This window comes from Epinephelus lanceolatus, chromosome 8 (genome assembly GCF_041903045.1).
Source record: "Epinephelus lanceolatus isolate andai-2023 chromosome 8, ASM4190304v1, whole genome shotgun sequence".
Taxonomy (NCBI): Eukaryota; Metazoa; Chordata; class Actinopteri; order Perciformes; family Serranidae; genus Epinephelus; species Epinephelus lanceolatus.
Genome location: NC_135741.1, coordinates 19902275 through 19974363, shown reverse-complemented (window position 1 = coordinate 19974363; position 72089 = coordinate 19902275). Strand labels below are relative to the sequence as shown.

At 43.3% G+C, this 72089-nt stretch overlaps 1 protein-coding gene and 1 long non-coding RNA gene across 2 annotated transcripts; both read right to left on the bottom strand.

Moving 5' to 3' along the window:
* Nucleotides 1-40708: 40708 nt before the first annotated feature.
* LOC144464142 (uncharacterized) lies at nt 40709-48324 on the bottom strand. Its single transcript, XR_013491939.1, has 2 exons — nt 47927-48324; nt 40709-43529 (listed from the first exon to the last, which is right to left on the bottom strand). It is a non-coding gene; the product is annotated as an uncharacterized LOC144464142 (long non-coding RNA).
* Nucleotides 48325-59158: 10834 nt separating this feature from the next.
* mafba (MAF bZIP transcription factor Ba) lies at nt 59159-65239 on the bottom strand. Its single transcript, XM_033629806.2, has one exon. It carries the CDS (start codon nt 62597-62599, stop codon nt 61373-61375), a length of 1227 nt encoding a protein of 408 aa, XP_033485697.1. The 5' UTR covers nt 62600-65239; the 3' UTR covers nt 59159-61372.
* Between the last annotated feature and the right edge of the window lie 6850 nt (nt 65240-72089).

Genomic DNA, 72089 nt, shown 5'->3' with positions numbered 1-72089 from the left:
AAATAAAAGTTAAGGTTTAAAAAGATTTGTCACATTTGTAAGAAAAAGAATTTTCTTTCTTCTTCTTCCTCAGAACAGTGACTCACGGCAGTAATTCACGGCCTTTTCTTGCTAGCTTCAGGAGCAGTTCATCTCTGTTTATATGTTTTCCAGCTGTGAGGTCATGCAGGCCAGATCGTCATGCGTCCCAATGTAATTAATGTATTTATAAGCCAGTCGGGGAAGAGTTGAGCAAATGTCAGTGAGTGAGGAGCAGAGTAAACTGAGGCCCTTGAGGTTGTGGAGCCGCTAAGGCGTCCGTGCCTGGAGCCTGCTAGTAAAATATTTTGAACCCCTCATTATGGCCCATTTAGAGGATCAGGAGTCCCTAAAACAACTTGTCTCCATTTCTTAACATGACTTTTGCATGCAGTCATGAGGTCGCAGCCTGGAACCAGGTCTGTCTGGTTGAATCTGGAGCCGCTTGCCACTTCCATCCTCTGTCATCCTCACACGGCTGTGACGAGTGCTTGCAACATCAACTGCGGCTGAGGCTTCGGTTTAGGAGGAGGAACCGTGAATCACAGCACATCACCCTCTGTCTGTCTCTCTGTGTCTGTATCCATGCTTTTATCTGTCTCTCTCCCTCACAGAGACATCCACATACGCACATTCGCATTAACTTGCGGCCAGGCACGGTCTGAAATTCCTTTGAAAACCACAATCATCACCCACCCCACTCTAATAGCCCCTCACAGACTGACTTGTGCATGCACGCATACATACATGCACCCACATGCACATGCACACATTCTAAAGGCCCTGTTTATTTAAAGGAACTGAAAGAAGGCCTTCCTCATCTTCTTTCTTCTGATGGGGGGAACCTTGTGTGCATGTGAATATGTGTGCATGTATAACTATTTGGCAAATATCCTCTCATATGAGAAGAATCATAATTAAACTTTTTGTTGAGGTACATAGGTACATGAAATCAACAACCTTCGTTCCAAAATTCCTCCTGAGCGGACCACCTCTGAGCAGTTTGTGGAATATATGATTGCGTCTGCACGTTTGCATTTAAAACAGTCTCCATAGTCTCTGATTTTAAAGAGAGAATCCGGATGTGTCTCATTAATTCATTGTTTGGTTTGTATGAACTGGTATAATATTATTTATTATTTGATGTTGTTATCTAGATTTTTGTTAAGGTGCCATTTAGTTTGCTTGCATTTCTATTCTCTACATTTTTATTGGCAATTTTATTTCTGATTATGCAGTTGCAGTTTGTTTATTCTCCTGTGACATAATTTGTCTTCGTTGTTTTTATGTTGTAACTTGTTACTGGTTTTTATCTTGGCCATGTCCACCTTGAAAAGTATATGTATTTAAATCTCAGTGGGCTGCCTGTTAATTTCCACAATTAGCTTCTCCTAAGGCAGAATTTATACTTATGCATCGAAATGACGCCAACATTGCTGCTTTGCCGATCTCCTGTCTATTTTTGTAAGCTGAAATCATTTCCCTCAGTGGAAACAAAGCTTTTATTTACTTTAATTTCACAGATAAGAAACAATAAATTGTGTAGATAATAAAGCCTCCACAAAAATAGCATTTTAAGTCTTGTGTGTGATTTATCGTTGGGGATTTATACTTAGGGATTCATACAAGCAGAGGAAATCTCTGCTTGTCGCTAGGCTAATTTGTACAATGTAAAATGTCATAGGCTTGTGCTAATAACGTTAGCATGTAACATTTGTTTGGAAAACATGATTAGTATAAGACAGTTGTTTTGTCAGTGAACCTTGTGAGTTTTAATGGAGCCAAATTATGTGCTGTTACCTTTGTTAAATGTTGCTGTTGTCCCTGACTTCATATGAGTAGAGGAAAATTCGCTAGCTGCTAGGCTAATTTATACAATGTAAAATGCCATAGGCTTGTGCTAAAAATATTAGCATGTTGTATTTGTAGGGAAAATGTGTCCAGATAAAGACAAGTGTTTGTGAATGCTGCGAGTTATAGTGAAGCCAGTTTTTGTACTTGTGTGTGAAATTGTCTCTATTAAGCCATGTTTAATGTGTGTTTAATGTGAGTTTAATGTGTTTTGGATCAACTAAACTTTCCAGCACTTCACAGAAACCTCTGCCGCCAACTAGTGTTTTGGAGGTGTAACTGCAGAGGGACAGACACACCACCGCACAGGTATAAATGCTTATGAGGGCGTAGGCGATGTGCGTAGTCTACAGTGTAGTGTACTTGCCGCACAACTATAAGTCCTGCTTAATTCCCGCCCCTTTTTGCTCTGTGCTCCAAAAACAGTTGAGCAAGCTTTGAGCATGGCAAAACATTGCTCATCTTTTCCCTTTCCTGTAATACTTAGATATGCTATGTGCTGGTTAAAATGTCGAAAAGAAAACCATATTTTGAAGATGGTTAAAAGATGTGGCGAGGGGACTGTCACAATCGTCATGGACACACTACACTGTATATCATCACATCTGAAGTTAGATAATGTTAGCAAAACACTAGCTAACTAACTAGCTAGCTAACATATAGCTACATCAGTGGGAGTTAGACTAATGTCAGATCAGTGTCAGCCAACTTTGCTTCCTCCTTATTTCTTAGGTAACAATAAACAGATTTAGAAAAGGACAGTTTGACTATTGGTTGGTTTCTGCCATTATTTTCATGATGACATGAATTATCATTAGCCAAATCAAGGCTAACGTTCCTCTGTTTATATTATCTATGTAAGGCTATCCATCTTATTTTCAAACACAGAAGTAAATAGTGAGCAACTTCCGTGTTTTTGTGCATGACTTCCGGTCAGCCGCTTTCCCTCATGCTTTCCCTTACCGGAGCTAACGGTGCAAGCTAATTTTTTTCAATTTTCAATTGTTTATGTTAGTCAATCAGTTAGTTAGTTAGTTAGTCTGTGTATTTTATATAGATAACTGTGCCCACGTTTCCATTATCCGGTAATTGCCGGTAAAAATAATTCCCTCTAAACACGAATAAATCGTACGTCAATCAAAAACTATGAACCAAAAAAGCAGTGTACCAGCAGAGAACCTGCAGAACCGAATCAGCGAAAAAACACACTGGGCTACACAGCCTCTCTACCTGAGCAGCTGAAGCTGTGGCTCGCACCCTCGACACACAGACACACAGACGGTGATTCAGCTTGCCAGCCAAACATGTGCTCAACTGTGATAAATAAATATGTGAGGTGTACGCTGCTTTTCTATCTTTTTTTTCCTCTTCTTTCTTTCTTTCTGTCAGCGACATACACTCCTAACACAGGACGGGTTGTTTTTATTGACTGAGTTGATTATTAAGCCATAGTGATGCACGGATCAGCTCTGATAGCACCCGAATCAGCATGTACGCATTAACCATCCAGCCGTTACAACATGATTGAGCTAGCAAAGCAGTTTTGTGTTGCTATGTGTGGTATTTATTCAGTTTTGGGAAATCACAATGTCTAGAAAGCATCAGTGGCTGCAGCTGACAGGGACAGCTAACAGCAGCAACAAAGCTAACATCAGGACGTCATCCGTTAAAAGCCTCCCGTTGTCGGATACGACATGAAACTACTCCAGTTAGCTCAATCATGTTGTAACTAAGACATCTGCTGGAAAAAATGTTTTTTTCACGGACCGTTTATTGAGTTATTGAGTTATTACAGACACCGCTAACGGCTAACAGCTAACGGTTAGCCCAGCTAATCTACGATAACCATGTTATTAATTACAAAACGTGCACACAGAAATAGTAATGTTTGTTCAATCATTGTGTTTACAGACTTTACAAACATCAGATTAGTCTAAACAGTGATATAGTGATGTGATATATACATATATATATATATATATATATATATATATATACACACACACACAGTGTATATTTACACAGTGGTCAAGAGTGCTGGACCGGAAGTGTCACACAAAAAAACGGAAGCTGGCTGCGTTCTGTTTTGCCTCTGTGGTTCCATGAAAAATCAGGTGAATATGCCGCCCCAAAGTAGCTAACACAACGTTCTACAGTAAAGAGACTAATGTTAGGTCAGCACCATGGTCCATATTCAGTAGAGTACTTCCAGAAGGGGGAAGGGGGACACATACCCTGCAATGCTGAAGCAATGTCGACAGATAGACTTGTCATCCTCGGCCTCTACTTCTCCCTTTTTCATTGAGACCAGGAGCCTCAATTTGCATTGTTTGCCTCTCTCAGAAAAGTTGTGAATATACCTTCCCATCACATACTGTAGTCTTTGCTGTCTGCTTTCGGAGGCTATATTGGCTGACGCTGAGAAACTGTCCAGTAAACACTGCAGCAACCGACATCACCATGTTTATTTTGTTAAACTTGTCAAAACAGTAACTCTGTTTAGCAGGACTTAGCAGGATATAACCTTAATTCGTGCATATTCTCGCATAAATGCACAACTTAACACAGGTGTAGTTCTTCACCTCTGCCAGAATGATGGGTCGTACAGCTGTGACATAGCTGGAACACAGGAAAGACAACACAAGGCTGTGAGGGATAACAGTAGTCGTATCTGCATGTAGTATTTCTGCTCATTTGTTGGTGCTATTTTAGATTTTCTAAAGTCGCTGATGTGCATGTGTCCCCATTTGTTTATTTTTACACCGCTAAGTTTGCATCAGCAAAGTTCCTTGTGATGATTTACGTAGGCTATACACTGCATGTCAACTAGCGGATGAGTTTTTTAAGGTACTACGGGTGCATTAATGCAAAAACAACCAATGCAACATTTTCACTGATGTTATTCTAAGGTCCTTCAGAACTGGTTGGGGCCAGATTGCACCAAGCCATCATCTTCCTGCTGTTTATTTATAAGCTAGTCACTCTACTGACCTCTCCTCCAGCTCTCTTTTCCTCTTCTCTGCTTCACTCATCATACTATTAATGCTTGGTCATTCTTTCCATTAGTTCACACGCTTCTTTCCTGTTCTGGTTCTGACATCGTGACTGCTCCCCCCGTCCTCTCCTGTCCTGTGAGAGCCGGCTGGAACAAAAGTGCTGAGTGAATTTCTCTAAATTTTTCCACCGAAACCATGATGTGAGGGCCACCAGCGTCGAGTTTCGATGTTGTAATACTCGTTAACTGTCCCTAAGTCTCCATGTGAGTCAGGGTCAGAAAGAGGAAGAGGTTAGCAAGAGAGATGAAAAGGAAGACGAACAGAGGCAGCAGACACGGTCCTCCCTCCTTTCAGTTCCGATAAATGGTAACTTAGTGTGTGTCACGCTGCGGGTTGCAGGTTAACCGTTCCTTTGATTCATAACTGATTGCATAAAAAGAACTCAAGACAAGATGAGGATAAGGAAATGGGAATTTAACATAACTTGAAATACAATACATTTGTTGCACAGACTGATATATTTAAAATCACAGTCAGTGGATATTACAGTAATGCTTTGTGTTTAAAGCTCAAGTGTTGTGGACAAAACTAAACCCTCAAAAAACTAGAAAATTATTTGAAATTGTTTCATATCAACTTTTGTAGATACACTTGTAATTTTTTTGGTTAAGATCTGACTGACAGAATTAATTTGAAATCCACAGTGGGTAATTCTTAGCTAATTCTCAGTAGGTGTGTATGTGTGTGTATGTATTTAAATCTGTGTTAAATTGTGTGTGCAGTACCGTGCGCTCACGTCTGTGTGACCACATGTTTGGCACAGTTTAATCTTATCAGTTGAAGGATTAGTCTCCTTGACACTCACTAACACATAGCACGGCGCATACAACTACTTGTAAAAGACTTGTAAAAGTGCTGGTATGCGTACTGCACTAATATCTGTGATGACATCACCTCTCAGCACCAGAGGGACAGGACATCTTGGTGTGGTAAATCATTACCTCACTGGCTCTCTTATCACAGTTACTACTGCCAAGATTACACACAACACACTTGGACTGTAGGAGGCCTGACTGTGTGTCCACAATTGAGACATGAGTTTTTGTGTTCTTTAATAATATATTTTGTTTTGTTTATTAAATATGATTGTTCTTTGGGAATTTGGCTGGTTAAAAGATTTGATGTAATATTTATTACAAAATCCTCACATTAAATTATGATCTTTAAGATTTTCAATTTCAGTTTAAGGCTGTTTCTGGAACTCTGGCATTTTTACAGCAATAGCCACTTATAGGTTCTGTATGCAACATTCAGAGCATTCATATAGCAGCAAATCACATATAGTTGAGTATTGGCGTCATGAGCAGAGAATGACAATGCTACCACTGTGTGTGTTGTAATCCGAGCTTCTCTGTGGTTTGTTGTGGTAAGCCAGTCCGGCTATGTGTTAGTGCATGTGTGCAAGGGCGTAGGTTTCATTTCAATATTGTGGACACACACACATGAAACATGGGCTTTGGGGGTCATCTACCATAAAAAATTTTGAGCGTCAAACTCACTTAATTTTCTGCATTCTGGTCAATATGGTGTAAATTTAGCCAAAATAAAAGTCCTCTGCTACTAATGTACATGTTCTAAATATTGAGGTGGACATGTCCCCTGCACCCCCACCACCAAAAACTACACATGTGTGTATCCCACTGGCTAGCTTATCGCCGCCACTTTCTCCTGTACTCATACGGTATACAATATACCCCTTGCATAATTCCTGGAATTGCGGATCCGTAGCATCCACCCTCCAGTCGTCTTTGTAATTTTAATAAAGTAAAATTTTAATTAAGACTAGTCGACTAGTTTAAAAACAGGCTGGGTGGAATCACAGTGTCTCCAGGTGAATGATGTCAAATTGGTCCAAATTGGTCCTAGCACCGCTAGCAGTAGCAGTCACCGTTCTGTGCAGATTAACATCCAAATGCTTGAGTTGAATGTGGTTGCACATTGCTCTAGTCGAGTGATTATATGCCAGCTTTTTCTGACACAGCCTACATGCTACTGCCAAACCGCAGTGGTTTTGCGAGAGGACATCTCTATTTCCCATCATGCTGTCTTAAAACTCCAGTCTACTCGAGCATTACTGCGGAGAGGGGCACTGCTGTCTGACGGTTCTACTAGTGGCGGGTGGCTACATGACAGTTAAGCGGCCTTGTACATAAATAAAACACTAATTGGTTTAACCAACTAATATTTCTGTTGCAGACTACCAAGGGGGTGGACATCTAATCGTTAAGACGACTAATCGCGCGCATCTCTAGTTACTGCTAATGGACATCGAACATTTGCTGCTAGTTTGCATCAAAAACGTTCCACAAACAAAACATCTCTGATGTGAAGCCACAAAAACTGCAATGTTAGCAAAACAAGACATGGTCATTTTCAGTGGATCAGCTTTAAATATTATCAGAGAAAGACTGGTCAGTCACAGTGAGATGTTTAGATAAAAAAAACTCCTGTTACTGTCCCCTGCTGATGTGGTGAAAACGTACGCATTAAATCAGATTGCGGTTTTTATCCACTTTCATCTTTATTAAAATAATGTGAGTTTGTTTGGCTGCACTGTAAACTCATACACCATCTTCTGTTGTATTTCTGACAAAGTAGCTGTTACCATGGTAACCCTGAGTGACAAATCAACAAGGACTGAAATCTTCAGGATATAACCATAAATACTATGTTGCATGTTCTATACATACAGTACAGGCCAAAAGTTTGGACACACCTTCTCATTCAATGCGTTTTCTTTATTTTCATGACTATTTACATTGTAGATTCTCACTGAAGGCATCAAAACTATGAATGAACACATGTGGAGTTATGTACTTAACAAAAAAAGGTGAAATAACTGAAAACATGTTTTATATTCTAGTTTCTTCAAAATAGCCACCCTTTGCTCTGATTACTGCTTTGCACACTCTTGGCATTCTCTCCATGAGCTTCAAGAGGTAGTCACCTGAAATGGTTTTCCAACAGTCTTGAAGGAGTTTCCAGAGGTGTTTAGCACTTGTTGGCCCCTTTGCCTTCACTCTGCGGTCCAGCTCACCCCAAACCATCTCGATTGGGTTCAGGTCCGGTGACTGTGGAGGCCAGGTCATCTGCCGCAGCACTCCATCACTCTCCTTCTTGGTCAAATAGCCCTTACACAGCCTGGAGGTGTGTTTGGGGTCATTGTCCTGTTGAAAAATAAATGATCGTCCAACTAAACACAAACCGGATGGGATGGCATGTCGCTGCAGGATGCTGTGGTAGCCATGCTGGTTCAGTGTGCCTTCAATTTTGAATAAATCCCCAACAGTGTCACCAGCAAAACACCCCCACACCATCACACCACCTCCTCCATGCTTCACAGTGGGAACCAGGCATGTGGAATCCATCCGTTCACCTTTTCTGCGTCTCACAAAGACATGGCGGTTGGAACCAAAGATCTCAAATTTGGACTCATCAGACCAAAGCACAGATTTCCACTGGTCTAATGTCCATTCCTTGTGTTTCTTGGCCCAAACAAATCTCTTCTGCTTGTTGCCTCTCCTTAGCAGTGGTTTCCTAGCAGCTATTTGACCATGAAGGCCTGATTGGCGCAGTCTCCTCTTAACAGTTGTTCTAGAGATGGGTCTGCTGCTAGAACTCTGTGTGGCATTCATCTGGTCTCTGATCTGAGCTGCTGCTTGTCCAATAGGGCTGTCGGCTGTGTATTAACCTGACTTCTGCACAGCACAACTGATGGTCCCAACCCCATTGATAAAGCAAGAAATTCCACTAATTAACCCTGATAAGGCACACCTGTGAAGTGGAAACCATTTCAGGTGACTACCTCTTGAAGCTCATGGAGAGAATGCCAAGAGTGTGCAAAGCAGTAATCAGAGCAAAGGGTGGCTATTTTGAAGAAACTAGAATATAAAACATGTTTTCAGTTATTTCACCTTTTTTTGTTAAGTACATAACTCCACATGTGTTCATTCATAGTTTTGATGCCTTCAGTGAGAATCTACAATGTAAATAGTCATGAAAATAAAGAAAACGCATTGAATGAGAAGATGTGTCCAAACTTTTGGCCTGTACTGTAGGTCTGAGCTTCTGTAATAGCCTACTTGAAATAACTTTCTCTGTCTTAATATGTGGAGGTCAGCAAACGACCTTTTGCCCTCCGGTCATGGTCAGCACTACAGCGTCTTAGACATTAGCTTAGTCACGATCTGAGTGAGTGCATGTTTACAGTAGCTTTTCCACTGTGTAATGCTTTCGATGTGCTGAATCAGTCCGGTGTTAAGAGTTGCATTTCCAACTTTCCCCTTTTTTATGTTATTTAGAGCTTATCTGAGCCCGAGTTATGGTCACGTTGTTTTAGAAAAGTTCATCAACAGGATGCAGCCGATGCAGAAATCAAGAAGGAGATGTGTTTCACAACCCGTCAGATTGCTGAACCTGCTGTGGAACTTCCCATTTGAGTACAAGACAGCTGGAGAGGAAGGTGTTGAAAGGAGCTCTATACAACATTAAGAGCGTTAATATAGCAGCAAAAAATTATTTGCTATGTAAAGACACAGTGGAGTAATGGCGTCCTGACCAGAGAATGAAGTCACACTCCCTCTGAGTGTCTCTGTCCGTGCATGCAAGCCACTATGATTGTGTTCCACTGGCTATCTGATTGCTGCTGCTCTGCACTGCGCTCACACGGCAGTTACCGTTGATACCGCCATCCCCACCCATGGCGTTGTCGCTGAAGTGTAGAGCCCACTCACCGATGTCACATAGATTCCTTTCCTTTCCTTTAAAATCCAGCCTTGAAATGTGTCCAGTGTGATAAACCCAACACTGAATATCTTCTCTGATTATTTATCCACTTTCTGATTATTAGTGAGAGTTAAAAAAAATAAATAAATAAATAAAAAGTCTAACTTTGGGTAAAAAAATGCACTCGTTACTGTCACCAGCCATCCAGTCACATTGGAGAAGGGGCGGGAAAAATGTAATAATTTACTTGTTATTTTTTTCAAAAGTAACATTATTACTCAACTTAGTACTCCCTGCCAACAGTAATTAGTAACACTACTCGTTATATTACTTTTCTGTTAGACCCCATAAAATTGGTAATTGCGTATCTCCCCAAAATTGAGATGTGTTCCTCTGTGTGAATGTCAGGGTAATCGCAGTTAAGTGTAGCTTAAGGCCTTAACATACTCTTCAAGAACAGAGAAATTTGTTCTCTCTTGCAGGGCTGCAAGAAAAGAATGATGTCATTTTATTCTCGCAGCCCTGGTTTGGGAGTTCTTGCAGCTTGTTCTCAACACATCTGGGCAGAACTTTTTTTCTCGTGTGGTGTCCAAGAACTATTGTGTGATTGGTCAGAAATTTGAAGTGGGCGGGTTAATGCACAAAAGCGCGTGTTACCTATGTAGCAGTGGGAGGGACCTATGAGGACTTTCCAGGAGTTCTGCACTTGAGTTTCTCATGAAGTATGAAATGTCCTGGCCAGAAAGAACTTGTTGTTGTTCTTGCCACCTCAAGAAAAAGAACAAATTTCTCTGTTCTTGCGGAGTATGTACAGGGCTTTAGGCTAGATAGCTTACAGGCAGAGTGTTTTCTGTTGTCTGTGACCAGTAATTCCCAAAATGCAACATTTCATCCACCACATACCAGCCACAAGCTTCATCACTTCTTTGTAGCTGCAGCTGTCCATGAGTAAAATCCAATTTCGGTTGTTTAGCCAGTGCAGGGCGGCCAAGGAGGGCTCACCTTTGGGGGGGTGTATTTCCTGTAGCTTCAAGTTTTTGTGTTGTCAGTCGTAATAGCTGAGGTGTTTCAGACGGGAGGTTTGAGGATGTGTTTTTTGCAGTGGAAAGAGTTGTAGTCTAACTGCCTGCAGCAACAGTGTCCTTGTCACCTTTCCTCCTGACAAAACCAAAGTAGTGGGAATATTACCAGCCGCTAAGGTAAGCCGTTCCAGGTAGCTTGCAGCTTTGTGATGTGCCTGTGCAGCGCGACGATTACAAAAATGAGTCCGCTGATGTGACTGTTGTCAAGTTGTTCAAGTCAGCAGTGATGTGATAGCAAAAGTAACGTTGTAATGAGTTCTTTGGTTTTGGAGTAATTGTAATATTATTACTGAAATTTTATTTCAGTAACACACTCCTCGTCAGTAAGGCGTAGTGCCACCAGCAGTTGCCTGACAAATGAGAATTTGGTCAGACAAGAGCATGTTGACCAACCAATAGACCAGCTGACCAGAATATGAGAGCCCAAGTTCCTCTGTCGCTCTATGACGCAAAAATATGAAAATGCAAATGGCCCTATCTAGAGCCAGTGTTTGGTTTGTCTGTTCTGGTTTACTGTAGAAACATGGTGGTGCAACATGGCGGACTCCATAGATAAGGACCTGCTCTCTATGTAGATAGAAACGGCTCATTCTAAGGTAACAAAAACATGTTTCTTATTTTAAGGTGATTATACACTAAAGGAAACAAATTTACTGTATTATATTCCATTTCCACCAATGTGTCTCCCTAAATCCTACACACTGGTCCCTTAATAGTTGATTATAGTCTCAAAAATATGGACCCTCCTCCTCCTTTCCTTTTCAATAAATCAGTCTTCTTGTCTCACTTTCTCTCTCTGTCTTTCTGAGAGTACAGTACAGCAGAGGGTGGGTAATTACTTTGCGCTCCAACCCTAAAATAACACGACTGGCCCAATTACAGTCTGGGCCTCATTACACAGCCTCGCAGAACAGAGGGAGAAATACTAGACCAATCAAAACAAAGAGGGGAAGTGGAGATGCAAGGAAGGACAACATTTAGATGGCAGGTGTTGATTTAACTTGTCTGTGAGGGGAGTGTCCAGGTGTCACAGTGGAGCAGGGTACAAGCCATGTCCTGTCCTGGCCTGGCAGTGTTATGGGTTCAAACTCTGGCATCTCTTTGCTTCTCTTCCGTCTGTTTTTTTCCAGTATAAAGAAGAATCGCCATTGGCTGATGCTCATGTCATCACACATTCAAATATGTAGCTCCATGCATTTTCCCAAAAAACATCACCGTCACTCACTTAGACTCCGCTTTCCCTTTCGACCCATGGCCTCTGGTGTGGTCAGGGTTGGGTAAGTTTGGGTCCGTGCCAAAGGAGCCTGTTTACGTAAGACTCTTCAAAGAGGGCCAGTGAAAGAACACACTATACAAGGGAAGGGAAGTGTAAATACCAGCCTGATGTTGGCATAACACATGCCTGCACTGTACGTTAATTACGTATGAGTTGTGCAAAATCTTACAAATGCACATATGTGTTTCACAGATCTTAACAAACAGACAAACAGCACAAAGACCTCTGGCAGTTTGAATGGTTAAAGTCGCAATTAGCCTCAAAAAACTCAGCCATGAACCCTAGATTCCTAGAAACCCAGAGTGTTCTGGTGTAGATGTGATGTTGTTTGACTTGCTGTTATGGTTAGGGACTGTATCCCAAATTAGACTTACCCTCCTTTTTCTCCCTGCTGACCACGGCTTGACAGGAAAAGCCTGCCACTGCTCTCCGTGTATATGTACAGTACAGGCCAAAAGTTTGGACACACCTTCTCATTCAATGCGTTTTCTTTATTTTCATGACTATTTACATTGTAGATTCTCACTGAAGGCATCAAAACTATGAATGAACACATGTGGAGTTATGTACTTAACAAAAAAAGGTGAAATAACTGAAAACATGTTTTATATTCTAGTTTCTTCAAAATAGCCACCCTTTGCTCTGATTACTGCTTTGCACACTCTTGGCATTCTCTCCATGAGCTTCAAGAGGTAGTCACCTGAAATGGTTTCCACTTCACAGGTGTGCCTTATCAGGGTTAATTAGTGGAATTTCTTGCTTTATCAATGGGGTTGGGACCATCAGTTGTGCTGTGCAGAAGTCAGGTTAATACACAGCCGACAGCCCTATTGGACAAGCAGCAGCTCAGATCAGAGACCAGATGAATGCCACACAGAGTTCTAGCAGCAGACCCATCTCTAGAACAACTTTTAAGAGGAGACTGCGCGAATCAGGCCTTCATGGTCAAATAGCTGCTAGGAAACCACTGCTAAGGAGAGGCAACAAGCAGAAGAGATTTGTTTGGGCCAAGAAACACAAGGAATGGACATTAGACCAGTGGAAATCTGTGCTTTGGTCTGATGAGTCCAAATTTGAGATCTTTGGTTCCAACCGCCGTGTCTTTGTGAGACGCAGAAAAGGTGAACGGATGGATTCCACATGCCTGGTTCCCACTGTGAAGCATGGAGGAGGAGGTGTGATGGTGTGGGGGTGTTTTGCTGGTGACACTGTTGGGGATTTATTCAAAATTGAAGGCACACTGAACCAGCATGGCTACCACAGCATCCTGCAGCGACATGCCATCCCATCCGGTTTGTGTTTAGTTGGACGATCATTTATTTTTCAACAGGACAATGACCCCAAACACACCTCCAGGCTGTGTAAGGGCTATTTGACCAAGAAGGAGAGTGATGGAGTGCTGCGGCAGATGACCTGGCCTCCACAGTCACCGGACCTGAACCCAACTGAGATGGTTTGGGGTGAGCTGGACCGCAGAGTGAAGGCAAAGGGGCCAACAAGTGCTAAACACCTCTGGGAACTCCTTCAAGACTGTTGGAAAACCATTTCAGGTGACTACCTCTTGAAGCTCATGGAGAGAATGCCAAGAGTGTGCAAAGCAGTAATCAGAGCAAAGGGTGGCTATTTTGAAGAAACTAGAATATAAAACATGTTTTCAGTTATTTCACCTTTTTTTGTTAAGTACATAACTCCACATGTGTTCATTCATAGTTTTGATGCCTTCAGTGAGAATCTACAATGTAAATAGTCATGAAAATAAAGAAAACGCATTGAATGAGAAGGTGTGTCCAAACTTTTGGCCTGTACTGTATGTTTGCATATCTGCCCCTGTGTGCATGTTGGTTTATATGCGAACATGCATGAGTGTATTTCTACGCAGCCATACACGTGTAAACTTTATTGCTGGATACAGAATAAATGTTTTCGTAAGTCTTTTAATTTAATATTTTACTCGCAACCATTTTTATAGCAGCCAGCGGTGTCATGTGGCGGTGAAAGAGAAGGTTTGACAACACTGCTGATCAGACAAGACAGAACATGGCTCTCACACTTACTCACACACACCTGACTAACTGACTGGGATCTGGCTCAGGGCCAAAGGAAATTTCTTGGGGAACTTTTGAGAACGCGTCTCAACATTTGTGCAACATGTGTCGACCTATTGACCCCGAGTTTCAGAGGAAGCTAGGGTAGACGCAAGGTGAAAACAGTCAAAGGGCTTGTAGTAGAGACACGATCTGAAAAGTTAAGCGTGAAAGGAGAGGAAAACAGAGCAGAGGGGTGCTGTTTGAAGGAGCTGGATAGCAGAGAAGGGGGCGCTGTGTGTCTGTTTCAGTGCCTGGCACAGCTTGGCCTGGTTAGGCTCCAGGCCTCTCTGGGGGAGCCAAGTCTTCTCCCCAGGCGCTGCCAACTCCCTGTGGTGGTGTAGCTACATGTTCAATTATGCTCTGGAGCCTGCCTGTCTTTACCTATGCCTCATAGGAAAACACTCCTAGTCTCTGTGTATTTGTGTCAGTGTTTGTGTGCCGAGAATGCGAGTAATGAAGAGATCACAATGCGGTTTTAAGGACACAAGCGTTCATGTGAGTTGGGGCTTCATCTCAAATCAGAACACCCCGTGATTGCAGTGGCTCCTGCTGTTTTGTTTCAGTACAAACATTTTTTTTTTCCTATAGGACTGTATGAAATTTTCGAAAGTTTATGTTGATTTAGTCATTGGATACAGCATGGCACGAAATGAAAAGAAACAGTTCTTTCTGTGCTGTCATAGTTTCCCGGAAAATAAAATAACGGGGCACTGCAGTATACACACTTGATACCTCTGTAGTTATACTCAGATCACAATCACAATCATGATTTTGGCCTCCCACAATTAAATGAACATGATAGACCGCGATATTGACAGGTAAAATATGGAGAAAAATCTGCTGCATATCAAATGCATCCTAAAGTAACAGCCAGCCTTCACTTCTTGAAGAGTCGTCCTGCCGTCACTTGTGCACTCTGAGGCAGCAGCCTGTGAGAAACTTTCCTGAATGTTGCAACTGCACAACTGCAGGAACAAAATGAAAATCATCTGTCATCAGCCATCATCATCTGTTGTGTGAACATAGGAGAGAACAAATCATATGCTAAGAGAGCATGAGACTTGTGTCTGTGCTGCAACTAACTTGTTGAAGTCAATTTCTACAGTACGATAAATGCATGAAGGTCGAGAAGAATAACTTGTTACTGTACTGTTACTGTTAATCTTTGTCCAGCATCAACTCACACATTTGTAACAGCAGCTCTGCAGCTCGTCCCAGTACTGTGACCCCTGTACAAAAAATATAGACATACATGCAGCAGATTGGCATCCATGGAAGATGGGCTGAATTCAAGGCAAGAAGAACCTTGTTTTAAATCCTATTTTGATGCTAGGATTTGTTACTTAACAGGAATGTGGCACAGAGAGCAGTGTTCTGTTGATTTAATTTTGGGTAAAACTTTTGCTACAATTTTATTTGTATTTTATTTTTAGAAGATGCACCTAAGGACCAGACATTTGTACATTAGCAGAAATGTAGCACAACACTAAAGTGAAAGCAATGCTCTGTTTATTTAAATGTGAAAATGCAATAAAAATATTTTGTCCCTACAAACAATGAATCACTGTGAAAAATAATCGTAATCGTACAGCCCTTCTTATACTTGCTATTTTGAGTGCATTAGTGCATTCATATTGAGAAGTACATCAAAATGCAGTGCACTATGACAACCCGGATGGTGCTCTCATAACGGTCAGAAAATTTAATGTTTAACGACACTTCTCTCCCTCAGTGGTCACCATTGTTGCTTATGTAGCAGAGAGGGCAGGACCACAAACACATTTCCAACTTGTGAAATGTCTGTCGACGACCGCAGTGAGCACCGAAGCATTGTACAAATATAAATTTTTCACTACCACTGTGCTGTTGTTGAATATAATCCATCAGTTTGTTTATGGGGTTAAATCTGTATTAATTTGGTACCACAAAAGATAGCGTGAACGTTGGTTTGCTATTTAGCTAACAGCAGCACGTTTTATCATCAGGCACTGACGCTATATGTGTTGTGGCGTTCTTTGGGCGTAAGTTATGTGTTGTGCTAACGCATCTTAAATTATCATCTCGACTGTAGGAGATTTAAGTATTAGATTTATGGCCAGATACTTGACAAGTTGTAAATCTATGCAAAATACGGCAGCTGTTATTAACTCGACACATCAGCTGGTGAAAGAGCCAGCCGGTATCAGCCAGGGGTGTTCATAGAGTGCAGTGAAAGCATGTTAATTATTAATACAGTAAATAAATAAATATAAAAGACACCAACTGAGAAAACAAGCAGATAATGAAAGCGTATATTTTAGCGAGTGACAATCGTTTATTAGATGTTGGTGACTGTGCCACCTGGTTGCAACTCGCAGAGCAGATCTTGTAATTTTCATTTCTATTAAGTGCGCATTTCTGTGTTTGATTTAAGGCAATGCTACCCTCTCAACATTTGCACGCTATGCAAGTAAGTATATAGCGTACGCAGTGTGCTACATGTAGATTTTTAAAAAGAAGTATCCGATTTGACACACAGCGACAGTATTTAGGTACGTGAGTACATAAAAATCAACGTGGCAGCATCAGTTCTGCGTCGCCCACAATCTGAAAAATCATTTTTTTAAGCAGAGCTCCACGTCCTCCCTTCATAGTCTGTCACAGTTTCTTCTGGAAAGAATCACGAAGCTCTCGAACTGCACACGTGGAAATTTTCGTTAAACAGGGATGCATGTGTTTCTGTGTGTGAATGCGCACATGCCTGTAGGAGTGTGGATGCATTCCTGTGGGTATGTAAGTGTGTGCATGTGTGTGCCGGCATGCTTGCTTGTGTATCTGGAGGCATCCTTTAGGGGAGGGGGAGCAATTATCACTGCCAATAAACCAACAACAAACAAACAATCATTGTTCTGGGCCTCACCTTGTTGTACCACACCCCTCCATAAACCTTATTTCACCAGGACGACTGACACAGAGAATGTGCTGCGCTGTGCTGCCTAAGCACTCTCCCTAAATAGCACTCGTGTAGTCGGCACGCTGCTCCCACGTGTACCTGTGTGCTCATGTCAATTACATACAAGCACACATACACAGGGACATGCATGTACTGTACACACACACACACACACACACACACACACACACACATCCCCCCTAGTTGTGATTTCAATCAACACCACAGGGGTAACTTTGCCTTTTATACATCATGTCTTCTGGCCTCAGCACAAAAAAAAAACATAGAGTGCATTAAGTATTGATTTGGGCAGAGTGTGTATGCATGTGTGCGTTTATGTGTTGCAGTGACAGAGATCGAGGAATTACACATTTGTGTGTTATGTCCTCTTTGACCATAGTTTGGTCCAGTTCCCAGTAACTGAATTGTTAATCCATGTGACCAGGTGTTTAACTGTGTGTTTAGTATTTCATTGGCCTGACACAACCGTCTCTCAGGGATGATTTGCTAAAGATTCAACCTTCGTTCATAACCGAGTGTTGCTGTTGAAAGTTTGTGTAAAACAAAGCCTCCAAAACTTCCAGCCTTGTTAAGTGCTGGATGCCCCTTAAGGCTGGTGTGCACTCGCAGGTCTGTACAACGTGGCAAAAGTGTTTATAGCTGTTCCGAACGGTCACACTTGAAGGCTTGGTGAAACGCCGGCGAGGGGAAACACAATGATCTGTTATGGGGACAAACCTGCACATTTTCACACATGTGTTTGTACACACAAATAGTGGCAGAAATAGTTGTGTAAAAAATGAAAAACAGACAAACAAGTAGGCAGATAATTTTAAAATATGCCCTCCTCCTGCAGCTCTCCCTTCTCTGTCCCAAGCCCCTCCTACCAGACAACCATGGGCATATCCATCCATCCATTTTCACCCGCTTGTCCAGGGCCAGGTGGCGGGGGCAGCAAAGCACCCCAGACGTCCCTCTCCCCAGAAATGCTTTCCAGCTCCTCCTGGGGGACCCCAAGGTGTTCCCAGGCCAGATGAGATATGTAATCCCTCCACTGTGTTCTGGGTCTGCCCCGGGGCCTCCTACCAGTGGGACGTGCCTGAAACGCCTCTAACGGAAGGCGCCATGAGGGCATCCTGATCAGATGACTGAACCACCTCAACTGACCCCTTTCGACGCGAAGGAGGAGCGGCTCTACTCCGAGCTCCCTCCAGATGTCTGAGCTCCTTACCCTATCTCTAAGGCTGAGCCCAGCCACCCCACAGAGGAAACTCATTTTGGCCGCTTGCATTCGCCATTACATTCTTTCGATCACTACCAAGAGTTCATGACCATAGGTGAGGGTTGGGACATAGATAGACCAGTACATTGAAAGCTTCGCCTTCTGGCTCAGCGCCCGCATCACTGCAGAAGCTGTGCCAGACCACCAGTCCATCTCATGCTCCATTCGACCCTCACTCGCTTGATACAGTAACCCAAAAAATTGTTGCTTATCCAGTGGGGAGTCGGGGTGGTCAGGTACCCCAGACCTGGGGTTTGCGCTGGCTGGATTCAGGTTGCTGCGGCCACTGAATGGGGGTCCATTTCCAGAGCTGCTACCTGCTTTCCTCCTGGTGAGGTGTCCTGTAGCGGCAGGGAACAAACAGATTCGAGGCTCCAGCTAACGTAAGCCACATTAGCGTGAACTTATAGCTGCAGCTGTGAGTCTTTGGCTCTGGTTAGCTGAAGAAAGAAACATTTTCTCCCCATCTATGAAGCACTTCTTAAATATTGAAGCATGTTTCATTTTTTTTATTGTCAGATTCTCTTTGAGAGTCTCATACTGATAAAGTCATCTTCCTTTTTAGGTTGTTTTGCAGTGCAGGTTGTTGTTGCCAATGTTGGAATAGCAACTTTCTCTGCAGGACTCTCCCACATTGAATCAGGCTTTCACCAAAGTATGTGCCCACGCATTTGCATTTGCAGTTGCAGAACAGCCAGTAGGAACCACCTCTCTCTCTGAAATGACCTGTGATTGGCCAAAGTCTCCTGTCGCAGGCTAGACTTTCTAAATCCTGAAAACAGAGCCAAGAGGAGGTGCAGAAGTCTGGTGTTCTCTCACTTGAATTACAAAATGCTCAAAGTTTATTTTGGATTTTTTTCCCCCAATGACGCCAAAATAAAACTGCCTATTCAGGCTTTAAGGGAGAAGTTCAAAACCTTCTGACTTCACCTCAACACGGCCTCTCTCTGCATGAAGTGCACGTGAATGTTAGATTTTGTAAAGTTACAGAAATTGCTCAACTTCTGACACATACTGGTGTCTTAACACCAAAGCCGCCTCCTCAAACACTGCTCGTCCTCCTCTTCAAAATCCCAGTTGTTGCACTGTTAAAGTGCAAACACTGATAAAAATAAAGATGAGTAATTAATAGTCTTAAATCCAGGTTACTGTCTTTTCTTTTTCCTCCATTTTCTGATTTTATACTCTCTCCTCCATCTGTCTCTTAATTCCTCCATTTGTGTCTTCATCCGTTCCCCAATTTAGTGAATTTGTTACAACTTCATGTGTGATCCCGAGAGACTACAAATATGCACCCTGCTGGAGTTGTGTTTAAACTGCGTGGAGTGAGGCTGTGTGTTTTCTGAAACATCCACACAGTTCATTTATGCGGCGTGCCTTCATATTGTGCCTTATATACATGTATGCATGTTGGCGTATACGTGTACGCATGTGAAACATCCCTGTAGACTACTGTTTTGTTTACGTCTTATTACCCCAGCTAGCCCAGTCACTGGGGAGCTACATTTGTAAACATCATGCCTGGAGAGGCTTGTATCGTGTGTGTGTGTGTGTGTGTGTGTGTGTGCGCGCATGTGTTTGAACAGAAAATCTCAAGAGGTTATTTCACTCAGTTTGTTTTTCCTCTTTAACAACATATACAAGTAATGTATGTTCATGCATTGAAGAGAAATAGCGTGTCTTCTGACTGCCTTTGAGCTAAATGTTTAGAATTTTTTATTGAAAATATCAGAAGTGATTTTATGCGGAAAAGAGGAAACATCATTAAAGCTCCTCTGAGACCTGCAATATGAGTGTTTGGAATAACACTTAATTGGTCTTAAAAGGTTTATTGATCACTTGTAATCATTTAAATCAACACTATATATTTTAATGTGCTGCTAGAGATCAACTCAGACACTTTCAGAGCAGGGAGACTGTAAATCACTTCAGAGCAGTGAGATCTGTTCAGCTGATTTACAATGAATTATGAAGTGCTCCAACTTGTGTCCGCGAGGTTTCCTCTGTCTTTGCGTGCTCAAAGTGTTGAATTGGGCTCCTGCCGGTTTGTTTGGAACTGACCAATCAGGCGTGTGGGATATGGACACAAACTGACATCAAAGACATGACACTGCCACCATTCAGAGTCATGGCCTACTTATCTCGCTCTCTGTCTCTCTCTCTCTGTCTGTCTCTCTTTCTCTTTCAGTCTTCTGCAAACAGAAAAAGACGTACTTTACACAGTTGTATCAGCCTGCGGTACATTTATTAAGGCAGCGGTAAAGTTTCCCTGACCTGACTTTGTCGTCTGTGTGACCCATGTAAGTGGGCAAACTTTGCAAAAAAAAAAAGACAACAGCAATACACTCTCACTCCTCTGATGAACAGGTCTGTCTCAACAAAGGTGCTCCTTGTTTAAGTGTTTTCTCCAATTTTTAAGTAACATGCCGTATCATGTCTTGCAAGACTCGTCTGTAAGTTGCAAAGCTATTAGTGCAGACACTCGTCACATTTAAATGCCGGGAGCTCTCTGGACTATTATAGCCATCCTCCACTCTCCCAGTATAGCACACTGTAGCAGGGCCACGCTGTAATCATATGCATTTCCACTGCACCCCCACAGCAGGGGATAACCCAGCTGACCTGCAATATTATGGTTCTGCTTGGGAGCAAGACAGTCTCCACCCTCAACTGGACCGAGTTGTTGACTTAACTGATGTGGTCAGAAGACCGGAGAGAAAGTAGCATTATTTAAAGTCTCATGGGTGAAGTAACAAAAGGATTGAGCAGCGTTTGTGGCCACTAAATCTGCATCAAAAAGACAAAAAGAAATTGCGGAAATCTTAAAGCACCCGCAAAAGATGCAATGCACCCCTAACTGTGCTGCCAAGCAAACAGTGTCTACGTGCTCCTGTGCTGTTTTCCCGTGTTTAAATCAGGTATATGCAAACATTTGGTGCAGAATTAGACCCTTTCTACGCAAATGAGTCTCATTGCAGAGGCAGTCCAATTCGCATAGAGCAGTGCTGGTAGCCACGTGCGGTAACAGTGAAATTATTAGCATGTTGAATAAGTCAGTGGTAACTGAAGCGCTTATTTAAAAACTGTTTGAAAAGCTCCACCGGTTTGAGAAGTGTGTTCGCCATTGAATGATATTTTTCCATTTGTCCTCCACTTTAAATCATATCGTCTTGAGGATGGACACGTTAACAGATGCCAGTTAAAATTCAAATTCAAAAGTATCAGATAAAACACAAACTACACTTTTGTTCGGTGTAATAAAGCTTTTAAAGATTCTTTTATGACACAGCTTTGAACCCATATAACTACATAGTATGTTAATAATACAAAATATAAGGTTACTTAAAATGGCAACTACATTTTCAGTTGTGGTAACCAAAACCTGGTCGAAATTAATACATATAAACCCCTGAAGAGCCACTCATTACTCAAAGTGTATGTCATATAAAAACTAAAGTGATGGTCAAAGTTGTCACAGTGTAATCTAAGGTGCTGGTGGATTAACACCATCGACTCATGCATTAAGTAACATTACAAGTAAACGTTCCACCTTTAAAGTCACCAGCAGTCGGCCCAGTGAGTTTAATTGGTTTGCTGCGAGAGGCAGCAAACCATCCTCTCACTTTATAGTGACAGTTTATTAATAAAACTCTCCACAGTATGAACAGTGGTTACATGAGCCTCAAAACCAGCCACAGCTCAGCCCTGAGCAGAGTGACCGTCAGCTACTGACCAATCAACAGACTGCAGTGTTCACAGCTCCACCTTTTAGTACCAGATCTGTGTGCTAGGTACCCCAACAGAGGGGGGACCAAAAATGGGGACGGTACAGAACGTTCGATTGGTACCATCCACAACTTTTCACAGTAGAAATGGGAAAAAAGCGAACTGAACTGAACCGAATCGTACTGTATTGCTCAGTAGAAACTGGGTGTAAGAGTGCTGACTGACTAAGATTTAATATCCCAAATACAGTTTCTCTCTGTCAGGTTTAAATTCCTTGCTTGAGGATGCTTCAGATGAACAGCTTTCCAGTGGTGAACCATTTGAAGGCTTTTATTGTCAAGCAGCTACAGGAAGTGCAGCTTCATTTGTCATCAGGATTTGTGACCGATTGCTCATTGAATTAAAAATTGCTCTGTATGGGGCATTGGTGGCCTAGTGGTAGAGCAGGCGCCCCATGTACAAGGCTGTTGCCGCAGCAGCCCGGGTTCGAGTCCAGCCTGTGGCCCTTTGCTGCATGTCATCCCCTCTCTCTCTCCCCCTTTCACAATTAACTGTCCTGTCCATTAAAGGCAAAAAATGCCCAAAAATATATCTTAAAAAAGTGGTAAAAGAAAAAGCAGCTACAGGTGTTTCAGTTAAACTCAAACACATCATCAAGGAGGGTAACACCTTTTTCCATGCTGACATATGTAAAACATCTTGTACCATTCCCACATCACGGGCTCTGATAACAGTTGCTTACAGTGCAGCATGATGCGGGTGTTTCAGTCACATGTAAATTTATATACTGTAGGAAGGTGAGAAGAATAAAAACACTCTAGAGATATGGGATGACAAAATGGTGATAACAAAAGGAAAAAAGCAGAGATTGTAAACTCTGTTAGTAGTATATATCATTGTTCCTCCATCATCTGCAGGATGGTGAAGAAAGGGAAACCAGGAGAGAAACAGTTAACGACTTTCACAACGTTGAGCAAATGATCTGTCTCACCCTCTCCTCTCCTTTGCTGTCTGTCTCTCCCTGTCTGTCTGTGTCTGTCAGCCCACAAAGGAGTCATGCAGCTCGCAGGCCATGACACTCTGACCAGCATTAGTGCAGAGGTGTGCAGAGCAACACACACACACTCCCAGATCACTCTGACTGTTCCCACAGCAGGGCAGACACCAGGCTGTTTATTTAAGTATTAGTCTGGGGGAGGGGAGGCCAAGCTGGGTGAGCAGAGGGGGGACGCATGGTTTTTAGTATGACTGCGTTGTACACACACATACACACAAATGTTACCCTTAGAAAGTTTCATATTCACTGAATTCTGTCTGAAGCAAGAAAAACATTTGTCACAGCAGTGAGCTAATGCCATTTATTTTCCTGTGCGTGTTTGCTTCTCATGTGTTTCATACAAATGAATCCCGATAAGTTCTGATTAGCGCACTGGGAACATGAAAGTGATGCCAATGAGAGTAATGTGAGAATTAAAGCTGGTTTGCTTTGACGTCAGCTGAAATGATTAAAGGTACACTGTGCAGAATTTTTGCTAATTGTGAAAGTGAAAGTAAAATTCAACTCCAGATTCACTTTTGTTTTTGCGTTTCACCTCGCTACACTTGCGTTTGTCGAGGCTGTGTCTCTTGGACGCTTGCTGCTTACAGTCTGGCACCTAGTCGCTAACTTTTTATAAAGCCCCGATGTCACCTGAGCGCTTTAAATGTATTTATGTCTGATTTATTTAAACCTGCAATATCTGATTGTTTGGCAGCTTGGGGGCAGTGGAGAGCTGTGCACGCAACAATCACACATCATTACTTTCGGGAACTGCCCATTGGTTCGACATCCCATTGTTCTGACCATATTAAACTCATTGTTCTGCAGTCCGTTCCGAAATCATCATGATGCCCTGTGGTTAAGGTCTGGTTAGGTTTAGGCACAAAAACCACTTGGTTAGGGTCAGGAAAAGATCATGGCATGGGTTAAAATGAAAAAGAAAGTGACAAACTCATAAGCCGTGAGCCTGCTCCGCCTCAAGCCGGTCGCAGCGCACCATACGCCCACTGCGAGCCGTTCGGCACCGCGGACAGTCAGACTAATGGGATGTTGAGCCAATGGGCTGTCGAACCAATGACATGGACCCATTACTTTTTAGGGTGATATGGCAAATTTGTTAGCAAACAGTTAGCTGCTATATGCGCCGTTATGTTCACCATTTCATTGCTCAAGGTACGTGTCCACAGGATGCATCATTTCCACGCTTTCCATTCGTTGAGCATGTAAGCAGCCATGCAATGGTGATGGTGCTGTGTTGCCTTTCGAGAGACGAGGCGTCTGCTCCTCCTCCGCTATTCTAGGCTGCTTTATGCGAATGACAGGCATCATGACGTGGCTTGCCACCTCTGGAAACTCCTGAAAAACTTTTAAACTAACTGTTGTCGGTCAAAAATGAAGACCGATTCAGAAACTGCATGTCTTATTTCTTGCCTCTAATTTTCTCGGTAACACGTGAGAGAAACTTGCCAAACAAGACGCCACGTTGGTGAGGTTTAAAGTCCAGGTACAGATAGCCCACATGACTAGTTACATGCCCATCAAGTGTCTCCTCACCTCTAAAACCACCCCTGTGGACACATACCATCACTGTCTATCTGCTGAGTGGTGTTGAGCAGGTAGTGTACGGTGGATTTTTCGTTTGAAACAGCTGTCTTATGCGGCTGAATACGACGCTGTGAGAGCAGATGAATTGAGCCAAAACCTTAAAGTTGCAGGCCAGACAGCTAAACAATGAGCTGACACTCGCTATAAAGCTCCAAAAAGTCGATGGGAGCTGCAGAGTCAAGTGATAATTCTCTTTAAGTTTCACATTGTCATTTTCTATTCTTATTTTAAAAAAGATACGAAGTTAAAAGATAAATGGATTGATTGGGATGTATAGCAGTGAATACAGACAGTGCAAACAGACACACATAAACACGTTTACATTGCATAATAGACATTTACAGCAGCTGATGCCACAGTGGAGTAAGTTTTATGCTATCAGCATAACCAGCAACCCACACCACAGCTGCCCTGCGGAGGTGTGCGTTTGCAATGAAGAATTACCAGATTGATAAAGAACAATACATTTCAGATGGTCAAGGCGACATCACTCCCCCAACTGACGTACCAAACGTTACATTGAATGCCGTTGAGGGACTCTATTGTGCCTGTAAATAAATGAGAGCTAAGAGAGAAGTTACTGTAGGGACAGTCTGAGGAGACAGGAGGGAGCTGCCATGGGATTCAGGTGGGAGAGAGATGGGTTTTCACTTTAAGATGGTATGAGGTGAGGAGTGACTGATGGGGTGGGATCGCCATTTTATTCCATCATTTCAGCCCAACACACAAATATACGAGAGTGAAACAATGAAAAAGTAAAAGAGACTGCCCTGACACACACCTATGCTCACATTTTTGGCATACATTCACTCTGTAATGCCGTCTCTCTCACTCTCCCTGACCCACACACACACACAGAAAGAGAGAGCCAGACACAAAGAGAAAACTGTACTTAACAGAGCTCCTCCACCCTGTAATCCTTTCAAACCAAACCAAGCCTGAACACCTGCAGGGAGAGAACTATGACAAGTGCTCTGGCTGAGCTGCCATCCAGCGCTGTTCGCACGTCACAGACAGTCCTAATGGAGCACTGCTTATATGTTTTCTCAGGTCAGGTCTCAGTCTCTTTTCAAGAACCACAGATCTCAGCATCAGTTCTGGCAAGCGTGTGTGTCATGGATCTCTGTGAGGCCGGCTCGTGGTGTGATGTGTAGACGCTGGTGTGTGGCTGGGCACATACTGGATGTGTTGTGCATGGTTGTTTCTGCGTAAGAGATACTGTGTCTCACTTAAGGCGACTGAGTTTCTGTGAGCCTTTGAGGAAGAAGAGGATGAGGAGAGCAAAAAGCGGGAGGAGGGGAGCGTATGGCGTATAATCACACAGACTGGATAACATTGAGAAGCCTCGGGCCAACACTGACAAACACAGCTGCTTACTGACACAGTAAATCTACTGGATGACTCTCTGCCCTTCTCTGCCTGCCTTCAAACACACACACATAGGAGCGCACACACACTTGAAACTGAGCATGTTTGAGGGTTTGAGCAGTGCCACTGGGCTGTCTCAGGTTGGATAATAACTCTTGGCCTGACAGAGCAGAGTGCGAGCTGTCCAAAAAGCTGTCAACATCCCACTTACCCTAAAACCAGCACCACTATGGCCTGCGCTTACGGGATCTTTGCAGGCAGTCTTCCCGACACACTTTAGCTGACACACGCTGTTATAGCTCCTGGAGTCACACACACAGCCTCTCTTTACTGTAACTGAGGGTAAAATACAGAGTTTGCTCCATTGTTTTTGTGAAAGTTCATTTGGGTCAGTGGAGCTGGGGCCGTTCAGAGTCAGAATAGGCTGAAGTTCTTGTTGCAGATTTTCCGAGCATTCTTGGAGAGAAGATTGTTAGAAAATTGTTACCACTCAGACTGGAGATAACAAGGACGCATGAATTTAATAGTCCTTTTTCGAATGGTTCCTGGAACTGTGGAACCAGGGAAACTTGTGTCTAAATGTCCTGTTTGAGTTTCCATCGCATCAGAAGAACCGTGAAGATGTGTGAGAATAAACCAGTGACGGATTTGAAAATGACTGCGGTGTCTGAAACACAATTTTAATGTACAAGAAAACAACACAGAGTCATTTGTTCTGTTTTTATTGTTACACGACTATGATGTTTATGATGTTTCTCTAAAAAGAGACGTGCTGTGATTAAGTTTTATTTCTTTCACTCACTCGATTTACTCTCATCGCCACTTCCACAGGTGTTTGTGTATTATTTCTCTTTTTTAAACAAGAAGCAAACAAGATAAAGCTGTTTTTAATGTAAAGGTTTCTTCATATGACATTCAGAGCATTAATACAGCAAATAACTATTTTGCTTTGTAAACATACAGTGGATTGATGGCGTTCGAAGCAGAGAATGAAGTCATGCTCCCTCTGTGTGTGTTACAAGCCAAGCTTCTCTGTTTTTTGTTGTGGTAGTTGGTCCGGCCATACGTCCATGTCAGTGCATGTGAGTCCTGTAAGCGTGTACCATTGGCTAGCTCATTGCCGCCACACTGCACTGCGCTCATATGGCGGTTTCCTGCCCATGTTAACACCATTAGCTCTGTTAGCACTGTTGCTGTTGTTAGCACGGTTTGTTCTGTCAGCACTGTTCATGCTGTTAGCACCCAATTTGACCCTGAATTATAGATATAAGGGTTGAGCTGAATACTCAGATGAAACAAGTACCTGGTATGAATAGTGTACTTTTTACAAATACAAGTCATATGAGTAAAATGTGTCAATATCTGTACTCGTGATAAAGGAAAAACCTTATTTGGGTAGCTGTGTTCAAAGCCTTACTCTTGTGATCAAAAAAATATCTGAAGCTCTATCCTCAGATTGTTCTGGATTTGATTTTCAGATAAATAGTAAATATAGCAACTTCTGATCAACCCATATTAGTTTCAGTTGTAAAATAAACACTTTTGGTTAGGCCCCACCCTTTTCCATCATAAATCCCACCCACTCCCAGTTTAAACCCTGCCCAGTACAGGCACGGATAGTTGGTTGCAGATACAGATAAGCCCCGTTTACATCAAGCAGTACGGAACAGTTTTTTCCGTTTCCACTGTGAAAAGTTATGGATGGTACCAATGGAACCATTCTGGTTCATCCCCATTTTTGGCACAAGCTGACGATGTGAATCCATCAACACACCTTAAATATTCCATATGACAACTTTGACTATTACTTTACTTTTTATATGACATACAGTACAGGCCAAAAGTTTGGACACACCTTCTCGTTCAATGCGTTTTCTTTATTTTCATGACTATTTACATTGTAGATTCTCACTGAAGGCATCAAAACTATGAATGAACACATGTGGAGTTATGTACTTAACAAAAAAAGGTGAAATAACTGAAAACATGTTTTATATTCTAGTTTCTTCAAAATAGCCACCCTTTGCTCTGATTACTGCTTTGCACACTCTTGGCATTCTCTCCATGAGCTTCAAGAGGTAGTCACCTGAAATGGTTTCCACTTCACAGGTGTGCCTTATCAGGGTTAATTAGTGGAATTTCTTGCTTTATCAATGGGGTTGGGACCATCAGTTGTGTTGTGCAGAAGTCAGGTTAATACACAGCCGACAGCCCTATTGGACAACTGTTAAAATTCATATTATGGCAAGAACCAATCAGCTAACTAAAGAAAAACGAGTGGTCATCATTACTTTAAGAAATGAAGGTCAGTCAGTCCGGAAAATTGCAGAAACTTTAAATGTGTCCCCAAGTGGAGTCGCAAAAACCATCAAGCGCTACAACGAAACTGGCACACATGAGGACCGACCCAGGAAAGGAAGACCAAGAGTCACCTCTGCTTCTGAGGATAAGTTCATCCGAGTCACCAGCCTCAGAAATCGCAAGTTAACAGCAGCTCAGATCAGAGACCAGATGAATACCACACAGAGTTCTAGCAGCAGACCCATCTCTAGAACAACTGTTAAGAGGAGACTGTGCGAATCAGGCCTTCATGGTCAAATAGCTGCTAGGAAACCACTGCTAAGGAGAGGCAACAAGCAGAAGAGATTTGTTTGGGCCAAGAAACACAAGGAATGGACATTAGACCAGTGGAAATCTGTGCTTTGGTCTGATGAGTCCAAATTTGAGATCTTTGGTTCCAACCGCCGTGTCTTTGTGAGACGCAGAAAAGGTGAACGGATGGATTCCACATGCCTGGTTCCCACTGTGAAGCATGGAGGAGGAGGTGTGATGGTGTGGGGGTGTTTTGCTGGTGACACTGTTGGGGATTTATTCAAAATTGAAGGCACACTGAACCAGCATGGCTACCACAGCATCCTGCAGCGACATGCCATCCCATCCGGTTTGCGTTTAGTTGGACGATCATTTATTTTTCAACAGGACAATGACCCCAAACACACCTCCAGGCTGTGTAAGGGCTATTTGACCAAGAAGGAGAGTGATGGAGTGCTGCGGCAGATGACCTGGCCTCCACAGTCACCGGACCTGAACCCAATCGAGATGGTTTGGGGTGAGCTGGACCGCAGAGTGAAGGCAAAGGAGCCAACAAGTGCTAAACACCTCTGGGAACTCCTTCAAGACTGTTGGAAAACCATTTCAGGTGACTACCTCTTGAAGCTCATGGAGAGAATGCCAAGAGTGTGCAAAGCAGTAATCAGAGCAAAGGGTGGCTATTTTGAAGAATATAAAACATGTTTTCAGTTATTTCACCTTTTTTTGTTAAGTACATAACTCCACATGTGTTCATTCATAGTTTTGATGCCTTCAGTGAGAATCTACAATGTAAATAGTCATGAAAATAAAGAAAACGCATTGAATGAGAAGGTGTGTCCAAACTTTTGGCCTGTACTGTAGACTTTTAGTAATGAGTGGATCTTCAAGCGTTTATATGTCTTAATTTCAGCCGGATTATGTGAACTGCATATATTCTGATACTCACTCTGGGAAGAAAAACCAGCATCATGGAGCGTCGTTCCTACGGGCAACATGAACCCCTTGAGCTTGCCTGAGAGGGACTAGCTGTTATCTACAGGCCTGAACATACCGTCTAGAATGGCAGTGAATCTTCTCTGCTGTAAAAGTTGCGGTAGTACACAAGATGCAGTTGCTCCCAATGTATGTGTTTTACAGTCTGAACCATCCAGTGGAGCAGGGACTTTTCTTTCATGTTGAGCTCATACAGTAATTAAATTGAGTCCCCATCTCTGCTATCATGAGACAGGTAAATGTCAGGAGTGCCTCAAACAGTTCTTGGTCCACTGGGAAGTTTCCTGCTGTGGAAACGCCCTGCAAGGTACTTAACTTTCAGACTAAACTCTGCTCCAGTGTAGCTTCTGCCACTCTCCAGTGATGTAGCAGTGAAAAGGTAAAAGAGCAGAGTAGGACTCCACACTCTTCTTCCCTCATCCATCTGTTCATATTTACACTGCTTTATTACCAAGGACGGAGGTGTGCGCTGGGAACACGTAACTGTTTGATCTTTCACTCTTCACATAAAGTAAGTGAGTTGCCTAATGGTTGGAAGAACCCGTAATATTCTCTACTTTTCTGTGTGTGTATCCACTTGTGTGTGTATGACTTAATGTCATTAAATGATGTAACAACATTATGTCTTTTCCAAGCCTGCCCCCTCCCCCTCTCTGTATTTTTTCCCTTCACCAAACCTCCCTCTGGCCGCAGTCAGGCCCAGATGAAAATATGAACTCAGAGAGAGAAGTTAATCTCCCACACAAACGCAGAGCGGAGGCTGTAACTCAATACAGCCTGCTTTGTGGGAGGCCAACTTGTCCTCATCTCGCAGAATTAATACAAGTTGTCCACTTATGAGGAATGAGATTAAAATGTAGTTGGCTCTTATTAAACTCCAGAATGAACACAGAGGCATAAAGGATCTTGGTGTGCGGGTGTGAGAGGGTTAGAAGGTGCAAATGCATATATGTGCGTGCTTTTGTTTGTGTGTGTGGCGTACATTAGGCGCAGTGTGTGTGCAGGGTGGGGGCTTGAGATTCCCAAGCAAGCCTTATTGGAGATGATTGCTCTCATAAAACCTCTGCTCTCTAAATTGCCCCCTCCTCCTCCACCTCCTCCTCCTCCTTCTTCCATCTGCAGTCTAAACACACTTAATCAAGCGCAGGTGTGTCTTGATGCATTTACAGACGCCTCGCTGACAGACAATCTTCCACAGCAAAACAAGAGAGCAGAGAAGGCAGGAGACGTTTGGCTGTCTTTTTATCTTCTTTACGTTGGGGACGAAGGCAGCGGGTGACAGATATGAATGAAAATATGAATGAGAACAAATGTATCACATATTGGTTTTCTTTTACTTTGTTTCTTAATTTTTCTTCTCGCCTCTCCTCTCTATCATTCCCCTTTCTTCCTCTCCCTCAGTCCTGTGTCTTAATTCACTGCCGGATCAGCCAGTGTTGGGGATCTGTGGGTTAATACGGTTACCGGGATAACAATCTCCCCCTGCATCGCTCCATGATAGATGGGCACTGTGTGTGTATGTGTTGAGTGATTGAGCAAGTGGGTGAGTGAGTGAGAGATAAAGTAAGCGGCGGCAGTGTAAAAATGTGTGTGTGTGTGTGTGTGTGTGTGTGTGTGTGTGTGCGGTCCGCAAGCGAGAGTGTGGAAGCAGAGGGGGCCGTGGTATCCGTCAGAGGAGAACAATGGCTTTTAAATGAATCTGGGAGGTCGTAAATCACACAAAGAGAGAGCCCAAATGCAGCACTGATTGCCTGGACGTCAGAGTCAGCGGACGACAGGAAGGAACGAATGAACGAGAGAATGAACGAGAGCCCCAGTGAGACACCTTGTTAACGCCTGAACAAAACGCCTCCATTAGGAACCAATGGCCTACTTATGCAAATGAGTCCACATACGCACACTTTCTCTCCTGAAAGTTCTGTCCTTGGGAGGCACACGCAGTCAGTCAGTCGGGACAAATGTAAATAAATCAAAGGACAAACACTTTTCCATTACATATTTGTCGGCCTGATGTAAAGCTCAGAGAGAGCTTGCAGAAGGCCTTTGCAGTTATATCTGTGCTGGCATAACACTGTTGCCTAATACTCTCCAAATATTGAAAAAATGTTGAGCTCTCTACACATTTAAGTGGAAGGCAAACGTCTTGCCTAACCGGCAGTTCGTTGAATATATGTTTTTCTTAATCTCGCATAATTTGAATTGGCTTGATAAAGATATAATTTCACTGTCACCGGTAATGTCTGTAGCTGTTACTGTACGTGTTAATACGAAGCAGTTGTAAATCATTAGAGCCGTGCTTCATTATGGTTAGCGCAAGCGTTGCCTCAGAGAGGGAGATGAGTGGTAGGCAGAGTGTAATTACAGGTATGTGGGGAGAAAACATGCAATTACAGATGTAGAGGAGGCATTTTGCACACTTTTTCAGCTGGTGTGTTGTGGAAGCTTGTTTATCTCTCCTCTCCCCAGCGGTGGAAAGTAACATAACAAGTTCATTTATTCAAGCACTGTAGTTCAGCACATTTTCGGGGTTTATATTCTTGAATCTAGTATTTCCAATTTATGCCACTTTATACTTGTCCTGCACAAGTCAGAGGGATACATCTCCTTTACTCCACTGCTTTCATTTGACAGATATAGAAGTTACAACATGGTTAAAATTGTAAAAATGAAAAAACATAAACCAGTGCTTCCCAAACATTTTTACTTGTGACTCTACTCTTTTTGGGTCCATTGTCACAGATGTCTGTGACATATATTAGAGAGTCCAGCATTTCATTCAACAACATTTACCTTCTAGACTCTAAATGGTTTCATTTAATGGTTAAAATATAAGATTAGCAAAAAGTCCAAAATAAATTTGTGTAGCAGGGATTTGTTTTTTCTTATGTCACCCCAGATTTATCTTGTGACCCTTACACAGGGGCCTGGACCCAGGGTTGGGAACCACTAGACTGAATTATGTTTGTATAAAGTAGTTAAACTAGCTCCAGCTCAACCAGCTACAACAGTAAAGTGCTGCTTGCATTTATGCAACAGTATTAATAATTTAATAATAATGTAAATGGCGGCACAGTGGTGCAGTGGTTAGCATTGTCGCCTCACAGCAAGTGGTCTGGGCTCAAACCCAGTGTGGGGTCCCCTTCTGTGTGGAGTTTGCATGTTCTCCCCGTGTCAGCGTGGGTTGTCTCCAGGTACTCCAGCTTCCTGCCACAGACCAAAGACATGCAGGTTATTTGGTGACTCTAAATTTGCCGTAGGTGTGAATGTGAGTGTGAATGGTTGTCTGACTCTATGTGTCAGCCCTGTGATAGTCTGGCGACCTGTCCAGGGTGTACCCTGTCTCTCGCCAATGTCAGCTGGGATAGGCTCCAGCTCCCCCGCCACCCCCAACAGGATAAGCAGGTACGGAAAATGAATGAACATATGTTAAAGGGGCTGCTTGTAGAGATGATCCTCTGGGAGGAAGCTGGAGTACCCGGAGAAAACCCATGCTGTCACAGGGGGAACATGCAAACTCCGCACAGAAGGGCTTGAAACCCAGGAACCAGGAACCCTCTTGCTGTGAGGCGACAGTGCTAACCACTGTACCTCCGTGCCGCCTTTAGACATTGGAGAATTTTTACATTAATTTATTTGTACTTTTACTTTTACTAGTAGCTTGTACTTGAGTACTTCTTCTACATCTCCTGTCCTCTGTCTCTTTCCCGTGCTCGTTGTGTACTGTTCAAAGAACAACAGGCAGTGACCTGGGTTCACTGTTAGGGTTGAGGTGAGGTCAACTCATTTGGCCACCCGGAGCAGCCCAGCTGATGATCCAAGGTTAGAGATGAGAGGTCAAGGGTCAGGGCCTCCTGTCTCACCTGTCTGTTCACAGGGAAAGGAATGACAGAAATAGAGGAGCGAAAAGGAGTGCGAGAAAGTGAAGACACAGAAGTAAACAGGTGTTAAATCACTGCCTTTTTTCCTTTCTCTCGCCTCACTGTCTCATTGTGTGAAGTTTGATGGGATTTTATTTACATGACATACAACATGGCAAGAACAAAAAGCAGCAAAACTATAAACTGTGCAACAATTACAACCACTGAATTCTCTTCCTTTCTCTTACGCTCTCCCTCTCCCTCCCTTGCTGTAACCATAATAGTGTGTAATGTGCTGGCTGATTAGGACTTTGACGGCAAGGTTCAGACCAGCCACCCAGACACTGAGGTTAGTTAGTCTGGGTTTTGTGGCCAGACTGTTTGGCTGGGAATACCCCTCTGTTAGTTAAACCTAGCCTGGCCGCAAGTCACATTCCCACACATGCACACTGTATGGACACACACCTGCTTCAAATAAACAACGGCGCAACAAGCTCACAGAGCAAACTGAGACGTGCATTTCTAAGTTGTAACCCTTTCTATTTTGATCATTTCAAGGTCTTGTGTGGCGGTGAGGGGTCCCAAGGGAGCCGGACGCACAGAAAACATGCTAGAAAACAAAAGGACTGTCACTCCTCGGTGGCAAGTGTGACCCCGGAAACAAAGGCATGTGACAGCTGCTTATTTCCTACCAGGACTGAGGAGAAAGAAAAGGTTTTTAAAGAGAGCGCTCAAACTGAGTGTCAAAAAGACAGGTGGGCATCTGCCGGTGTACAGTGGGGAGTGGAAATGGTCGGGAGAACATTCGGAGCAGTCGATTCCCGCATAGTCAACATTCTCTGTATTTTTCTCTGACGCACACAGCACACATAAACACACAAAGCGGTACGCAAACACACACACGATATTTACAATACTTAGAGTATTTGGTGACGGGTTAGAGGAGGCGTGACTGACCTCCTCAGTCATAATTAAGAGCCTAGGGGAGCAGAGCCTTTAGGCCTTTAGGCCAGCCGGGGCCCCTGCCCAGACACACTCCCTCAGACTGCACTGTTTATGTTTCATTAGAGCACAATTATATGTCGCATCCCTCTCTCTCTCTCTCGCCACCTCTCACTCTCACACTCTCTCTGACTTTTCCTGATTCTTTCGTGTGTGTCTTGTGCATTTGCACCTTTTGCTCCGAGAGGGATCAGAACAGAACAGTGTGTGCCCGACTCCGCTGAGCAACAATATTTGTCTCCCCCCACACAATCCTTATCACAGGTCAAACAAGCTGCTGAGAGGCCCTTCACTCTGCTATACATACAGAGAACAGAAAGGGCGGACGAGGGGGGGGGTGCAGACAGAAAGAGAGCAGAATATTATATAGGAAAAAAATATTATGGAAGTGTTACAGATGAAAGAATGTAGCAGGGGCAGCTGGAGGAGGGAGGACGTCGTACTGTATGACAGGGGGAGAGAGGAGGAGGGAGAAGGTGTGCCTTCCAGTAAGAGGTGGACAGCTCTTTTCCTCCGGCTCCCTCACTTCAACACCACAAAGGAAATGACTACACATAGCAGGGAGTGGAGGTACATAGGAGACTTACTCAGGTCCAACCCGTACTGTAATGTAGGACCTGTGACCCACATTAGAATATACACATGACTATACTATCACCACACTCTCGTCGTTGAATTCACAAAAGGATCTCACGGCTTTCGCAGCCTCTAAACCTCCACAAACGGGAGGAACAGAAACAGCCTCCACCATCAGCTGGGCTGAGTCCTTGCCCTTGACAGATGTGGTCAGAAGAGTAGATGGAAAGTAGGATTATTTGTCTCATGGGTGAATTCACAATAGACGGTATCCTCTCAAAGACGGTGTTCTCTCAAAGCACCTTTTGTGAATCAGACCTTGAGATAGGAAGATAGCAGTTGCAAGTGATGAGCGATTCATGGTGCTATCAGTGGCAGTGGCCATCCTTCGTGAATTCACCCCTCAGTTTTAGGTGTTGAATCTGTGACTTGAGCTCAGCCAACAACCAAAGAAGTCGTAACCAATCTGGCCAGATGTTTAATTGCACATGACAAGATAGTGTGAGAAACATGCTTTCAAAGCGAGATGAGAATCTCATATTTGTACGCTAAATATGAAGCTAGCAGGCGATTAGCTTAGCATAGCATGAAGACTGATAACAAGAGGGAAACAGATAGTCCGGCTTTGTGTACAGGTTAAAAAAAAAAATCTGTCAAACAGCACCTCTGAAGCTCGCCAACTCACATTTTACATCTCTCATGTTTCATCTGTACAAAATCTGAAGTGTAAAACATTGCTATGGGTTGGAACAATTGTTTGGGTGGGCGCAGTTACTCAGTGGAACCTCACCTAGTTATCTGGCAACCTCACAATGACAACACTCCTTAAATTCACTGGCCCAGACAAGAACTAGTCCCAGCACATAACTTAAATCCATACTTTATTTAACTCTCCGCAAGAGAGCGAATGAGCTTATTACCCGAGGTGTTAAACTATTCCTTTAAACATTTATTACAGTTTTCATACTGAAATAGTTGGTCTGGCATGATTTTGATGTTTTGTTCTGATGAAGTATGATTGTCAACAGCTTGAAATAAAGATTAGAAGGAAGTGGCAACCAAGCAAAAGCCAGAAGTACGACAAATCATAGTTAGTTTCTGGAGTGGATGTTTCAAATAAAAAGACACTCAGCGTTCAGAGGAAGGATGAAAGTAAAATAGTAAAATGAGCTCATTACCCAAAGTGTTTAACTGTTCCTTTAAACACACAGTTATTACTGTTTTAAAACTTAAAGTTGTAGACTGCTTGAATCACTAAAATTATATTGAAGTATTTTTTCCTGTTTCTGTTGTATACCCCCTTCTCTGAATCACTTTTACCTGTACCCATGAATCAAATATATACAAATAATTTTACCAGATGGCTGTGCTCTGTTGCAGGACACTGGTGCAGGTGTCAGAGTGTAAAGAGTGTAAATTTACCACTAGAATGAAATGTGAAAAATAGCTGACTTACTGGAACAGGTTTCGTCATAAGGCCTTCATTTAAGTGTTATGCAGGATGGGTAAATGCACAGCCTGTACATAAACACTACAAGATGTTTGAACCATTGTCAATTATTCAGTGAGAGCTACGCATTGGAGCGTAGCCCTTAAAAGATGCTGCATTATAGGAAAGAAGGGTGGAGGAGAGGAAAGCTGTTGGCGTAATCAAAGACTGAGGGAGAACAAGAGGGCATGAAAACATCAGAGAGCTCCTTGTTTTTTTACTCCTGCCGTCCTTACCTGGGGATACGGAGGAGTAATTAGCAGCTTTAAATCAATATTTAGTGATTCATGGTTGTTTACTCATCAGGTCTAGACAGCCAGCCAGGACAGACACAGTGTTAACCCCATCCATGACCAGATAGCCCAGACTACACACCACAGGCCCACCCATGCTCACCACAGTGGCAACACAACATCGCAGTGCAAGAGGAAAACACACAAACACTGTAGGTAAATCATTTACATCCATTCACAGCCGAGTGTTGATTTGATTAAAAAAAATAATGGTGGGAAAGGTCGAGACATTTGCCACGAAGGGACCGCAGTCCACACTAAAGCTTCAGCCTGTGAGTCAACAACCACAGGAGGCAGAATGCTACATCGATGTTATAATACCCTGCAGGTTTGCATCACGGCCTAATCTGTGATCTAACCTGCAGCAGGGAGTGTGTGAAAGAGGAGATTGGGATTTTCAGCCCTGTGCTCGCTGTCTTGAGGCTTATCTGAACAGCGGGACAGATGTTTCCACGAGCATCCGTGACCTTTTCTTTGCTCAAACCATTGCTGCTGTCTCCTTCTCCTCGTGCCTGGCGTTCTCTCTCCTGGTGTCATCCTCCTACAGTTTGGTTTGTCGTCTGGTTTATTTTCATCGTGCTTTACCCGCTCCTGCTCCTGGTTTCCCCCTCGTTTACCATTTCCTCTGAGAACAGGAAAGCCCCTTCAGACAAACAGCACTGGTCCATCCATCCAATAGTCTCTCTGTCTCTCTCTGTCTCTCTCTCTCAGTCTTGGTTCAGCAGGCTATGTAAACACATCGGGTGGACTACAGCTGGCGTAGAAGGAAAGCAGTGGGACCCCATGTGTCTGTGTGTGCGTAGGTGTGTACATATTTATGTGAGACCATGCAGGCATATGCGTGGTGGAAGTAGGAGTGAGGAGACGTTTACCAAATGAAGGAAAAGTGTGTGTGTGTGTGTGTGTGTGTGTGTGCCTGCATGACTGAGTGTATCTGGAGTGGGGGGTGTTACAGGCATGAGATACCAGGGGACTTGGACACTGGCGAGGAAGCTTACAAAGTCTGGAGCTTGTGGGGGTATTGGATGGCTCATTAACTTAGTGTGTGTGACTATGTGTGTATGTGTGTTACTCACAGCTGTGTGCGGCAGTAAGGCTGCACAGGAAAATGGGAGTTGGCCTGAGACCTACCCAATCAAAGAATGTGTTAAATCAAAGTTGTACTGTTGACTGCTGATGTGTATTTTTAGCGCGATATGTCGGATTTTGTGTATGCGTGTGTGTCGGCACGCCTCTCTCTCTGTTCAATCCCACAAATCTTGTGTTTTCAGAAGGAAATACCTTGACAGGTTTCTGGAACACCCGCCTGGGTTCCCCTTCTCCGTCTCCCACTTTCCTCCCACTCCTTTTTTCTCTCCATCTCTTCCTTTGGTGTAGTTTTTGGTGTTATTTTACACTCTCACACGCCCTTCCTCTGGCTTAGAGCAACACACTCCCTCCCCATCACTGGCGTTGTGTAACTGCCATTTGGTGATCGGAAAGTGAAGTGAGAAGTGATTGTAAATCTCATTGTGTGATACTACTGATGGTCTTACGTCACTGGTTATGTCACTATCACATCCTGAAATAAACAAAGTTTGGTAACACTTCTTAGATGCCCACGTCTATGATGCATTTATAAACACAGCAGGGTGTCTGGGGGCTCCTTAAAAAGTCTTGGAATGTCCTAAATTCAATTGTATAAATATTAGACCTTAAGAGTCATTAAATAGATTTTAATTTCTTTTTGTCAAAATGATTCAAGCGCTTCTGTGTGAAGGTCCACACTTCTGATGTCCCAAGTCTGTACACCTAACATTCAGCCTAATAATTTATACTTGCACTTACCTGCTGGCAGAATATAGATTACACCAACTCACTTTAATGACCATATTCCTTCAGAAAACCTACCTTTGCAATGCTTGAATAGGAAAAAGATGATTTGTCCAAAAATCAGTCTTAAATTTGTTTTAAAAAATAGGTCTTCAAAAGCTTTAAATCTAAGTGTCTGAGTGATACCTGTAGATTCCTTGTATAATGATAATGCATTGTAATTTGCTTATAGCACTGTATAATTGTGGGGTCAAGCATCATAATACTTAATATTTGCTGATCACACACTTTTTTCATCATAGTGTATTATAATTCTCATAGTTGTAGTACATTAAAATGACTGTTAGAATGCATCACAATGGGATTATAAGTTAGTCTGAGTGATCATTCCCGAGGTAGAGACAGACATAATACACAGAGTGCTGCAGGGACGACGTTTTTTTCTGTAGGCCGATAGGGAAGTTAGCGTTGCCCTGGTTCCCTCATCAAAAAGCCTATTGGACGCTTTTATTGGATTTTAGATTATTGCAGGAGATAAGCTCTGTGGCAAACAAATGTTTATGATACTTACACATATTGTTCAGCAAGATATTGTTCACCACTTATATGGTTTTTGAAGCCTAAATGCATTTGCCGCAAGCAAGCGTCTTTGGTGTGGCTTCTGCAGTGATGCCAGTGCTGGGTCGGACCGTCGTGGTGAAGAGGGAGCTGAGCTGAACATTTAAAGATATTGAACAGTCAGCAGCTTCAATTCAAAAGAATCTGTAATGACAGTGAGAAGTAGACTGACTGAATGTGGAATAAAGGAGACATACTGTTTATGTTACACTTACTTTTCTTAAGACACCTCAGGCTGTCCATCTGTTTTGTAAAGGGATGAACATCTACAGAAAGTACTTGTAATTCATTACACAAAAAAAGGGAAAATACTGGAGCTGATGGTACTTATGGGTTATTGTGTGGTGGTTTTATCGGTCGGGCCCATCTGAGATCAAATTGGTCTGTATGTGGCCCATGAACTAAAGTGAGTATGACACCCCTGCTATAAATGAACTACACTACAGTCGCATGTCTTAACATCGCCCCCACAGCAAAACTGTAAAGCCATGTTCAGCATGATGACATTCTGTAGTCTCATATAGCCACTTTTTAGCAACCGCCTTTCTTAAGACACATAAAAGCTTCAAAATTCACGAGTGGAGTCTTTACTGATGTATTTTATGTCATAGAACAAAACGTGAAAGACCTTAATTCATCTAACCAAAACCCATTCAAAAAACCCACTGACTTCGAGAACTAGGGAACCAGGAGTGGTAAAATGCTAACTCATTTCTGGGTTGTAGGACTCACTACTGGGGCACTCTGTTACAAGGTGGTCTATGTGTGATTTAAGTAAAGTGAAAAAAAGTCATTAAATCTAAACAGGAACAACCAAAAACATTGTGAAATTAATTTATTTAACGATTCATAACAGAAATTGAGTTGACTCCAATTAGACACAGGTTTTTGATCAACTGAATGGATGACCTTCACATTTTGCTGATGTCATATTTCCCCAAAGTCTTACTCACATGTTGTGAAACTTATTACTCAAAGGTCCACATCTGATTTTTATTCAGGGTCAGAAGTCCAGAAGGATTGCTGAAACAACATTCAATCAACTCACTTATAACTTTTAATAATGGACTATTCTGCAAAGATCGCCCTACTCTGCCGATCGGTAGGCTACTTCTTGTTGTAATTCTATGATTGGGCCAGCACAATATGGAGGCATATACAACTCAGAGAATTTAGATTTATTCTTACAGCTACAATTACATTAATTGTGGAAAATAGTGCAGGTTAATTAAGAGCTGATATCAGAATCTCCGCTGGAATGTTAACGTGTGAACTCAGCAGCAACAACACAACAATCTCTGGCATTTAAGGTCGCCTTGACAACAGTGTCAACAATAGGGAATTAAGCCACATTAAAACCACATTCATCTGGGGATAATATCACTGTGAATGATCTGCAGCTGCACTAAATATTTCACGTCACTAATAATTTATTGATCAAGAGAATGTTTATTTCACAATAGAAAACATTTCACTTAACATCAAATTATATTCATGACAGGAGGTATCGGGTGGGTCCGTATTGACTTGCCCATTCAGTCCAGACTTTGAGATACAATATTGATAATATAGATATTATACTTTTACAATTTCTGCCTTATCTGTGGCATTATAAGTCCTTATAAAATGCTTTATGTGTTATGTGTATTGTTATAAAGCATTATGAGTGCTCATATCTATAACTATACAGTGCTATAGGGATCTTTGGCATGTTGAAAAGCTCTAGTATGCAAATATTAATGAAACGTGTCTTTACTGGTTGCAGACTTATCTCTCTGTCCACACCCTTTTTTCTCACTTTTCTCACTTTCCCTCCTACCTCCATATTTTTTTCTCTTTTTCACACAATCAGCGTTGACAGTTTAACAACAGAGAGAACCGCTCTCGCATTTCTCCGCGGCAGATGTGTCAATGTCCCATAATGATGAAAGGTGGCATTCCATAGAACCTCACAGAGACAGGAAGTGCCGCTCAGAGGCCACAGGAAACAGGAAGTACCCAAGGATGAGCTGTACAAGTCACTTACAGTTACTCATGATGAGATGTAGGAAGTTGTCAGAGGATGAGGTATGAGGGTGTACGCAAATGCAGAAATGAAAAAGAACATAAGAGGAAAAAAAAAATCAGATTGAAATCTTAGGCAAGATAAAGACGTGTGTGTGTGTGTGTGTGTGTGTGTTGACAAGCAGCGTAACAGGTGTGGAGAGAGGGAGAGGTGCTGAGAGAGAGTCTATAACTAGTTTTTGTTGAAAGGTCAAAGTCAGGCCTCGGATTTGAAATTGAAATGAAGTGTTGGTTTGGCACCGTTCCCACCTCAGTACTCTATGGAAAGAGAGTGTGTATGTATGTGCGTGCGCACATGTGTGTGTCTGAGGCACAACAGCACCTGTGTACACATTTATTTCCCATTTCCTACAGTTTGATATACAGTACTGTGTGTTTGGATTTGTTATACAAGTATATTGTGATTTTTCTGTACAGACCGTTTTATATATATTTGTTTTTACATTTGAAGTTTCTTTAGAGGTTTTAGAATGAAGCTTCGAATCTTAGTCATCATATTTCATGATGTCATTACCCTAAACAAATAAATCCAGCACCACTTGTCTTGGATCTAATGTGCATGACGAACTAATGCTGAAATAGTAATGACACAGTAGCCAGCAGCTACCTTTTTATAGTTTTGAGACTTTCCATCTGATGAATGTCAAGCTGAGAATGGTGACTGACACATCCAAGTTTTTTTGTATAGCATTTGTATATGTACATGCAGGACTAGTGGATGTGAAGTCTGTCACACCAGGATCACACTGGACACGGAGCGCTGTGAAGTGCGCCGAATTTCTGTGGAGCGCTGCCTGCTTGTTTTCGGTCCCTATGTTAAGCTACTACGCCAAGTGCCCAAGCCAGCTTGCTATTTGAAGCGATAGTTTCGGCGTCTGGTTTATTTTTTCGTGAGCTACGAGCGAACCTGGCAGGAAAACACACTGAAAATGTAAACGATATAAAGGCTATATTAGATATTATATAAATTATCTGATTACGATAAATGTTATAATCTACATATTTGTAAGTTGTGTATAAACAGAGATCGAGAGAGACGAGCAGAGCCACACACACCCACACACACAATCACAAACACACTAGCAGACAGAAACAGGTCTCTACATCTGTTTAGGACAGAGCAGAGGAACAGAATCTCTCACTGACCGGAGCAGAGAAATGCAATTCTGGTGTGAATGCCCAGGCGACTGCTGATGGGCAATTGCGCAACAATTAACAAATCGGGGCGCTTCTGTGTCCAGTGTGAATGTGGCGCGAGAATAAATAAGTCATGTGCCTGTGATATGTCGACTAATAATGGAGCTGATGTAAGTATCATCTGCCATTAACAGGAACAAGGAACTGGTTCGTAAAGATCGCAAGCAGAGGTGACAGTTTTTTTTATCTTGAAGGTTAATGTTGGTGTATTTCTTTCATTTTGAGTCTTTATTTAAAGGAGTGTAGACTGTCTCTGCTACACTGTGCTCAATGAAGCTGAGTAAAATTTGTAAAGGCTGCTTCAAATCCTCAAAAGTTCACACTGGACAGTTTGAATTCATATAAAATCCACATCATTCTCACATTTTACAAAGAAGTTTTCTGCTCTTTCCTCTTTGTGTCAACTTTTATCACCTGGTAATTGAAAGGCAGCCTCCTCCTCCTCCTCCTCCTTCTTCTTCTTCTCCTTGATGACGCTGCCTTTGTCATGTAGACAGAGATCAACAGTGACAGGATCAAACTGAATGAGAGGATAATTTCCATAAAATGAATATTTACACAAACACATTTTTATGAATTTCACACCAGAATTTGACAATTACTCACTAACGACATGTCTCAATTATTATATCTTTCAGAGAGCCTCTCCAGCTTGACTGTGGGAACCCAGTCTGTGAATGACAGCGCTGCTGATAACTGGGACAACCGAGGGAGGCTGAGGTGCAGTTGAAGCAGTGGATGGATGGCACAGGGTGAATCGGGGAAGTGGGGGGAATGGCTGCCTGCCAGATCCCAGCGCCAGGTGCAGAATGTAGGGTAGAGAAGTGTCCTTCCTCAGCTTCCCCGTGGAGGGCACCAGCCCATACCAAACATCCACTGTCCCAGTACCCTCTACTGCTGCTCGGCCACTTTTCCTCCCCACTCACCTCAGCTGTTTCTCGAACCTCGCCCTCAATTGCTCCCTGTTTCTCCCCCAGTAGAAAACAACTCTGCGCCAAACAGAAGACAGAGATGTGTGTGTCAATTAAATGGTATGTGCCGTATGCCACAAATCACACACACATGTTCTGCACTCACAAGCAACCCCCCCCTCTTCTTTCTCTCTCTCTATATGTTAGCCACAGAGTTTTATGGCTCGTGTGTGTTGTGACAGTGTGAAAGGCACAGGAAGGAAAGGCTGTGCTTCCTCTGATGCTCCTGCTGCTGTGGACCAGAGGAGATAAGAACACACACACATGGATGCACACACAGCCGAACGCACAAACAATCACAACACAGATCCACGCTGCCTGCACTAACACCCCCTCCCTCTCCACCTCCCCTGCAGATCAGCTTCCACGTGGTTTGGCCTTAATCAACCCCCTGCGCATCCCCCCCTCCACCTCGCACATTTCGGTTTGTTCTCATCTCAACAATTTACACTCCCCAGCCCAACTCAAAGTGTTTGAATTGGCGGTGCTAGACGAACGCTGGGGGCTGTTAATTTCAAACAGGCAAATAATCATTGCTCAAATTAACACTGAACTATTCCGGTTAGTGATACAAAGCTGCTGCTCTGCCATAACATACCAGTGGTAAACATAAAGACGCGTCCTCTATCCTTTCATCGCTTTATTACATGCATATAATAACGGTAGAAATGAAGAACTTCCTGGAAAAGTGTATATGCCGTGCTTTCCAGGGTGAGACTGCTGCTGAGAGTGTGTGTCTGTGTTATTTTCTGTGTGTGTGTATGTGTGTGTGTGTGTGTGCACGCCCGCTGACGTAAGCCCCTCTATCTGATGATGCCCTTCTAATCCCCACAGTGATGTGTCATGAATATGGAGTTTAAGACTCAAATCCCCAGGGATACACAGGCTATAGATAGCTTGCTCCTTCCACACATACACATACGCACAAAAAGGCACACACCTTCAGCAGCAGTCCCACTCAGAGCGTAACACACCGCTGCTGACCCTTGTGACGTTGCAGGGGCAGAGCGGGGAGAAGCCAGAAAGAGGTGATTAAGATGAAAGTAACAGAGTCAGAAGAATTTCAGTGGACAGAGGAAATAACTGAGGAATGCAGAAAATAAAGAAAGTGCTTATGGAGCTGCTGATTAGATTGAACGAATAACAACTGGAGTCTTATTTTTGTAGCTTCAGCCCATCATTCCCAGTGGGATTAATAGCAATGTAGTCACCATGTTAATAGTTGATTTCCTGTCTGGCAGTTAATATTTTTACTACAATTTTCCCAATGAAGTTGCAATGAAAACTGTAATTGCTGCCTGAGTTGTACTCAGTCCTGAGTGAAAGGAGCGCAACATTTATGAGTCACAGGGAGGTGATCTGGGTGTAAAGCACAATCGTTTGACGCTAGAGTTTGCATCCAGACCCCTGTCTGTGGTTAGGTTTAGGCAACAAAGCACTTTGGTTAAGGTTGAGGAAATATCATGGTTTTGGTTAAATGTTAATAAGCACGTTGTGTCTTATTGCATCAAACCAGACTGCAATTGTTTCTCTACTTTAACCAAGTACTGCCAGTGCCTCAACATAACCATACAAGTTTAATAATGCTGAAGCCATTATGAGCAATCATCTGTTGTCAGTGACAAAATGGGAGCAACAATTTTTGAAAAGGGTTCAGTGAGCAATACACTGAAATGGCAAAAGTGCTTGGTTTTGCCACTGACAGGCTCAGATTGTTATATAAGTGCCTGACAACATTATGGAAAGGACCCTACAGAAAAATAAAATGTTTTTCTTTACCATTCATTTGATCCCATCTGTTTTTTCATGTCTTGCTGCAACACTTCTTCTTGAGCGAGATTTGGTTAGACACAATGTCAAACAGACTGGATAAAATAAAATGTAAAAAAAATGTTCTTGTTATCTGTAGGATCCTTTCCACAAAGTTGTCAGACACTTGTAATAACAATCTGAGCCTGTCAGTGGCAAATGCTTTTAGTAGACGTACATTGGTGGTGCAATAGGATTATATTGCAGCCTGTTTCCCAGCTGTCATTTGTAGCGCTCTTTTAATACTGGACCAGTTTCAAAAATTGTTGTCTCCATTAGTGACTAAAGCCCCATTTCCACGGAGCAGTATGGTACAGTTCAGTTCGGTACGCTTTTTTTCCATTTGCACTGTGAAAAGTTGTGGATGGTACCAATGGCATTGCTCTGTACCGTCCCAATTTTTGGTCCCCCCTCTGTTGGGGTACCTAGCACACAGATCTGGTACTAAAAGGTGGAGCTGTGAACACTGCAGTCTGATTGGTCACTAGCAGACGGTCACTCTGCTCAGGGCTGAGTTGTGGCTGGTTTGAGGCTCATGTAACCACTGTTCATACTGTGGAGAGTTTTATTACTGTAAGTATAAAATGAAAGGATGTTTTGCTGCCTCTCGCAGAAGCTGGAGTCTGAGTAAAGAATAACTCAATTCACTGGGCCGACTGCCGGCAACTTTTAAGGTGGAACGTTAACTTGTAATGTTACTTGATTCACATTGTCTGAGTTGACGACGGTTATGTGAACTGCATATATTCTAATCCTCACTCGGAGGGAAAAAAAAAGCATGGTGAAGCGTCGTTCCTGTGAGCTCCAGCAACACTAAACCCCTGAGCTTACCTGAGAAGGATTAAATGCACAAACACGCTATTTTTAAATATTCCATGGAGAGAGAGTGACAACAACCCGCCCACATTTAAGGGTACTGTCTGTGGTAGAAACGCTAGGGTCTAGGTACTATGTCTGAGGGGTAGTCTTGGTTCCAAAGGTACCATACCGAAAGTGTTTGGTGGAAATGAGGCTTTAGACACAAAAACATGAGAGAATAAGTTCCAGGTTGAAAAATACCAAAGTTTCCCTTGAATAGAAAGCATAATCCAATGTGCATTATGTATCCTTCAGAATGATCTTGCTGTTGCAAATTAGCTGTATATAAATGTAATTTGTAGAAGACAGGGTTAGGGAACAAACAACAGTTTTTAAATAAATCTCTATGGTTTGCTAGTTGGAAGAAGAAAATAAAGGTGGACAGTAAACGATTTTCCCAAACTGTCTATTGTGAGCATCCATCACTGTTTACAGACAAACTTTAACTTTGACCAATGATTATATACTATGTTACTGTAGCTGTGCACACTTATAAAGGGAGCATTGCATATTTTTCAGGTGCACTCGCTTTGGGTTTTACCTGCACATGAGGTGGTTTAGCTAGTCTGGCTAAACTTCCAGCGTCTTGTTTTATTGTTGGCCATTTGTGTTTTTTTCCATTGGACTTTGTTGTGGCTATGTTGCCGCATCCCAGCAACTCAGAAGTTACTTTTGCCAGTCCAGTGTTACCATAACCGATATAAAAGATGACCGCCCTGCTATTAAAATTACACCCAAGCTGCAATAAACCTAAATTATCTTCAAATATTAAATGGAGCACTATCCAAACTGAACGGTACCATCCATCATGTGATTACCATTAAGTTGCAATTAAACCATTTATGTCACAAATAGCTGAAATTACCAGCTTGTGTAAATTTGCCTGTGTGTGCCTGTGTATGAATGTGTGGTATGAACTGGTATGTAGGCTAAGAGGTCCTGGAAGCTCTTTATCTTTTATTGAAAGCCGTAATCTGGAAGTGTGGTTTCTCAGGTTATTGTGGCCTGGAACACACACACACACAGAGTACTGCGTACTGTAGGTGATAAAAGACATAATGTAAGTATAATCGCACTCTCTGCCTTACCCTGACACACAAACACACACACACAAATGTATCCCACCACGCCCCAAAAGCTTGCCAACCCATATGGCTTGGGGATAATAAACCGAACAGCCAGCAACACGTCTCCTGTGCTCCCGAGCCAGGCAAGCCAAAGGAATGCACATCTCTCCAGTTCACTCCCCTTTATCTGCGCTTTTCTCTTTTTTCTTTCTCCCTCGTCTGTCTGTTTGTCATTCTCTGTCTTTTCCTGCTCGACTCTGAGGCATTGAGTGAAGGACCCTCTTTTTAAAGTGAAGGGGTATGTGTCTGAGTGTATGTTGGCATCCGAGTGTGTGTTTGTGTGTTCGAGGTGTGCCAAAGAAACCAGTCTGACAAGTCTGCGAGGAGCTTGCCCTTGGGATGGAGGGAAGAGGGGAAGGGAAGAGAGGGGAAGTGAGATGGAAAAAGGGAGGGAGTGTGAGGATGAAATGAAAGGGAAAATAAACAGTTATGTGAAGGAGAGAGGGGAAAGGGGAGAGATGGGTTTAGGAGAAAGTTTCGCTCGGTGGAGTTTACAGCATCTCCCTCCGAATCTCCCAGATGCCAAATGTGAATGTGACCAAACACACTTCTCACCCCACACCTCCCTTGTTTCTTCCTCTGTCATTTCCCCCCTTGCTTCTCTCTTCCCAGGCCTCCCACCTCTCTGTCTCTCTGTGGTGCAGTGGGACATCCAGCGAGGCCTGCGGCAGGAGTGCTAAGCCCAGGCCTGGATTTGGAGCACGGCTGCTCTCGGTTGAGCGGGATCCAGGCCCCCTGAGGGCTGAGGGGTGGGAGCGGAGGGTGGAGGGTAGAGGGGGAGAGTGGAGGTAGGGGAGGAGAGGGAGGAGAGCAGAGGCAGCGAGCAGTACAGTTCTGGATCACCTTCAAAGAGCTCCAATCCCAACGGAGAGACTGGATTCCTCTGTGGAGAGAGGGAGAGGAAAGGGGGAGTGTATGGAGGGAGAGAGAGAGGGAAAGACATGGGAGACATGAGACAAGGGGAAAGTGTGAAAAGAGAAAGGAAAGAAGTGGTTTGGGTTATAACTTCTTCCCCACTCTTTGACTCTCTCCCTCCCTCTTTTTTTTTTCCCTCTCTCTCTGCACGGCGTGCATGCACTTGCCCTTCATACAGCAGGCTATACTGAGATGATCTATCTGTGTGCTGGAGCAAGGAGACATGGGAAATCTGCCCCGCACAAAGGCGTCGTTGTGCCTCCCTGGAGCTTCCTTTAGGGGCCTGCATGTGTGTATGTGTGCCTGTGTTTGTGTGTGACAAGGATGAGTAGGAGTTTACCTTCTCAGGCCCCCCACCCTCCCAAAGATTCTCCTAACACACACACACACACACACACACTCCCAAATGTACCTCCAAAAAGCCAAGGACATTGCCACCTAGGCGTCTCATTCTTGTGCATGTGGTGGATGACTTTCAAGCTCTGCACCTATAAGCCTCTTATAGAACACACCAAAAAAAAGTGTGTGACAATTTAGGAAACCTTGGATTTGTTCAGCTGAAGTTCACGTTTTGTGAATTTGGGGCAAACAGTTCACTTTATGGTTTGTGTACCAGTGTGTGTTTCTGCGTGTGCATCAGTGACAGACCTTCATCCTGAGTCTGGGTCAGCAGTTTGTTTAGCATCAATTAGAGGCTCTGTGTTCCTCAACGCAAGCGTGAAGGGAGAATTAACGTGCAGTGGCACATTCCCACCAGCGCATTATAACACACGGCACCTCAGCTGGAACAGTCCTAGTGCATGTTTGTGCGCACGTGTGTGCATAGGTAAATGATTTCAGCTCAGAAAGTGTTTCACTTTGCTGTTTTTTCTTTCCTCCTCCTCTGTCTTCTTACTTTCCTCTCCTCCTCTCTTTCAAGGACTATGGTCTGACCACAGCCATTTCCCTTCGCCTCGGCTTTGCCTAGCAACACACAGCACATAGTTTCCATAGAACATGCATTTAATGGGAGAGAAGATATATAGATGCTGGAGAAAGTCTCTTGTAAAGACAACTGGGTCTAAAGATTTCTTGCTCTGCTCACAGACAAAGTCTAAGAAAAACACATGTTCAGTGGCTTTAGTGCAGACTTTTTTCTCAAAGGCATGTAGTGGAAGACGATACATGGCACTGAGGCTGAAACGGGGCTAATATCATCCTGACAGCAACATTAAATACAGGCTATGGTTATGATAAATGGAACACCAATGTAATTACTTTGCCTTGTGGTAGTGGGTTATGTTTTTATTGTTATGGCTTTGGTCAACTCTTTACACAGAGAGTAATCATTGTTAAACAGAGTGATTCAAAGTGATCATAATTTGAACCATCCATCCTTTTAAAGCAAGTAAAAGCATGCATTGGCTTGGATTTTTGGCCATAGTGTGACCCGGCCTAATTCAGGCCCTAGCCTCAGCCTGGCCCGACTGCTAAAAATCCCTGAACACAGTATTTTACAGAAGTCAATTTGCCTTGTCGTGACAAAATCATGGAGACAGAAGGAAAGTGCGAAAGTGCTCTCCAAACCAGATTTTCCTGACAACCGTTGGAAAAATTCTGCCTTACCCATTTGATTTTTGTAATATTCTCTTCAATTATCCGTCAAACTTAGCGAGCAAGTTGCAACCTGTTGATGTTGCCGTTACTCCTAGTGTGTGAGAAGACAAGGACACAATCCATGTGTATTGCATTTAGTCTATCATTGTAGGTTTGTTATTAAAACCTTTATTTATTAGTGATATTACGTGCTCAGTGGTATTATTTATATTTTATGTTGAGCCGGAAGATGAAACCAAACTCGGTGCAACTGCCCTCAGGTCCTGTTGGCGTTGGGCCAGGCTCCAACCCGTAAATACCTTCATGTACTGTATGTTTAGACAGAATGATATGGTGGTATTATATTATTATGTTATTAACCACTCTTTCTTTAAGCGAAGTCAGTGTCACACTTGTCAAGTCATTTTTAGGCATCGACACATCCAGACACGTTAATGGAGCCATTGTTTTCTTTGAAGAACCACTTCCAAGAAAGATATGCATCATTCATGATCATTCAACATTATTATGTTAGAGTGATTAGAACATGCCTAACCCTCTTAGGGATTATTGGATTGAATTCATGCCAGAAAATGTACCACACACAGGCACAGCGTCGCCAGAATCCTTCAGTTTGGTTGTATTCATGTTGCTTTTTTCCCTTACTTTGATTACACCCTCTGCATAAATATGGAATACGGTTTCATTTCATTTGTGTCTTTTTTATGCTCTTTGATGGGGGATGGGATGTCAGTGGGCCTCTGCCAGGAGGAAGGTTTCCTGGCTTTGCCAAGGTATGCCCTCCTCCCTCTGTCTCATGTGGAGCGAGGCTCTATACTCGCTTGTAAATAGTGAGATAAGTGTGGTTTACCCGTAGCTAGGGTGTAAGGTGCACTCAGCACCGCCCTGACATGTCTGTGCCAAAGCCCAACAGGGGTGTAATTACCTGAGACTGGGTCAGCACTTTATCCTGGGTAAAAATACCTGCCTACTTATAGAAGGGGAATAGAGAGGGCAGCTCCATGCAAGGGGAAGCCTGTCTTCACACATTCAGCCAACTGCTCCTCTATGTTGGGCAACGCTCTGGTAGTTTCTCCACTACTCCTTTAGAAGACTCAAATAACATTACTTAACAATCTGTCATGGGGACTCCCAGACAAAACCTTTCCATCTTCTTCCTCTGCTTTACATGGCTGCGGCGGACTGACCTACAAAACACTTTTACACGCGTCCAATATTCCACTCTCTGCCTCCAACTGCAGCCGACTTTCAGTCCAGTACCTTTCCGCACTCTCTGTATTCCCCTACTCCGCCCCTTTCACACCACATCTGTCTCTCTGCCCTCCGAGTCAAGGACGGAGAGGGCCAAGCAGACGTGCAGAGGACAGCTCTGCACCAATCAGGAGGCGGAGGGAGCTTGTGTCAATTAAATGGTATGTGCTTATGCCGCAAATCACAGACACATGTTCCCTTCTCCCCTCCCACCCTGTGGCTGTTGCCTCTCTTCTCCACCACCTAATGCAGCGTAATCATCCTCATTACCTAATGAGACCCTACTGTACACACAAACTCTCCGTTCTCTCTCCCCTCTGTGTAAAGAGCAGCCACATGCTCACACAAAATGGTACAGTAAATGCAATAAACAACCATCTGAACCTCTACCACACTATCAACAGAGGGGCTCTCACTGCCACAACACTGTAAAGCCTCTAATGCCACAGTAATACTATTGTAGTGTGTATTATCAACAGGACAGTGAGCACTGAATTAGGCTGGCAGCTGGGGAGGGGAGAAACCCCTCATTAGCTCCCTTCAATGTATCTACTTCCTCTAATCTCTTACAATAACATAATCTCTTTAAAAGTGCTGCAGCTTAAGTCCAATCTGCCTAAAACCTGACACGTGATTGAGGTCAATCCTCAGTAAACCCCAAACTGTGGGGTCCCAAGAACTCCACAAGCCGCCCCCACCCATCTAGTACAGTATGTGCAGGTATTGCGTTTATGCTTTGCACCGTGCAGAGTGCTGCACAGAATGTACGCACTGTATGTCTCTCCCCCGACTCACGCACTTATCTCCTTCCACCGCCAACCGTATGCTTTCAGTCAGACGGAGCCCGGCCTGCCGCCTGCCTCTGATCCCAGAGCAGTTTGTATCCTTTTCACAGCCTCTGTTCTATCTAACCCTGGTAGTAGAGCGCCGTTCTGCTCTTTTTATTTTTTGATGTTTTTCCATAGTGTCTCTTGCCTCCAAACCACTTACAGATGTTGGCAGTGGGGAGCGTTGTGGCAACTCCAAACGAGGAAATCTAAATAGAGATCAGGCTGTAAAATAAAAAAGAAGGCCCGGAGAAAGAGAAAACAAGGGGAAAGCAAGAGAGAAAATGCAAGAATGGGGTGAATGAGTGAGAGGGAGAGCAGAGAGCAGTCAGCGAGCATTAGTGTAGAATTAGTAAAGAGGGAAGAAAATATATAATTTCTGGGCATGTGAGAGCAGTAATGTGATTTGAGGGTAGCTTTTTTTGTGTCTTGGATTCAAACTCTTCATTTTGGTGTTTGACTCCAGAGCTGCATCCTCTGATTTGTTTCCCAAACAACAGACAAATATAGGCAGGGATAAATACAAAAGTCTGGTGTGATGTCTGTGAGCTGGAGGAGGAAGATACAGTTAGAATAAAATCATCTGTGGCCAAAAAAGGCACCTACTGTAACAGGAAACCCCTTTTCTACTGCAGCTACTGCAACTTTTCAATAGCTGATAATGAAGCCTCTTAAAATTCTATATGGTTCAAAACCACAACTTCATATTCACTTTTCCAGTAAGGGCTCCCTTGGCAGGTTTTTATATTACATAGCAGGCTACAGCATATAGGAATAACGCCCACCAGTTGGAATCTACCAAGGCCTACTGGAAAACAGTTTGGCTGGGTCGAAGGTACACTTGGCCTGCCTCTGTGGTGGTAGCGCTGTGTTACCTCCCTCCACCTGTTTTACAGGAAGTAGCCTTGTCCCGGTGGATCAGAGAGGAAATGTGTTGAAATGCCACATCCTGCTCTGAGCTCAGAGTCAGAGTTCACTACAGCTAATGCTTATTATGTCCAGACACCTCCTATGGAGAGTGGGAGAGAAGTGGCGGCACGTTTGCAGTCATGCCGCTTCCTGCGCGGTGATTGTAAAGATGAGTGACCTGTCTCTCCCATCTCTCCTCTCCCTCCATCCTCTTCCTCTCTCCCCCCCTGCACTTTATTTATTAATGGATCCATTCAATTATTTACTTCACATCTTAGGGCGACAACAGGCCAGAGCACAGTACACAGGGTGGAGATGATACAGCACGCCAACAGTGCTCGTGCAGGACAGTAGACAGGTGCTCGGTGGAGTTAATTGGCTGGTGGTATTTGCATCTGTACTGTGTCGGTGGTTAGAAAGTAATGTTTATAGATGTTGTTACCGAGATCATTGGATTTGTTAGTTTGATTGAGGTTTTCATTCCAATTATTTGTTTAATATGAAATGTCAGAAACAATGTGTTCAGGGAATATTGGAAACATCCACGGTGACTTTTTCAAATTGCAACAGTCAAAAACTCAAAGATCTGACTGAGACCCTGAGGAGACTGTCCGCAGACCGCCTGTCACTCAAAGCAGCCACGCCCTTAAGCTTTTACTCACATGACAGTTTTTTCCATGCGATTTATTTACTTGTCAGTATATTTTTTCTGACTGTTGTTTCAGTCGTGAGTGTTTTGTCACAGAATAGGAATAGTACATGGCAAAAAAGCGACGTCAAATTTTTCCTCTTTTTTTTTTTTTTTTTTTTTTTTTTTGGAACAAGGTCAAGGCTTTTTTGGAGCTTTTGCACCACCTATAAAGACATCAACCAATCACGCAGCACCCATACTTACAGTGATTATAAAACAACAACAGAGAAACTTTGTTGTCTGAACCAAGATGGCAATCCTTCCAATCTTACCTTTCACAATAAAAGCTGTAGGCATAAACACTGTGTAACATTTTGCTAGCATTTCGCCAAAAGGAACCTCAGTAGAATTGCTTACAGTAGCTTAGGCTACGCAACGACTTACCTCAGACAGAGTGCCAGATACTGTTCTGGGTCAATAAGATCCAGGTAGTTGTCTCAAATTCCCATCTCTGCCAGTGACTGTGTTCGCATCAAAACCTTTTATTGAACAGCTGCGCTGCAACTGTCGCAGATCAGCATCCGATATAAATAGTTTTGATTAAAAATACTTGCAGGGGAGTATTTCGCATCTTTGTGTCGTTTATTCATCACGCCCCTGCTGTAAAAATGCTGTATACATAATTTGAAGTCTTAATAACATTTAAACAGGTGAGTTATATGAAAATTCACCCCCTGTAGGCTATAGTTGACATGAACAATGAAATTAGCTATAGAGACTAAAATTCTCTTTTTGTACCAGGCTGTAAACATGTATTTCTGCTCTAAAGTTGGGTATTTTGACACGGCTGTCTCTGAGGACTGGCTTGCTTTTAAAGCTAGCTTCAAGTGGCCATTAGGCGGAATTTATACTTCTGCATTGAACTGACGCCGTACCTACAGCGTAGGCTCTGCATCAACATGGAGCCAACATCGTAGCCTGACGTGCACCTCCCCAGAAATGTAACTACACTCTGCAGCAACACAGACCTCCTGTCTATTTTTGTACTCTGAAACCATTTCCCTCAGTGGAAACAAAGCTTTTATTTACTTTAATTTCACAGATAAGAAACAATAAATTGTGAAGACAGTAAAGCCTCCACAAAAAAAAAACATTTTAGTAGTGTGTAATTTATACTTTGAGATGGCTTCATATGAGTTTAGGAAATCTCTGCTCATTGCAAGGCTAATTTATACAATGTAAAATGCCATCAGCTTGTTCTAATAACGTTAGCATGTTGTATTTGTTTGGAGAACGTGTTTAGTATAAGACAGTTGTTTTGTCAGTGAACCTTGTGAGTTGCAATGGAGCCAAGTTATGTACCATTACCTTTGTTAAATGTTGCTGTTGTCCCTGGCCTCATATGAGAAGAGGAAAAGATCACTAGCTGCTACAATGTAAAATGCAGTAGGCTTGTGCTAATAACGTTAGCATGTTGTGTTCGGAAAATGTGTCCGAGTTATAGTGAAGCTGATTTGTGTATTTGTGTTTGGAATTGTCTCTATTAAGCCATGTTTAATGTGTGTTTAATGTGTGTTTAGAATCAACTAAACTTTACAGCACTTCACAGAAACCTCACCGCGGACTAGTGTTTGGAGGTGTAACTGCAGAGTGACACAGACACACCACCACACAAGTATAAATGCTCACGATGTGCGTAGGGTTTGCCGCACAAGTAGCCTATAAATCCCGCTTGAAGGTTGCTGCTTGATCAGAAATCATAATAATATAACATACTATAGTATAGCACTCACAGTATTATGAGTACTTTTACTTGAACTAACTAATTGAACTAACTAACTGATTAAGTACTTTTATACTGCAGTATTGCTGCTTTTACTTAAGTAAAGAATCTGAATACTTCCTTCACCACTGATTTTCAGTGGAAGTCAGCAGTGCTTAAATGAAAACAAACGCCTTTCACATGTCCTCATGAAATATGGTCTGTATACCTTTAAACGTCTGGGGGGGGGGTCATTATAACGTCCTGTTTGCAGTAGAGGTTGATGGTTCAAACGTATCATTGACCGCTCGGTGTCTGCTCTTATCTTCTCCCTCTGGCCTTATCCTCGCAGCGGCCAGACATGGATCAATCCCACCCGGAATTGGGTTTCACATCCCGGAAGCAGAGATGTACACATGGGTCACTTTCATTGACTCACTGCGGCCATGGCCATAGGTATCCATCATACAGACCATTGACTGGTTGTGACCATGAAGGTACAAATTCATCACAAAGAGATGCTGCGGTGGACGAGGTCAGCGGAAAGCAGCGGCTACTTCTCGTCTGCAACCGTGTGGAAATAGAGCCTTTTGAGATGTTATCATTAACGGTGATGTAATTTCAGAATTACATGAATATCCAGTTTTAAAAAGAGTTACTGGCAAGCGTTTGTTACACTGAAATTATATTTTACGGCAAACTTTAAATTCAAGTTCAGGTCAGAGTGTGTTTGTGTGTGTGTGTGTGTGTGTGTGTGTGTGTGTGTGTAATGGCCACACACTGTACTGCAAGAAAATAGACTCATGTTCACCTGTTTGTTTCAATCTGTGTGTTGTTAGTCAAAGAAGAAATCCGATTGCTTGTGTAATTATTTAGGAGTGTGAATCTGAGTGTTTGTGTTGGCTAAAGATGAATAACAGACGCGGTGATGCCATCTTGATCTGAACTCCAGACAGGGGCCGGGCTCGGCTGAGGATTGAAGGAGGGAAGATGAGGGGACGGATGGAGCGCGAGATGAGGGAGAGACGAGGAGGAGAAGATGGTGAAGATTGATTGCCATTGACTCGAGTCCAGCGTGCTGACAACTGTGAGATTCCAACAGGCAGAGTGAAACACATGCACACACACCTCTGAGATATGGTGAATAGTTGGAAAACATTAGCATACGCTTTCAACGCCAAGTGGAGTCTGACAACGCTGAGAAGTAAAACACAAATAGACAAAGACTAATTAGAGAAACATAATTCTTTCATCCCCTATTCTCATTGTGTTTACATTGGTAGGCGAACACTAGCACACACACACACACACACACACACACACACACATACACACTCTGAAAAACCCTCTCAGTAACTGGTTAATGTTCTTTAGTGTGTGTGCGTCCCTTGGGGAAAGCCTGCTTTAATTCCCTGGGAAATCATTGTGATTTAGAGTAGCAGGGAAGTCACTTCCAATGAAAGTCAATGGACTGCTGGTGTGGCAGTGTGCTGGACTGCTTGTGTGTGTGGATATGTAAGTGTGTGGAATTTTATCTAAATGTAATTAAATCAACATGACAACGCAGACGGAGTTCAAACCATATATATCGCTGGTGGTAATTAAAATAATCACGTACGTCCCTGTGAATGGAGTAAATACAGTAGACTAAGAAAAATCATCTCACGTTCTTTCACAAATTATGCAAGATGCAAATGAGTTCATGGTGTTTCAGGTCTGAGTGTATAGAGCATGTAAGAAACGTGCACATCAGAGGCTTTGAAATACCTGCAGCAGGGCTGAAACTAATGCTTGGAGAGTTCCTATAAGCCGCTGACCTGCTGGAGCCATGACTGGAGCTTAGAAAGGTCCAGTGCGATGAGCAGAAGCAGGCCAGGTTTTGGGGGCTGCTGTGCCTGCGCTCTTCACTGCTGCTGCTGCTGCTGCTGATGCAAGGAGCTGGAACTGGAAGCTGGCAGAGCAGGCTGAATGCAGATAGGATCTCTGTGGGGGGGCGTGAATGTGTGATCGGAGACTAAAATCATTACAGTACGCCTGGTCACTGTGTCCTTGGCTCTTCCGCTGAGCCAAGGCTGATGCTTTCCTCTACTCCCCCCCCCCCCCCCCCCCCCCCCCCCCCTTACTTTGTGTCCCTTTCTTTTTTACAATTCCCCACTATCCATTCCTCTACACAGCTCCACACATCAGCGGTCCACAACAAAAACACCTGCACAAAATTTGTAAAATCCCTCCTGCAGGTTAGAGTCTTTTATACTAAAAATAGTTGTCACCTCTGCACACATGATTCATAAAGGTCAGAGATGAGGCAGTAATGCAACAACATATCACACAAATTCCCCTTAATGAATTACCTCCTGTGCATTGATTCATGAATCAAGATTGTCAATACATTATTGGATTCACTTTTTCACCAAGTGGTTCGATATTCATTTATTGCTTTTACAGATTTATCATAAAGGACGCGTGACTAAGATTAGAGCCTCTTTTGTGACATAGCTCACAATCAGACAGCTTTTTAAACATGATTGTTTGGTTGTTTCTCGTGATCTCTTCAAGGCTCTCGCTCTTTGGGTCCTGTGCATCCAGCTGACGTGTGTGAAGGTCTGAAGTCATAACCACACCATATGATAATGTACATAACACACAAAGCCTGGTTGAATCGCTCACACTGCAGCTTTTATATAAAATCTGAGGAGGAAAGGTGAAAACAATCCCCTATAGACAACTAAAGGCAGTTGTTTTTGTTATTTTTGGGGGGTTATTATCATAACTGTAAATATAGCCTAGGCCTCTTTTTCCCGGTTCACCCCAGCTGCACTCATGCCCCCAGGCTGCAGTGGCTGTCCAGAGAGAGGCAGAGAGAGAGAGAGAGAGAGAGAGAGAGAGAGGGAGAGAGAGAGAGAGAGAGGGAGAGGGAAGGAGAATGTAAACTAGACTCGCCTTCCTTGGGTCTCATTGGTTGATTCTCTGCCTAGCGGTTTTGTCCTTGAGAATGTGCAGACACGGGGCAGATAATGTTCTGACACCAGAAACTCTAGACCGGGACCAGATCAACACTTACTCCTCTCTGCTTCTTCTACTTCTCTGCTCCTATACTGTCATACTATTCCGGACATGCAGATGGAAGAATGTTGATATTTTTGCGTTTGGAAAAATGTGCCATATGTAAAGCAAATCTAGTAGACACTCCTGAACTTTACATTTTGCGCGCATTCTTTGCATGTAGCCATGATTAAAACAGGAGAATACGGTCGCCTGCAAGCGTGTTGACACATGGCAATCATAAATTCCATTAATGTGAAGCATAAAAATATCACACCCGCAGGCGCGCGCAAGGGATTATTTTGAAGCTGGCTCTGCGCATCACGCGACTTTTTTTAAAGACTCAAATTGTGTAACAACCAGCCGGATTGAGCCTTGTGGTGCATTTAAAGACACGCAGCTCCCAAAAAATCCAAAATAATTTTACCACTTAATTTAAATGTGTGGTTTTTATCTCCTCCCCGGTATGTTGCAAGGTCAAAGATCTCCTTTTACCGTGCGCTCTGGTGACGGCGGGGTTTCTGCAGAAGTCAGCATGGCAGCAGAGGCCAGCAGCATGTATAGGAATCTCCCTGCAGCGCCACACACACACGGCCAGAGCCGGTGATCTAATCACAGTGAGCCGGTGGGCTTTGGTCCAAAAGTTTCCACATTATTCTTAAGTCTGAAAAATAAAATAAAAGGCCAAGGACACATGGCATGCACGCTTTTTAGAAGTCGGTGCAAATAAGTTTTTTGGAGAATAAATATTTCCTATAGCTGTGACTTTATTTTCTTTTTTGGCACAAAGTGCTCTGGCGCTACTATCACTGCAGTGTGTGGGATTATTAATTACTAATATGCTGTTTGTATGACTCACTTTGTTATATCACAGATCTTTCCTATATGGCGGGCAGGAAAAAAAGTCTGAGAGGAAATAATTGCCATTTCAATGACTTTAATAAGCAAAATAGGAAACAATTTCTTCCAAAAACAACCAAAAAATAAGACAAAACAGAAACCAGCCTGAATGGAACAGTTCAAATTTAAGTGTTTTAACTATTATTTATATAAACAGGATTGAAAATTGATCCCCATGACCCCATCATCGCAAAGTACATGGAATAGGTGAAAAAAACAACAACCCGCTGCTGCAGTTTCAGTTCGATTTCAACACAGTTGAATCAGTAACAAACCAAAGATTGTTAAATGCATGACTTTCCAACAATAGTTTCAAATGCAAGCACCATGCTTATTCGATATGATCTGACAAGTTTGTTAATTTAAATCATTAAAATAAAAACTTTAACTATGCATCTGGCCAGCAGAACCAGAATCATCAAATAATAATAAAAACAGACACAAAATAAAAACGTATTACATGACATAAACATTTGTTTTCATTTTGAGAATCTGCACAACCTGAATCCCCTTTTTTACTGACCGGCAGAAAAAAAAATCAGGAAAACATAGGACATTAATAGTCAAACTTTGTATTAAAAAGCTCGCTCTATCTAAATATTAACTCCACATAAAACCCCCTGACAAGAAATATTGTTACAAATATGAATCATTACTATTAGGCCCAGTGATAATATGCTACAGGTGGCCGCCAATCGGAATGAGAGCATTTGTTTGGGTTTGATGTGGCTGGTTAAAGAGTTAATAAGAGGCAGAACAGCACGTCTCTGAATTAGTGGCACACAAGCCACGTTGAATTAAAATGACAGAGAGCATTAACCCACATTGTGTGTGCTAAAACAGCATGTAGAAAACTTGTAACCTCGCCTTAATGCGCCTATTCTGTGCAATCTGGCTCCAATAATATCGTGGCCACATGTTCGCCTCCTCAGCCTCACACGACATGTGTCCAAGTATCCCTCTTCAAACTCTGCACGTAGGCCTATTGTCGAATAATCACACAATATAGTATCATAGTATGTCTTCCTGGAGGGAGGTCTGCACAAACGTCAAAATGAAAACTTGCAAAAAAAAAAAACAAAAAAAAAACAAATCATCATCCAAAAAAGTGCACTTGACACACACAAAAAAAGTTTTGTTGTATTTAAATGCAACAGAAAAAATGCACTCCTTTTTCGATCAACACCCCCAACATGATGGAAAATCATAAAAAAAATCATACAAAATGAAATAAAAACACAACACAAAGAAAGAAAGAAGTTCAAACCAGCCTCCTCAATCTTGTTGTGCAGTTTTGCGGTTGCATAATATTTACAAGCCCAAAGAAACCAACACCATATGATACTGCACCGGCAGTCCTGCTGTTCTGTCCCCGCTGCATTTCTCTAACCCCCCCCCAAAAAAAACTATGGAGAAGCGCAGATCAACAACATGCTCTTAATATACACGAGAAGATGAAAGTACAAAATAGAAATTATCACCGTACATGTCCAGCATGCAGGATTAATATTTAATGCAGATTTTTTGTTTCAATATATATTCGAATATAACCAAGCAGGCAATAAATCAATGAGATGTTGCATAAAATGTCCCCCTCCCGTGACGGGTTAGTAGACAGAAGTTAAATTTGCATAAAGTGGAGTCTTGCTTTTGGAGACTTTTTTTTCCTCAGATTACGGGCCCACTTGTCGAATGTGAGTGTGTGTGTGTGTGTGTGTGTGTGTGTGTGTGTGTGTTTCAGGCTGCGAGGCCAGGCCTGCTCGTGTTGTTTCATAACAATGTCATCATTTTTGGAGAACAAAATTACAAGACAACGGGCCCCGACGCCTCCCCACACTACTTACAGATTATTTCAAAGCTGTAGCCGCAAAGGAAGGAAAGAAAAAAGTTCATCAGCCGATCCTCTTCTTTGAAGAAGAAAAGAAAAAAGTCTCTTCACTACAAGCAACTAATCTACAAAGATGCTGCGACTGATCAGACACTCTACGTTGCTCTTTGTATCTCAGTTGACACGTGGATGGAGAGATGGTTATATATGAGAATACTATTTGATGGATTATTCTTCTAATATGAATATAATTGTTACCGTTATTAGTATAATCATAAACAGTATGGGAGGTGTGGATTATTATTGTTTGCTCATCAGCCAGTCAGTCATTTGTGGAGAAAGGAAAGGTGGGGGTGGAGGGGAGAGTTTGTTGTGGAGGGGGTTCACAAGAAAAGGCTATGACAACTCACATGAAAAACTCTGGTGATGAAGGGTTGTCACTGGTCGAGCCAGCCTCGCGGAACCCGTTATTGGCCCCTGACCCCGTCAGTTTCTCACACTTGAGTTTGTAGGCGTCCCTCTCCCTCGCCAGCCGGCTGATCTCCGCCTTCAGCTGCTCCACCTGGTTGATCAGCTGCGTCTTCTCGTTCTCCAGCACGTGCTTCTGCTGCACCCGCTTGAACCGGCAGGACTGAGCGTAGCCCCGGTTCTTCAGGGTCCTCCGCTTCTGCTTGAGGCGGATGACCTCGTCCTTGGTGAAGCCCCGTAGGTGTCTGTTGAGCTCCCTCACCGACATGGACACCAGCTGGTCGTCGGAGAAGCGGTCCTCCACGTTGAGTCCGCCCCCGGAGCCGTGGTGCCCCCCCGACTGGCTCAGGTGGCCGTGCGGATGGTGGTGATGGTGGTGGCGGTGGTGATGGAGCGACTGGTGGGAGTCTGGGGACACCGGGGACGGGCTGTCGGGGTCCTGGCTGTGGTGGTGGTGGTGCTGGCTGTGTGGGTGGTTGTGTCCGCCCGGGTGCCCGGACAGTTCATCGGCGTGGTGCGGGATGCCCCCAGCGTATGGGTGATGGTGCTGCTGGCCGTGGCCGTGGTGGCTGTGATGGTGGTGCGGCCCCCTGTAGCCCTCGAAAGCGCCTTGCTGCTGCAGCTGCTGCTGGACGTGCGGAGGCGGAGGGTGGCCGTGAGCTGTGGCTCCGATCAGGGCCTCCACTGCGTCCTCTGGGGTCAGGCTTAGCGTCTGCGGGTCTATCTGCTGGTGGTACCCGCTGTTCGGCATCCAGTACAGCTCCTCTAGGTGGCTTTTCTGCTCTGTGGGGCTGAAGCTGGGTGAGGAGGGCACCGAGCTGCAGGGCGTACTGATGGGGGTGGACGACACAGAGCCTTGAGGTTGGAGTCGGTTACACTGGCGCACCCCGTTGCGCTCCAGCCCGGCCAGGCCTTCCTTCTTCACGTCAAACTTCATCAGGTCAAAATCGTTGACATATTCCAGAGCCAGAGGGCTGCTGGGCAGCTCCGGGCCCATGTTCAGCTCTGCACTCATGCTGCTGTCGCGACTCTTGTGCAGATATGCAAAGGTACTTGCGAGCGTTGCAAAAACTGACTTAGTAATCAGCGTGTCTTCTCTCCTTTCTTGTTTCATGCAATAGTTCTTTTGGCTCCTCCACCGCTGTGCACAGACTTGCTGTAGCATGAAACACCGAGTGATCGGTGGAGAAAAAAAAGGAAAATGAAAAAAAGTAGTGGAGGAAAACTTTCACACTAATGCTCTGCGCTCGGTTTGCGTCATGTAGCCTACTTCTGCTGGGATAATCTGGCAGAGAGACCAGGCGGGAGGTAGAAAGCAACGCTTCTCAGTGCAAAAAAACCTCAGTCCATTCAGTAGAAGTGTATTCACACACACACACAAAAAAAAACATAAATAACAATAATAAAAGGAAATACCACGTCTGATCGCTGACACGGGCACCAGTCCTCGTTGCGACTTCTTGGTTGTAAGTCCTTTTGTTTTCACCAGGAAAATAATAGGAGCAAATAAGCAGAGTAAATAGGGCGGTCTGATTTTTCGCTGAGAAGCAGCTTTCCCAGCTCTGCACCGCAGAGATTTAAAGGCTCGCCTCTCTTCCTCTCTCCCACTCTGTGGTATCCAGCAGACTGCGCTTGGAGCCAGCCAGCGCTTTATCCTTATAGCGCACCGTGACGTCGAGCCGAAAGGCTGGATCCGTAGCGCGCAGCTCTCCAATGGGAGCGGGACTCTGCGCTGAAATAGAGGAAGAGAAGGAGGAGGGAAACAGAGGAGAGGAGGGCGCACAATACAGTATTGACAGCTACAGACAGTCAGCTGACCGACTTCCCTAAAAGCAGAAGGTGGGAGGAAAAGTGGAGGAGAGAGAAATGCCTTCACTTCGTGGACACGACTCCGGTGTAACGCACCGCTCCATGTCCTCTCTCAGGACAGTTTGGGAGCTCAGTGGGAGTCATGTGAGGGATTTATATGCTGCAGTGCTGTCATGACACTTTAATGGCACAAACTCCCCAAGAAAAACTTCAATTTAACAAAATGTTGCGCGATAAAAAAACCCAGATTACACAGAATAGGCACATTTCTACCAACAGTTGTATCATGTGTCCAGAAAAATCAGTGTAACTGAACAAACCCAGTGCACATTGCTCCCTTAATTCGCCACAATGTTATTTGCAGAAAGAAAGCTTCACACAACTTGATTTTAAATGGCATTATGTGGTTTAGCAGATCACTTTTCACACCTAATATACACAGTGTTTGCATGCAGTTTCACAAAGTAACCAACCACCAGCAAGGCTGCATTCTCCTGCACAGAAAGGTCGAGGTGATCACCAATTTATAACAGTGTTGAAAAGCTGAATCTTGACCTTTCCTGCAAACAAGGACACATGACTCCTTCGTGTCAGATTTGGAGGTTTAGACTCTAGTAAAGCCCACAGTGGCGAATTATAATATCTAATTCTTTGTGTGTTTGTAATCCTCAGTTGTGACCTTGCTGCACTGAACTTCACAGATTTTAAAGTAATGTAAGATATGATGCGACCACAGCACCCCTGTGTGTGTTTTATGACCCTGTGTTTTAATCATTACGGGTTAAGTGTGTTTTCTCTGGTAAAAAGTAAAGTTGACTTTGACTCCAGAGCCTGTTATTACTCCCGGATTCCCACACCAGGCTCCTCTTGGCTCGGACAGTTTGTTTTACACCGTGCAGCATCACAACAGGGGGATTCACCAGAAAACAGGCTCAAGGCTGCCCCTGCGTGGGCAACGCGTGAACCGATGGTGCTGCAGAGATGCTGCTTGCACCGATTTGCTTTTATTTTGTGCTTGGATTTCTTTTATTATCTCCGCGCTAATGGCTCCTTTTAAAGGTCACATCCTGCAATTATGACTGACAACAATTAATCTCTGTCATTTGAGTCTCGTGAACACTCATTGTCTTGTGTTCAATCCTCTGTCTGACACTCTCTAACAGGTAGTTTGGCCAAAATCAGGATCAGATCCTCCAGGATGTGTGCGCGTAGAATTGATTTGATCTGTTTTTTAATTGCCCTCACCCCCTCTTAAAAAGGAAAATAGAAGTAGTGTGAGCAAATGTCTCGCTTCCCTGCAAAAAGAAACTGCTTGTAAATGAGTCAGTTTGAAGCATCGATCGGATTATCATTTCGTTTCCACCTCATATCCACGGTTGAGTACAGCCGCGACCAGCGCGTATTGATCAGGCTGGATGTAAGAGGAGGCTGCCAAAGATGAGATCCGATAATGAAGGGCTTATTTGTTTGGTTTAAATTCTTAATCAGTCTGAGTTGTGCAGCAGTGATGAACTCTGAATCCAGTCATAAATCACAACCTACTAAGTCCTAATTTGGTTTAGTTTACATTTTATTTTTTAACGCAATTCAGGTTTGGGTATTTTAAGGATGTTTAAGCTTGAATAAAAGTCTGACCTAAATTGCTGTATACTGTAATGAAGGTAAACAAAAAAAGGCCTAAAATATATGAAATTAAACACTTTTATTAACACATTTTTTCATGAAGCATAAATTAAAAACGCACTTATTTCTCATTGTCTTTTATTTTCATTGTTTTTCTGATTAATTATTACTGTTATTTTTATTATCCTTATAAGATTTTACGCGCCTACATCATTATTTTGCACCAGATATAATAATTACAAAGTGTGATTGTATTTCTTCCTCATGTGATTTTTATCTAGAGAGGATGGTGATTTATCCTCAACCTTCCTAACATCTCAAGTTTGTTTACACACTCTACTTTTCCTTTTCCAGCCTCAGAGCGTCTGGACATCACCCCATACTAATGCACTCAAATACAAATTAAAGCCCCTTTTTTAAGTGCACAATCATAAATGTGCAGGCAGCGTTCAAGTTACAGTCATCCTCTTTTTATTCCCTTCAACTGCAGGCGAGCTTCTCAGTTCTCCAACTTCAAAAGCGCCCTGAGCGAGTCGTGCCGTGCCGCTCTGAAACCCCTTCCCAGCGAGGCCGACCCGACGGCAGCCCCATTAGGTCGTAATGCTCTCTAATATAGCCCGAGTCCACCGTCTAATAGATCCAGGCAGGCCTGCCGGCGGCTCTCCCCCTTCGGTAATAACGGGCTGTAATGGAGAGACGAGATGTAAAAAAGCGTCCATGTCAGCAGCATATCGGTGGTTAATGATCTATTAAGTGATCCGTGTGCTTATGGACAGCGAAAAAAAAGTGTTGATGCTTGCTTATTCGCCCCTAATGAGAGTCCCATCCTACGGATTTTAGGAATGAATAACAGAAATAAAATCACCTTTAAAATGATACATTTAACAGTTGACGCATGGAGGCTGCAGTGGCTGCAGAGCTTCCCCACAGCTCACATCTCACACCTGCAACAGGCCCGCTGGTTTCACACAGGAGGCCCATGGTGTTGTCTACAGGAAGAGACACGATTCCCCCTCACAAATATGGATTTGTACTCCGCTCCAGGACCTAACCATGCATGTGCACCTGCTGTCCGGAGGCCGGGATGCGTTGCCAAGAGCGCTTGGATCTGCGTGAGCTCAAACTTCGTCTGCATGGGAGGATGCAGTGACTATGAGGAATACTTTTTTTTTAACAGTCAGAATCAGACTCTGTGTCTCACTCTGAGGGAAACAGTTGGTTTTATTTTGCTCGTCTTTTGGCTGTTTGGCGTGCGTAATGATTAACTCTAATGGTCCCCCACGACTATTCCTGGAAATGCTGCAGAACAAAACGGGAGGTAGCCGAGTTGGAAGGCCCGTGACAGGGAGGGTGAGGGATGGAGATGGAGATGGAGAGACGGTGCTTTCGGAAGTGCTGCTTTGATGAGCTTTGACGCAGGAGGGAAGGAAAGAGACGCGCAGAGCTCGTGCAGCCGCGGCTCCAGCGCCCAAAACTTTTACCCGTAACCGCCTTTATTTATACAGCAGATACTCATTTTCAAATGCATAATGAGTGAGTTTTTACTACTTAAAAAATTTCAACTTTACGCACTGTCTATCACTATAATATGCCTTATGATTTATGATGTTTTACAGAATTAAACTGCGGGAATCTGTCGAAAAAGTCCCGGTGTCAATTTGCCTTAATTTAAAAATGTCCTTGCGCAGATGCGTCTTCAATAATGTGCTGAAATTTTATAGCTGCATCTTACTAAAACGCATTTTTTATCACTTCAACTGTATGATCCATCTCCCCGCTCTGAGTCACAGTGTGTAAACAGGTGTTTCCATTAATGAATTATCTGTGTTTTGGCATAAAATAATAATAATGCATGCAAGGAAATGACTTAGGAGACGAGCTTGAGGTAGCCGTCATAGCTTTTGTTTTTGCATCATTAATCTAATATCTTCCGTTTACAGTCACTCAGGCATTCTTGTTTACTCCAGACTGATCGATTATCTCTGTGAAAACATGTATTATTAAGAAGTGTCGTCTGTGTAAACAGGCAGAGGCCAGCCACTGAGGAAGGCTAACATCCCCATCAGGGATAATTGACCGAGGAGTCTTTCAGGAAAACAGCAAGAGGTGAGATAAGTGCAAAAATCTGGCAATCTCATTAATATGAAAAAGGCATCGATTTAACAGTGAACATCAATTGTTTATCTTTGAGGAAAATCACTCTGCAAGCTGTCTGCCTCGTGCACAGGCCCCTCTGACTTTTGACAGTCATAATTCTTCAGCGGTGTTATCACAGCAGTCACACTCTCACCATTTACCCGCTGAGGAGGTAGTTGTGTTTGCAGGGGAAATTAGAGCTTATTTCTTGTGACAGGGCGCCTCTGGTGGCGCATTTACTCATTGCTAATAGTTTGATGTGTATCATCAGTGACATGCAGTCTTCTTTATTTTGGCACCAACCCCATGCAGACAGCTCCAACTCCAGAACTTCAGTTTCTTTCTTTTTTAAATGACAGAGAGGCAGAGAGGATATAGAAAATATGATGGTGAGGCCAAGGCATAATTGTAGGCCTTTTCTGAGATTAGATGTCTCTGATTGACGTGCTGTAAATATAACAACAAATAAATGTCACTACGCACTGTACTGGCTTAATCCCAGCAGAAAAAGAACAATAAATCTGCCGTTTGCTGTGGTCATTTCATTAATGTAAATTGCAATGCTATGTACAATAGTCTGGCGTCCCTCCAGTTGGCTCTTTGCTGAGGCTTATGCATAACATTGGGTCTTATCATAAACTGGGGCTGTGTGACCACAGAATGTAGGCGACACCACAAGAGCCAAATATCAGAGTGCAGGCATAACATAATTAAAGCCCATATTCTCTGGTCATAACCACAATTTACATCTGTATTTTCTAAGCCAATAACTGGCTACTGTGACTCTACAGAAACATGCAAGTTACTTAATTCTTATGATGCACTGAATATATAATTGTGGTCATTTCTGCTCATGAGGAGCACCTGTTTCTCGCAGAAAATGATTAAGATACGCCCCATGTTGCCTATAAAACAGTCTTTTCTTTACAGAATCACTCGGCTCTCTGAAACTCACTCTGGCATTAACATGTCCGTGTTGAGGAGCATCCTTTGTTGTTCTAATTGTCTGCATATGGAGCTGTCAGACCAAATCTCTGGCTTATGTTAAACTTCCACTTCATATAATATTCTGGAAAATACACGTCACGTATAGAAGAGAACACTGTGTTATTAAGCTAAGAGCAAAGACGGAGTTTTAATAAGCTTCAAATGGCTCTGTGTAATATCTGAGAAGACTTTTTCCTCTCCTGTCAAGTGTGTAAACGTTTATGATGAGAGTTTGTTCAAGACTTGTTCACCAGTGAGCACTGCTAGCTAGCAATCACCAGTGTATGAACGTGTGGGCATGATTGATCTGCAGGTGGGTGGGTGCTTTTTTCCTCTCACTCCTTACCCCACCTTTTTTTCTCTTTCTCCTCCACTCAGGACGATCGGGATGCTCCTGCCCCACCTCCGTCCCTGCACGTCATAATCTCCGGACCTGTTGTCATTCACCGTGGATCAGAAGACGTCGATTATATCAAACATCTCTACTCTCCACTCTTCTGTATCCCTCTTTTTATTCTTCCTTTCTCCTCCTCTACCCACCCTCCCTCGCTGGGTGACCTCCCTGCCTCCTGGCTCTCTCACCCCTCTCCTCTGGCCCTGGCCCTGGCCCTGCCCACCCTGGGTCATTTATCATAGGCCAGGAGGGGAGCCCCTGGGCCTGCAGGCCCCTGTCAGCCCCTGCAATCGCCTCTTTGTGGCTCCTAGCAAACAAGTGTCGGATCAGCAAAAGTCTATTAAAGCCTGGTGGGCCTTTCTCAGCCAATTGGGCTCGGGTCACTGAGCTGCTCTCCTTGCTGCTCCGAGAGCTCTTTGTGTCGCCGCCGTTCGCTGACACAGATCCCCACAAGATTAATGATTTTTAGCAGCCATTTGGGTCTCATTCGCGGGGTCCTTCTCTCTTTCTCTCTCTTTGCTCCTTTTCCTCTTTTATCCACTCATTCTGTCCTCTTTTTTTCCTTTAACCTATTTCTTCTACTACCAGATTTCTCGCTTTTCGCTCACTGGTTTACTCCTCTGCTCCTCCCTTTTACTGTTACTCCAATCAGTGTTGACTAGTGGTACTTCACTTTGTGAGGTCATCAGTCCACACAAGTGTAATTGCCACTAATGCTCGCCCTGTTTTTATATAGTAATTGTCTCTGTGTCAAAGGATAGAAATAATAGTTGCTCGATATGTTACTTGAGTTGTTTGTTTCAGAGTGATGGGCTCCTGCCTGATAAATCCAGAGGATGTTAAGAAGCTCGAGTATCCACATTACAATCCTGGCAGGCTTCCCCACACTGTGCCTCCAGAGGCTCAGAGTAATTTGAAATCTTGGAGCCTCTTCCACGACTTCCATGTTGCCATGTTCTCAGTGTTGTTTCCAGTAATTACTGCAGGTTAAGTGCACGTCCTGGAGCCCAGTGGAGGCAGCTCTATCCCTCACCTGGGACATGACTCAGCACAGCTCAGGTCATCCGGCCATTTCCCTGACCACTGGACCACACCCCGACCTACTCTAAACCCACAGGACAAGCACTGTTTACGAAGGACTCGTGTTCACTTACATCACGTAATGTAATGGCTGTTTTACTTACAGGCTGAATTTTTTTCAGAAGCAGCCTCACACTGGCACGTTTGTCCATTTGGAGTCTGTAAACACATGCATTTAAAACTGAGCAGTTTTTCTGTAACTTAAGGAGGAGTTGGGTGGTCTTTAAGGTTCAATAATGTGTACCCAAACAGGTTAATTTTAGTTTGTTAGGTCAATAATTTTGCCATGTATAAGATTAAATTACACATTCTCTGTCCCTTCTCACACACCCTTTCCACTCTTTTCTTGTGCCTGTGAACACAAGAGCATTAAAGGATAGGTTCAGGTGCTGATATGTACAGTGAAAGAGTTATTAGTTGCTGTAATTGCGTTTCCTGTACACACTGGCAATGAAGAGATCCCTGATACCAGTATAAGTGATGGGTGACAAACTATACAGCCCTCACTCTGTGCAGAAAATGCACAAAAAAGTTCAAATGAAGATAATATGAGGCTTCAAAAAAAAAAAAACAAGTACAAGGTTCCACTCATTTTAGTAGAATTACCAGCTCAGTCACCAGAATAAAACACTGGCATTGCACATTTCTGCCAACCATCAATAGGTTTCATTTGTACATTTCATATGTATGATGTAATTATCAGGAGGAAGGAGGGAAGGTGGATGGCGTGACACCTAGGGGAGATGGCTGCCAAGCAGCACACCACCGTTCGAGACCAACACATTCTGACTCCAACCCAGTCACATATTGATGTTTGGTCATGGACTTTCCACGTCCACATGCGACATGCAAGGTGCCCTGGGTGCGTTGGTTGTTGAAGTTCTAGGACACTGTGTCAAGTTCTCTTCTTTCGAGATACACTTTGGTTTTCACAGAAAATTTAATGTTTACATACAATCTCTTTCAAAATGAACACACAGTGAATTGATGTTTTTTCCTTCAACAAACACGTGGTTAGGTTTAGGCAAAAAGAACAGCGTTTGGCTTTAGAATTTTACAGGATGCAAACATCGCTCTGTAAAAGTCGAGGTTTGTTGGACCCATCCATCACCCCTCTCGCTCACCCCATTTGGACTTTCACCGCCTTAATTTTCGTCCTCGTCCCACTGCGTTTCCCCCTGATGCCGCTGAGCACAGGTAAACTATATCTAATCTATATCCAACCAGCCGTGTATCATGCCAATGTTGAAGGATGCCTTTTTTTGTTGGTTTCTGATGCCGCAAGCCACTGCCCAATTGCCTGATTTTGGAGTGAGACCAGACTCTTGAGACTAACAAAAGCAGGCGTGTTTAATGACAGTTTGGAACATCTCCAGCTGTGTTTGTAGCGACCTAATCGGGTAGTATAAGCCAAAACACAATGTTTTCCGAACCCTACACAGGTTGATTTTGTGCCTAAATCCAACTACATGTTAACCACAGCATTGTCGCAACATACAATTGACATTTGAGACGTAAAGTTGCTGCAACATATGAAACGTACAAATGTAACGTATCTGTGATTTGCAGACGTACAATGCCAACATTTTTTCTGGTGATTGGGTTGAAATTACCTCTTTGTTTGACTGGCAGAAATGCTCTGGGGAAACAAAAATGAAGTATTTTTTGTACTGAAAAGAGTGTGTCTTTGAAAAAACATATCCACTAATTTGTGGGCTGTGGAGTTGCTCCTCCATCACTTTTATTGGCAGGCTGAAATAGGAGGGGATTTCTTCACAGGTGGAGTTATTAGAACGACTGTTTCACTGTTTACATCAAGATCAACATCAACAAGATATTTGCTGAAGTCATTTAAAGGAATACTGTATCAATTACTCACCTCTTTCTATGTAGAATTAATGAAGAACACTGAATGGTGAACGAAGAATCCAAAAACTTGAGAAAATTCCCAATGGAGTAAAAGGGGGCTGCATTTAACTTTATTTCAACTTGCACGGTATAATCCAAGTCTCATTTCTCCAGTCGTGTCCTCAAGTTTTTAGAGTTTGTAAACAGTTGTTTTGATTTTGTTTTGCTGTTGTTGAACGTGGACACCTTTACTTCTTTTCATCAAGAATTTCACTGTTTCTGGTTTCTTTGTTCACCGTGGGGGCAAGCGAGATGTTGTTTTCACGAATTCAAGGTCACGCAGGATGAGTTATTGATATGCAAATTATCATTTCGTGGGTGAAGTATTCCTTTAAGCTCTTCCTTTTAACATAATGGCAATGTAGACTATTAGGGTCTAGGCCTTAAAGCCCCTCAACCTTTGATCTGTGTTAAAACTCAAATATGTACTCTAGATATTTCACAGTCTGCTCTGTCATTAATGTTGCATGCTTACAGGATCTGTTTCATCTCTGTAATATTCCTCTGTGGTGTAGCATGTGGGGCAGCAGTGAAAGAAACTGTGTGTGTGTGTGTGCGCATACTGTCTGTGTGTGTGTATGTGAAAACACAGTGTTCCTCCTGCGTTGTGTTAGTGAAGCTGTCAGCGAGGCTGCTGGTCGGTCAGCGTCTTCTTTCACCTAAAACTGCAGCCTGTGTGTTTACGGCCTGTTTTAGGACTGAATGGATGAACCCAGCC

Bases quoted from the DNA above. Each gene is read 5' to 3' on its own strand.
- mafba (XM_033629806.2), bottom strand. From the start codon at position 62,599: ATGCTACAGCAAGTCTGTGCACAGCGGTGGAGGAGCCAAAAGAACTAT.